This window comes from Cynocephalus volans, chromosome 14 (assembly GCF_027409185.1).
Source record: "Cynocephalus volans isolate mCynVol1 chromosome 14, mCynVol1.pri, whole genome shotgun sequence".
NCBI classification, from domain to species: domain Eukaryota; kingdom Metazoa; phylum Chordata; class Mammalia; order Dermoptera; family Cynocephalidae; genus Cynocephalus; species Cynocephalus volans.
This window is the reverse complement of record NC_084473.1, coordinates 84,351,883-84,423,971: the sequence shown is the minus strand read 5'-3', so window position 1 is coordinate 84,423,971 and position 72,089 is coordinate 84,351,883. Positions and strand designations below refer to the sequence as shown.

The window sequence follows — 72,089 nt, the reverse complement described above, 5'->3', positions numbered from 1 at the left end:
TCTTACACTCATTTTATTACCCAATAAGCTCCTGATATTTGAAAAAAACTTAAAAAAACTTGAGGATGGTTGAAATACGACTCAACAGGACCTCCTCAATGAAGCTTTCAAGGTTTTTAACAATAGAGAGGAGGAGGAGAAGAAGGATCGATACAAAAGAGATCGGGCCATATACCAATTCCTGGCTAATGCCATCAGAGGCTCCCATACCCAAAAGCCAGTTGCCCCAAGGGGCAAGCCACCCGGGAACTGCTTCAAATGCAGTCAACTGGGCCACTGAGCATGGGCCTGTCCTAACCCCAGGCCTCCTCCTGGGCCCTGTCCTCACTGCAAACAGCCAGGTCACTGGGGAGTTGACTGTTCCACTCGCCAGAGAGGGAGTGGCCCAGTCCGTAATCCACAACCTTTACCTCCACAGCCATCCCTACCAGAGCGTCTTGGCTTTGCCTGGGAGGAGGACTGATGATGCCCATGGCCCAAGGCTCCCATGGAGATCACCACACATGAGTCCAGGGTAACTCTCCTCATAACAAGTCAGCCAATCTTTTTTGTTATTGATACAGGGGCCACTTACTCTACCCTTCCTGAATATGGAGGACAAAAATCCCCATCCTCTATCACAATTGCAGGGGTCATGGGATCAGAATACCACCCACAGATCACTGAGCCCCTTTCCCGCACCCTACATCACACCCAACGCACACACAAATTTCTAATCATGCCTCAATGCCCAGCCCCCTTACTGGAATGGGACATCCTTTCCAAATACAAAGCTACCCTTATCCTAAACACTTTAACTCCAGCTACAATACTCCTATTACAGGCTGCCCCAGACCTGTTCCCTGAGGTTTCCACCTTTCCCTTCTGCTTGGACAAGGTTAATCCCATAGTATGGAACACTCCTTCTCCCTCCAGTGCTATGCACCATTGTTAAGTTTCAGAACCCCTCTTTGTTCCCTAATGTCCCACAATACCCCATCACTAACAAATACCTAAAGGCTTAAAAACGCATCATACACAATCTCCTTTCTTCTCATCTTTTATGGCCAACCCACTTGCCTTTTAGTACTGAGAACTTCATTGCCTTGCTCTTGATGGGCCAGGATTGCTGCACTTGCTCTTTCACATTATCATAGGGCACAGAATCACTAGAAGAGAAACACAGTAAATCTCCTGGGAATTAGACATCTTCCTATCAGACAACAGCCACTCTATATCTTTATGGTAAATAAGGTCAGTGGCCTCTGCAAACATACTAATTTATCTTATTACTGTTATCTGATAAAAATATGGTCAGGTTCAATGAAGATATTACTATGTATCCTGAGGTAGTATTTTCCCCTTAAGAAGCAGGACTTCTCTTCTGGCAAATCTAAAGCTTGTAGGAATAGAAAGTACAAATTTTGCAATCAGCAAAATTAGAAAGGGAATAATATACATGTAATGGAAATTTGAGAAGGAAAATAAAGAAAGAAAAGAGCAAAATAAATATTTGCAGACATAATGACAAAAAGAAAATCCAAAATTTATGATAAGCTCCCAAACCACAGATTCAGGGAGTTGAAAAAACTCTAAACAAAATAAATTTCAAAATGTGTACAGCTAGCCATATCATAAAGTTGCAGAATAACAAAGACAAAGAGAAAATCTTGGAAGTTTCCAGGTCTGGGGAAAAAGCTTATTTATAAATGAACCAAAATAAGACTTACAGAAGACTTTTTGTCAGAATTTGTGCAAAAAAGAAGAGATTGGCATGAAATATTTAAAGTGTTAATAGAAAAACACCAACAATTTAGAATTCTACATCCAGAGAAATTATATTTCAAAAGTAAAGGAGAAATAAGGACTTTTTCAGAGAAAAAAAAAAATGTGGGAATTCATTGCCAGCAAAAAATGTTAAAAAAAAAATTCTTTAGGGAGAAGGAAAATGATAAGGGTCACAATTTTGGAATTATTTAAAAAGAGTGTCAGAGAAGATCAAATAAAAGCCAAACAGAATCTTTCATATTTTTCTTTAACTGATAACTGATAGACAACTGTTTAAAATAATAAAAATAGTCACAATGAACTAGGTGAATATAGCATACATTTAAATGAAATGAATGGAAGAAAAATCATAAGGGAGAGAAGCAAAAAATTGGGAATTAATGATAAACCTGTACTACTAGTGAAATAGTAAAACGTTATTTAAAAGTGTCGTTAAATTAATTTTAATGTATATTGCAAACTCTAGGGCAACCACTTTAAAAAAAGCTAATAATTTATAATCAATATGCTAAGAGAGCAAAGAAAATGGAATCATATAACATGTGCAATTGAAATCAAAGAAGGGAAAAGAAAAAAAATCAACAATTAGAAAAGAGATATAAACATGATAGATATTGAAGCAAATATATAAACATTCATTTTGAGTAAGTCATTCTAAATTACCAAGTCAAAGACAGTAAATTATAACCCAAACATGGAACCCACTGTAATCATACAAAATTTGATAGGTTAAAAGTGAATGGATGAAGAAATCTATACTATGGTAACACTAACAAAAAGAAAGCTGGAGTAGCTATTTTAATTTCAGACAAAGCAGACATCAGACAAGAAATACTGTCAGGGATAGATAGAGACATCATATAATGACAAAGATGTCAAATCACCAAGAAGTCTTAATCTTTAATGTGTAAACACCTTATAACAGAGCATAAAGATAACGGCAGTCTAAAACTGTGCAGTCTCACATGGTAAACAGCAGCTGAACATACCACCATAAATGTAAGTTAGAATTAATTAAAATTAAAAAGTTTCTCAGTTATACTAGCTACATTTTACATGCTCAACAGACATATGTGGTTAAATTCTACCATATTGTACAGCACAATTATGTGATTTTTAATCATTGTAAAAAATTATTTTGGTGAGCGCTAGTCTAGAGAATCACAATTGGTCACTCACAGATTTATAGACAGAGCTGAAATCTCACCAACTGGTAGACCAGAAGGCTGGGCGGCCCCAGATGCTTCCCCAGCTGTACAGTTGTTCTGGGTCTCAGAGCTGCTCTGGAAGGGTGCTGGGATGTAAGGAATGAGGCTGGGATAACAGATCTAGACCAAGTGTCCTCTACTTCCTACCTCACCAGCTTCCATTATGCCCTGCAGGTTTCCTCATTGTCCAAACTCTTTTCTCCAAAACTGCATCTTTCGAATTTTATGTAGACACAGAACCTAGTCCTTGACTGTCTTTTGACCAATATCTGTTCTGGATTCCCGGTTACTTATTATTTGTCCTTAATTAAGTTGACAATTTATTGAGGAGAGGACTTATTTGTGTTCTGTACAGAATCTGGCCTGGTGGTGGATGTAATAGGATCAGCTTTATGAGTACAGGTGAAATCAGAGTCAAGACTCCCTGGGAGCCAAAATAAAAAATCTATAAGTTGCTATGTTAAAGAGCTGCCATTAGATGCCAGCCAATCCCTGCAATAAACAAAAGAGAAGGCGGATTTTAGAATCACTGGGAAAGTAAGAGTGACAGTGTGGCTGTATCTACAAAGGATTCCCTAAGTCTTCAGTGGGGGTCTCTGCTGTGAACAGTGATACCAGAGAAGAGCCTGCAGTGTGCTGATCTGTGGTGACCCTGCTCTGTGCTCTCTGTTGAGGCTGAAAGCCCAGCCTTGCTCCTCTCCACTGTCTTGTCAGAGTGTATCTGCTATGGACTGAATTGTGTCCTCCAAATTCATATGTTGAAGCCATAACACCCTGTTTGGCTGTACTTGGAGATAAGGCCTATAAGGAGGTAATTATGATTAAGTCATAACGGTATGGTCCTGATTCAGTAGGAATAGTGTCCTTATAAGAATAGAAACCAGAGCTCACTCTCTCTCTTTCTGTCTCTCTGTCCTACTCACACTGCCCCCCAAAAGCACATAACGGAAATTTTAAGTGAAGGCATGGTGAGAAGGTGACTGAATGCAAACCAGAAAGACGGTCCTTACCAGACAGCAGACCCTTCTGGCCCTTTATCTTTGATATTTTGGCATACAGAATTGTGAGGAAAAAAAATTCTGTTGTTTAGCCACCCGTCCTTTGGTATTTAGGTGTGACAGTTTGAGCAAAGTAATGTACCATTCCAACTCCGCTAAGCAGGATCCATCTCAGGAGGCACCTTGTGGACATGGGGACCAGCTTAGCTGCTCTTCCTCCTGCTGTTCTGACTCTCTGGTGAGGAAGGAAGACTGAGGCTGCATCCTCAGTGTGTTTCCATTAAACACAAGGGTTTACTTGAAGATGAACTTTTAGCCTGTTTTGCTTTTGGATCAGAATTGTATGAAACTTTATGAACTTTCTTGCTTGGTACTAATGTTTAAGGATGTTCACGGTTGTTCCCCACTTTGATGACAGTACAGAGGATGTGTGGACCCCGTCTCTAGCCTCTGCCCTGTGTCCCATGATTGAGGGTTACCAATACCTGTAGGGCCACCCCGAGTATTAGCAGTGTCCTAGCCTGACACCAGCAGAACCTAGGACTGGCTCTGAGCCCATGGTGGCTCAAACTGCCCCTGGCACAATGCCTGTTCATGACAGGGGAAGTGGGTCTGGGACAGATGTCACTCTGATCATCAGCAGCCCAGTTGCCTTCAGGGGTACATGCACCTCCTCCTTTCACCACCCAGGTGCAACCCCCCCCAGCTGTTGTTCCTGCCTGGGGACTGCTGAGGATCTGTGGTCTTCTCAGGGGAGCAGGCTGGGACAGTTCTGCAGTTACACCACTCCCCTCTTCACACTCCCCTCTCTCTTCCTCCATGGGCACCTCCAGGATGTCTTCTCTGCATCACCGATGGAGCATGTCAGGGCTTTTGCCCCCTCCCACTCTGAGTTCATGATGCCAGTTCTTTCTACTTCACATACAGCTGCTCCATCTGCAGAGCTTCCTTGTTTCTCTTACATGTCCTGCCACTTGCTGAACCCACAGTTCTGACCCCATTCCATGGATACTTGTGGAAGGGTCATTGCTGGCAAATTGTGATTTTGGGAGACCAAAGAGAAAAATAGCAAATATTCAGAAGCTTACCAATGGACAGATGCAGCCCATGTGAAGAGTCCCACAATCATGTGAGCCATGACAACTGGGCAGAGACCCAACATTACTCCCAGCCAGAGCGGAGGCAAATGGACGATCTTCCTGGCATCTGCTGCTTTGTGTAACCAGATGCCCCGTGGGTTACTCAGAGTACTCAGCAAGGGGCTCAACTCATCAGAGACATTGGGGCAGGTCCTGCGTTCATCATGCTCTGCATTTGTAATGGGGAGAGGGCAATAGAGAGGTGTTTATTCATAATATAAATACATAGTATGTATAGATATATCAATATAATTTACATCTAAAATATTTTATGTTTAATATGTAAAGTTTATATATTATCAATATTTATATATAAATATAATTGATTTATTTATCATGCACTCCTTTTCTTTCTAACCAGAACAGAATCTGGCTGAGTAAACACTCTGGGGGTGGAGAGATTTGCTGACACTCCCACTGTGGCTCCAGCAGGATCTTAGCCTCTCAGGAATAGTGAGAACAGAGCTGAGAACAAATGGCCCCACAGAACTCAGGCTCTGCTCTACGGGCCTACTTTCTTAGGCCACTGGGCACTCAGCTTGGTTCAGGTCCATTGGTGTTGAGCAGTTTCTTTCCCTATTTCCCCTGCCAGGCAGCCTCATGGGCAGGGCTTTGGTTCCTTCCAGGTCTTCAGCCCCATCACTCAGGAGAGCATTTGCTTCCTGCACATCTCAGGGCCAGAACTGGCAGACCTCGGGCAGTGCAAACCTGACATTAGCCCTGCGTTAAGGACCCTATTCCAAATCTCTCCCCCATTAATTCCAGTACCTGAAAGCTTGTCTTGGTCTTAAACAAACAGCCCACATTTCCAAAATTGGTAAGTCTATGATTGTGACCAGGACAATTAGAAATTTAACTTCATAGGGGCTAGCTGGTTTGCTCAGTTGGTTAGAGAGTGGTGCTGATAACACCAAGGTTCAGGGTTTGATCTTTGTTAAGGCCAGTCAAAAAAATAAAAAATAAGGTGACTTTACTGTCATTCTTGGTCCCTGGCTTATTCCACTCCTTCAGATACACATAACCCTGGGATCTCTCCTTATCCAACTTAGATCCAATTTAACTGTGGCAAGCTCTTAGCACCTACACAGCAGCCACCTCCTTCTCCTATGGATTACAGAGCACCAGCTCTATCCTTTCACACAGGACAAGGACAGGAGAGCTTCTTCTATCCCGCAAATGGGGCAGAGAATGGGGGGAGAGGGGAAGCCTGTGATGAGCTGGATGATGAGATGTAAGGAGTATGTGGGGGATCAGTAGTCCTTCTGGGAGGATTTCGGTCCCTCATAAGAGGACGAAAGGTGAAGAGCTATGTCCTGCACTTCCTCTTGGATGAGTTATGAGAGAACAAGGTACTTACATTTGCTACAGTCATCTTAATATCATGAGGTGTTAAATCCAGGACTAAAATCCCAGTATGTAAGAGGTGTCAAAACAGATATAGAGAAATAACCTCGGTCCTGACTGCTATCACCAAGATGCCTCACCAACCCTAAATGCTTCAACTTTCAGAACTCTGGTTATTTCTTAGGACATTGGTAAAGTTTCTTATGACTTTCTTCTAAAATTATTCTAACTTATCCAGAAAAGACACTAAAAGATAACACCCTGGCTTAGCCTTAGCTATGTCTATAATGTGTTTGTACATTATCATATATTTATTTGTGTATATGTAGGGCGACTGAGGCAGAAAGGCAATAAACTATAAGAGAGGCCCTTTGTGGCATCTTTATCATACTATGCCAATGTCTAGAGAAACCCAAACCACTTTGAAGAGTTTATAAATTTTGCATTGTTCCTGTCTCCACATGATTTTTTCATCTTTTATATTAAGCACCAAACTGCTACTTCCTCTCCTTAATACCTCCCTTACCCAAGGTCTGATATGCATTAGGGTCATTAAAAAATAGAATTGTGAGGAGCTGCAGGAACACCACACTGCCTGGAAACAGGCAGGAGGATGCCAAAACACCACTTCCATGTGGGTGGCCCACATCAGCCACCACCACAGCCACCACTTCTGCCAAAGCAGCTCGCCACCACAGTATTAGCCAAAGCCACCAAGCAGGCAGCCTGCCAGACACTCAATTTCATTGACACAAGGAGAGTCAACAGCAGAGACTGATAAAAGAAGAGAAAGTCTCTTCTCAAAGTCCACTCCAAAGTAACAGAAGAAGCAACTGCTCTACCAGATGGCCAGACATCGACACAGAGATATTGGAAATGTGAAAATCTAAGAAAATATGACACCACCAAAATAATACAGTAACTCTCAAGTACCAGACACTATAGAGCAGGAAACCTTTAAAATGCCTGAAAAGGAAATCCCAGCAACAATCTTAAGGAAACTCAATGAGATATGAGAATACTCAGTTAGACAAGATAATGAAATGAGAAAAAAAAAATTCCAGAATAAGAAAGAGGATATTTATAAGGAGATTAATACCTTAAAAACGTATGGAGCAGAACACGTGAAACTGAATGATTCGTTCAACAACAATAAAAAACACAACTGAGAGCTTAAGCAGCAAGTTAAGATAAGCAGAAGAAAGAATTTCTGTTCTTGAAGACAGTTTTTTCTTAAATAAACCAGGAAGACAAAAAAAAAGAAAAATAATAAGAAGAAGAATCCAACCCCCAAATTAGAAGACAGAAAGAAATAATTAAGAACAGAGCAGAACTAAATGAAATAGAGACCCCAAAATGATACAAAAGATTAATGAATCCAAAAGTTGTTTTTTTGAGAAGATAAGCAACATAGACAAGCCATTAGGTAGGTTAATTAAGGAAAGAAAAAAGACCATTGTAACAAAAATCGCAAGTGAAAAGGGAGACATTACAACCAATAACAGGAAATACAAAAAATCAGTAAAGACTATTATAAACAACTATATGGCAATAAATTTGAAACCTACAGGAAATGAAGAAATTTTTAGGCATATGCAGACTACCAAGACTGAACCAAGAAATTGGAAATCTGAACAGACCAATAACAAGCAATGAGGTTAAAGCATTAATCAGCAGTCTCCCAGCAAGGAAAAGCCCAGGACCAGATGGCTTTACTGCTGAATTTTACCAAACCTTTAAAGATGAATTTGTACTAATTATCTTCAAACTATTCCAGAAAATTGAAAGAGAGGCCATTCCCCCAAACTCATTCTATGAGGCCAGCATCATCTTGATATCATAACCCGACAAAGACACAAAAAATAAAAATAATAATAATAACAAAAAATAAAAAAACTAGAGGTCAACGTCTCTGATGAATGTACACACAAAAATCCTCATCAAAATTTTAGCAATTGGAATACAGGAACACATAAAAAAAATTATACACCATGATCAAGTGGGATTCATCCCAGGGATAGTTCAACAAATGCATGTCAATAAATGTGATGTACCACATCAACAAAATCAAGGATAAGAATCATACAATTATCTCAGTAGATGCAGAAAAAGCATTTGACAAAATTCCACATCACTTCATGATAAAGACTTTTAGCAAATTATGTATAGAAGGAAAATATCTCAACACAAGAAAAGCTATATATGACAAACCCATTGTCAATATAATCCTAAATGGGGAAAAGCTGAACGCTTTTCTCTTAGTAACAGGAACAAGACAAGGATGTCCACTGTAACCCTCTTATTTATCACAGGACTGGATGCACTAGCCACAGCAATCAGTCAAGACAAAGAAATAAAGATCAGGTAGGGAAAGATAAAATCAAATATTCCTGTTTGCAGATGACATGATCCTATCTACAGAAAAACCTGAAGATTCTACCATAAAGTTCTTAGAGATGATAAACAATTTCAGTAAAGGTGCAGAATACAAAATCAATACAAAAGTCAGTAGCATTCTTATACTCAAATAACTAACTAGCAGAAAAAGAAATCAATGAAGCAAGCCCATTTACAATAGTCATCAATAAAATAAAATACCTAGGGATCAGTTTAACCAAGGAGGTGAAAGATCTCTACAGTGAGAACTACAAATCACTAGTGAAAGAAATTAATGAGGACAAAAAAAGATAGAAAGAAATTCCATGCTCTTGGATGGGAAGAATTAACATTGTGAAAATGTCCATACTACCCAAAGTGATCAACAGATTAAATGCAATCCCTTTTAAAATACAAATGTCATTCTTCACAAAAATAGAAAAAACAATCCTACCATCATATGGAGCAATAAAAAATACCTGAATAGACATAGAAATCCCAAGGGTAAAAACAAAACAATAAAAACAAACAAAAGAACCCTGGAGGCATTGCACTACCTGACTTCAAATTATACTACAAAGCCATAAAAACCAAAAGAACGTGGTACTGGCATAAAGGTATAAACTCAGAACAATGGATCAGATAGCTAACTGATCTTTGACAAGGGCAGCAGATCATTCACGGGAAAGGACAACCTCTTCAATAAGTGGTGTGAAAAAAATTGGAGATCTATATTCAGAAAAATGAAACTAGTCCTATACATCTCACCATGTACCAAAATCAACTCAAAATGGATCAAAGACTTATATATAAGACCCAAAACTACAAAAGTAATAAAAGAAAACATAAGCAATACACTTCAGAAAGTAAGACTGAGAAAAGACTTTATGAACAAGACACCAAAAAGAACAGGCACAAAAGGAAAGATAAACATATGGGATTATATCAAATAAAAGTCCTTTGCACTGCAAAAGAAACAGTTAACTGAGCACAAAGATGATCTATAGAATGGGAGAAAATATTTGCAAACTGTGGTTCTGACAAGGGATTAATATCCAGAATGTACAAGCAACTCAAATAATGTAAAATTTAAAAATCAAGTAACCTAATTAAAATTAAAAAATGAGCAAAGGAGCTGAATAGACACTTCTCAAAGGAACATATAAAGATGGTCAAGAGACATAAGAAAAATGCTTGACATTGATAAGCATCTGGGAAATGCAAATCAAAACCACATCAAGATATCATGTCACGTCATTATACTAGCCAGTATCAAAAAGACAGAGAATAACAAATGCTGGTGAGGATGTGGAGAAAGCAGAACCCTCCCACACTACTGGTGGGACTGTAAGTTAGTGCAGCTGTTATGGAAAACAGCAAACTGGTTCCTCAAAAAACTACAGATAGAATTGTCAACCAATCGAGCAATCTCACTGCTGGGTGTATACACAAAGAAATGGAAATCATCATGCCAATGGCATACCTGCACTCCCATGTTTATCACAACTCTATTTACAATAGCTAAGAGTTGGCACTAACATAAATGTCTACTGATGAGCAACTGGATAAGGAAAATGTGGTATACATACACAATGGAATAGTACCCTGCCATAAAAATGAATGAAATTCTGCCATTCACAGCAAAGTGGATGAACATAGAAAAAGTTGTGCTAGGTGAAATAAGCCAGGTACAGAAATAAAAATGCCACCATTCATCACTCATAAGTGGGAACTGGGAAAAAAAAAAAAAGAAAACCCTAAACAGACCAATAATGAGTAATGCGATTAAAGCAGTAATAGAAAGTCTTCCAAGAATGAAAATCCCAGAACCAGATGGCTTCACTGCTGAATTCTTCCACACATTATAAATACCAATTATGCTCAAATCCATTCAAAAATTTGAAGAGGAGGGAATACTTCTTTCTGCAAGGCCATTATTACCCTCATACCAAAAGCAGAAAAAGTTACAATAAAAAGTGAAAACTACAGACCAATATCCCTAATAAAAACAGATGTAAAGATTCTCAACAAAATACTGGCAAACAAAATCCAACAACTTATTAAAAGATCATACACCATGGTCAAAAGTGATTTATCCCAGGAATGCAAAGATGGTTCAACATACACAAATCAATAAATGTGATACATCATGTCAGCAGAAGGTAGGAGAAAAAAGCATATAATCATTTCAGTAGATGCAGAAAAAACATCTGATAAAATCCAAAGCCTTTAATGATAAAAACACTAAACATATGAGGTATAGAAGAAATGCACCTCAACACAATAAAGGCCATATATGAAAAAAAAAAAATAGAATTTTGGAGCTGACCCATTAGCTGAGTTGGTAAGAGTGGTGCTGACAACAACAAGGTCAAGGGTTCAGATCCCAGTTCCAGCCAGCCACCAAAAAACAAAACAAACAAAAAAAAACAACAACAAAGATTGTGTTGAAGAAAGAGAATAGGACAATTGTATAAAACAAAATCTGACAAATACGTATCTCTTCTCAACACCGATGTTGTGTTTGTGGGTTTTCCCTCCATTCTCACTTGTTTCTGATGTGGAAGATGCTGCCTGATCAGCCAGATTCCAGTCAGAGGTTGCATCAGAAGGGTTACAAATCATAGCTTCCAGGCAGTTAGTGCTGGATTCTGTGGGAAGGAACAGGAAGTGGTTCTGGATTCACAGCATGGAGGAAGTAGAGTAAGTCCTGGGAAAAGCTATGGGTGTGAGGAGAAAGAACTTAAAACTCAGATCTATGGCCACAGCCTTAAGAGCCTGAGACTGGGGGCTATTTATCAAAAAACAAGAGATGAAGGAGGAAGCTGGTGATCTTGGAGGACAGCATGACTGTGGTCCAGGTGAAAAATGCCGGGGGCTGCACCAGGGTTGGACAGTGGTGGTGGAGGAGAGGAGGAGGAGTCGGAATTGGGAAATATTTGTGGTCTTGGATTGTTTGTTTCACTTCTGTGTTACTAGGTGCCTGGCACAATGCGTGGAACATGCAGCACCCATAAGTATTTTTGAATCATTTTTTTCATTGACAATTTTCTCTCTGATCACTGACACTCAGCAAGGAGACTTCTCATTTCCTATTAGGTTTCTTCTTAGTAACAACGATTTTGCCTCTTCTACATTTCCTTTTTCTGCTTATCCCTGTCTTCTGAAAGGAGATGGTCCAAGGGTCTACAACTGAGAAACCCCTTACTCGAATGTCTCAATGTAGTGTTTTCTCTTTTGCCTTTTGGTTATTTTCTTGTCTCTTTCTCATCATCTTAATAAAATAAGTTATAGTTGTTTTGCTCTGATTATTAGCTGTTAAAAATACCAATTTAGTTAATTATACTGATTACCTTCAAAAGTATTAATGAGTGCAAAAAATGTTAATAGATCCAAAACTGTGTGTTCAGAAATTTGCATGTGGAGTCATGCTATGTCAGCACCAGAGCCAGAGCCTCTCACAGAATTGTTCCAAACGTGTGGCTCCATAGAAACCCTCTGTGCTGTCACACCCCTCAGTGCCTTCTGTGAATCAGATTTTCTGACCAGAACCCTGGCTTACTATCAGGATGACATTGGATACTTTTCATAACCTCTCTCTACCTCAGCATCTTTACCTGGAAGATGGGAATAAAACATACTTCTCATATCAAGAATTAGCTCAATTCATTACACATCATACAAGAGGACTTCAAAGAATTTGTGGAAAAGTAGAATTAAAAGATTATCTATCTATCTATCTATATATATGATAATATATATAAAAAATACATGTAAAGTTATAATTTATATAAATTTTATTTCTCAACATAAGGTCCATCAAATTCAAGACACTTGTGTATGTGATGATACCAGCTATTTAGTCCAACTCCAAAGAACTGAGGGTCCTGAGAATTTAACCATGTCGAAGCAGTCTTTTAAATTATTAACTGCATAAAAATGTGTGTCCTTTAAAATTTGTTTAAGATTAGGAAACAAAAAGCAGTCAGAAGAAGCCAAATCATGACTGAAAAGTAAATGCCTAAGGATTTCTCACTGAAACTGTCATAAAATTGCCCCTGTTTGATGAGAGGAATGAGCAGAAGTATTGTTGTGGTGGAGAAGCACCCTCTGTTGAAGCTTTCCTGGGTGTTTTTCTGCTAAACCTTTGAGTAACTTTTTAAAACACTCTCATAATAACCAAATGTTATCATCCTTTCATGCTCCAGAAAGCCAACAAGCAAAAGGCCTTCAGCATCCCAAAAAACTATGACCTTTGCTCTTGACTTGTCCACTTTTATTTTGACTGAACTATTTCCACATTTTGTCAGTCATTGCTTTACTTTGTTTTTTCTTTAGAATTGTACCGGTAAAGCCATGTTTGATCTCCTGTTAAAATTCCTCAAACAAATGCTTAAGAGTCTTGGTCTCATTTGTTTAAAATTTCCATGGAAAGCTCTGCTCTTATCTATAGTTGATATGGGCACAAAAGTATTGGCACTCACTGAAGAGAAATTTTACTAGACTTGTTCTTTGTGCCCCAGTTCTCTAAAAGGATTAAGTTACATTTAATGCACATGTTACAGAGTACTTTGCAAATTACATTTTTTCACGTTATCTCAGTGTCAAAAGCTAAAAATCAAGCTCATGACCAATTGTGGTAATGTACTTACACTGAAAGCACATAACCATGAGACAGAGGAGCTGAGTCAGGAAGTCTATCTTAGAGTAACCATAGAATCTGCAGTTCCTGGACATAATGGCAAAGGCAGAAGTTGCACAGGTAGTTATCTGTCAGGGCTGCTTTGGAGCTAAGAAAGCAGAGTTTCCCTTGGAGTGGATTGGCATGTCTGATTGCCTGAACCAGAGCTCTTCTCCAGGTTCCTTCCAGGGCTTGCTGGCTGGCTCACAGCACATACAACTTCATGGAGGTGGTCGATGTGCCTCTGGTCCTACAAAAGTTGAGGCTGGACTGCAGGGGGACAGTGATACTTCCCCATTCACAGAATTCATCTTCAGAGGTTGACACAGAACCAAACCCAGAGCCAGCCAGATGTCTGTGAAGTAGTCACTGTTCATTCTGTTCTTACAAAGATGGGTACTTGTTCTGCTTTCTGTTCTTAACATATGCCAAGTTAAATATCGATGGAAGCCCAACCACACAATCAGATATTACAGGAGACACAAGCTAACATGTTTTTATATGGAGCATTCTGGGACCTGGCTGTCCTTTCTCACGGAATCCTGTTAGGAAGAGAGTTTACTGGATCCCTGAGACTTGCCATGGAAGAGAGATGCAGGAAGTAGGTGAGAAAATTAATCTCTCTAACAGTTCTCAGCAGTAGCTGAGGACAGGTAAGGGGTCAATAGGTACACTTGATTTTATGTCCTAAATTATAGAGACTATTGGATATTATATTTATAGTTATGGATTTCTTCCAAATCCTGAGCTAAGATATGCCCAGAAAATTGATTCCCATACAAAGTTTTTCAAAACATTTTTTAAGTGCCTCATAAACTTATTTAAGAAACATACACTCAAAATTAAGGTCATTTTCATACTTTGGACAACTTAATCACCTAGTCACCCTGCACAGAATGTATTGCGCCTAGTGAGTGGAATGGATTAAAATGGGAGGAAAAGGTGAACCCTATTTGAGCAAGGGAGCACATATGACCTCCAAGAAGGCTGAGGACCACAGACACCTAAAGGCAGAGGTCCAGATAATAGTAGCACTTGGCTGTTTTCAGAAGAGACAACTTCTCCACAGATGGTTAATGTCTACTTTTGCTGTGTCCTTCTTTCTCCATAGTAACAGGCAACAGAGTAGATCCCCAAGCAAACCCTGAGCAAGCTTTTTCATGTGTGTCCACCTGAACCTGGATATAGTAGGCACTGGATACACTAAGGAAATGAGGTGATTTGGGAAGGAAGAAATAGAGGGAGAGGGAGGGAGGGAGGGGGGGAGAGAGGGAGAGAGAGAGAGGGTGTGTCAGAGAGACAGAGAGAAGTATACACTGAGATTTAGAACTGTAGTGGTTCTGTAGACTGAGTATGGTTCCCAAAATATGAATTCCTATTCCATGGAGGCTGTGATGTTACCTTATATGTGAAAAGGATCTTTGCAGATGTAAATGAAGGATTACAAGAAGTTGAGATTGTTCAGAATTATCCAGTAGGCTCCAAATGCAATCACCAGTGTTTTTAGGAGAAAGAGAGACAGAGGTAGACTTAGCATAGACAGAAGAGGAAAAGGTAATGTGAACACAGAGGTTGGCATGATGTGGCCATGGCTGAGAAAAGCTTGTGGCCACCAGAAGCTGGAAGAGGCAGGATACAGATTCTCCCCAAAAACCTCTGGAGAGTGTCCACCCAGGGAAACTGATTCTAGACTTTTGGACTCCAGAACTGTGAGAAGATACATTCCTTTTGTTTTAAGCTTCCATATTTTGGGGAATCTCTTAAACAAGCTCTAGAAAACTACATAAATGGGACTCACAGACTAACAATGCTAAAGCTGTTTGTTATCACTTGTTCATCTTCCTATACGACAGATAACAGTATTGGTGGAAGTTATTATGGTGGAAAGAAAGCACATGAAACCTCATAGCCTATCACAAAGCACCTGTTAGTTGTATAATAAATACTGATGACTTTTAGCTGAAAACTATATGTGGCTACTTATATCTTACATAGCATCTTCAGACTAAGGTATTCAAGAGTGCACAGGAAGAGTACTGGGCATTCTCTAAAAAATAATAATTCATGGTGCATCATCTGGTTAAACTCTTATGACATCCTTTGATATTCATAGGGCTCCATTTCACAGATGAGGGAACTGTCCCCAAAGTTAAATGGTCAGCAAGTGCTGGGGCTGGGCTTTGAACGCAGGTTTGTCTGACCTTAAATATATTCCTTTCATGTGGCCACATTTATTACATAAATGTGCTCAGGGACCAAAATAGAGACAAGAGACAAAACCAAAAGGACAGTGTGAAATTCACAGCCCCCTGTTGCCTCTGTCCCATGCCGTAGTCACCCTAATCTTAAACTCAGTTCCTCTTCAGTTTGTCTACAAATCTCAACTCTCTTAATGCCTGTATAATACACTGTATTTCAGATTTGGGGTCAGGGGCACATTTTGTATTGCCCTGACTCCTTTTTTCTTTCCTCTGTGCATCCCCATCTGTCCAACTCAGTCCTTACCTCGCAGATTGTGTCTTGCAAATAAAATTTGACCTCTTATCATGAAACACTTTCTCCTTTCATGTGCTATGAGAGTTGAGCCCTATGTTTATCCAGATGTTATGCCCGAGACATTTCATACCTATGAAGAACTCTGGTGCTAGCTCGCCTTACAGTAAAATGTTCTCTATCTCTTGTCAGTATTGACACAAAAGAATTGCATCATGGAAATTTCTTGAAGTGGGAAGGACAAAAACCCATCTGGGGGAGATAAAGACATTCCCTACCTTTGCATTAGTTCTCTGTTGTTTTTGTTAAAAAATTGCCACAACTCTTCTACCTTCAAACAACATGGATTTATTATCTTAAAGTTATTCAGGTCAGAATTCTCACTGAGCTGAAATCAAGGATTCACTAGCGGTGTCTTTCTTCCGTAAGCTCCAGGAGATAAATCAGATTTCCTGATTTTCCAGCTTCAATATGCCCCCACATCCTTTGTTCCATGGTCCCATCTTCCAATCACCCAACATTCTTTTCTATTGTCACAAGTTCTCTCTGACTGTGACCCCCCACCTCCTGATTACAGGAACTTTGGGGATTATATTGGTTTACCTGGATATTTCAGGATATTCTCCAGATGTTAAAATTCTTAACTTGATCACATCTGTCAAGTTAATTTTGACATAAAAGGTAACACTCATGGTATTTAGAGATTAAGTTGTGCTATCTTTTGAGTTGGGGGTGTTACTCATCTCACCAAGAATTGCCATCACCACAACTGTCCTTCCCTAAATAAAAGTAAAAAATCCCAAGGCATGTCCATGAAACAACAGGTCTAGAAGAAACTGAGCTCAGGAACCTCTAATCTGTGGGTTTTGAGACCAGCTGTCTGTAATGTAGACTTGACAGTAATTAATTATTTAAGACTGATATTGTTACCTAGAAGAAGTTACTGCTTAAATCCAACCTAAGAGAGATTGCTAAAGAGAAATTAAATGTTTACTAAGTTTTATGAATTTTCCTACCCATAAAAAAAGAAGAAAAGTGGCAAGAGTTTACACCAGAGAAACCCTCCAAGATTAAGGATTTTTTTCCACTGTCTTAGGTTGGGTCCCCCAGTAACAAGGACTCCTGTGTAGGCAACATATTTTCCAAGTTCAGGAAATACTGGGAAAAAAAGAGAATCCTGAGACAGGGAAGAGAAAATAGACCATAAAAAACTTTTAAAGAAACCAGCTATAGATGAGGATGACTGGAGCTCAAGCCCAGGTGCAAACACAAGGAAAATGTCTCGGGGTTATTTCACCTGAGAGGAGAGAGAGCTGGGTTATGTGCACACCCCCTCTTGTCATCACTGTTGATAGCTGTGCTAGGCAATGCTCATTCCAGACCTGTGGTCTTCTATGTTTGCAGGCAGAGCTGCCTTCCCCAGCTTCAGAGAGAGCAGTGAGGGGAACACATGTCCACTGGCAATCAGCAGATATACACAATAGTAGAAAACGTGAGGGTACCAATAGTGACTGCTCCATTTTCCCAGAAAAAAAAAAAAAAAAAAAACTGATGTGGACATTCAATCCAGAAGTGCATCTCTCTGAAACTGGATTCTGGCATGCTGGTTGCAAGCCAGTTCTTTTGAAATTCAGGACCCAAGATAGGCAGCAGGATTTAGGCACAGGCTACACCACTATGTACCCACAGTCATGCATCAGTAATATTAGCTGGAATTCCTAGGCTCCGGGACACTGATGCTGAGATATTTGATGCCTATTTCCCTGCTTCTGAAACAGGCTGGGGCACTTGATGCCAAGGTAGAGATATGAGATATAGGGGTTCAAATCTGTGTCCAACTTTTATTTGGATCCAAGGTCTTTCTCTGTGTACGTCGACACATTCTGGCTTAACAGAGAATTAAGACTCTTTTCCTGCAGATGCAGACAGAGAGACTAGGGTCTGGGTCAGGATGATGTTCCCCCTCGCTGCTAGAGAGGAAAAGATAAATGTGGCATTTATGGTGAATGACAGGGGACATGCACTGACTAAAAGTAATTTCTGTTGAAGGAATCAGATCTGGCATCATTAATCAGTCCTTTATACTTATAAATAATGGGAAATGATACTCAATAACAGAACAGAAGTTAGAATATAAAGGTCCCCAAACCAGGGCAAGGAGCAAGCCATTTACTCCCTTGATATCAAAGAGAACTACAACTTTGAATAATGTTGGATCTGTGAGTGATACAGGCAATGAGAAAACATGGTATTATCCTTGTGCATCTGCACTAAATTACTTTATCTTATGCTGATAATAACAATCATGTAATGCAATTTTAAGCTGCTTTTGAATATATTTAACATGCTCCTGTTAAATGCTCTTTAAAAAAAAAATAAAACAAATTCACACTTACAGCAATTCCACAGATACAGAACAAAGTGTTTACTTTCTCCCCACTGAACCATTTGAGAGTAAGGTGAAGACCTGATAGCACCACACTCTTAGACATTAAAATGTATCACTACAAACAGGAATATTTTACTATGAATTCTTCATACAACTATGAAATACATTATGCCATCTTGTGCCCAGCTTCATTTCAAGTTTTTAATATTGTTCCTAAAATGTCCTTTGCAGTGAAATCCTTCCCAGGGAGGAACATGTTATCTGCAGGCAAATCTGTGAGGCCCTGGTCTGACCTGGGACAGCTGGGGACATTGTGCCTGTGCTAAGTTACTGAGATGAGGCAGCCCTGCAGCTGTGCCCAGCCCTGACCCAGCTGCTGTGATTTGCATGTTCCCAGAGCACGGCCCACTGCCCTGAACACTTATTCATAGGCTGAGCAAGCCCTATGCAGGAGTCAGTCCCAGTCAGGACACAGCATGGACATGAGGTTTCCCACTCTGCTCCTGGGGCTCCTGCTGCTCTGGCTGTCAGGTAAGGAGAGAGAACTAGAAATTTATTTAGCCATTGTGGTCAGTATCACCTGGCTCTTCAGGGAAGTCCTCTTATAACATAATTAATGATGTGGATATTTGTTTTTATGTTTCCAATCTCAGGTGCCACATGTGACATCCAGATGACCCAGTCTCCATCCTCCCTGTCTGCATCTCTAGGAGACACAGTCACCATCACTTGCAAGGCCAGTCAGAGCATTAGCAATTATTTACACTGGTATCAGCAGATACCAGGGGAAGCCCCTAAGCTCCTGATCTACAGAGCATCCAGTTTGCAAAGTGGGGTCTCATCAAGGTTCAGTGGCAGTGGATCTGGGACAGATTTCACTTTCACCATCAGCAGCCTTGAATCTGAAGATGTTGGAAATTATTTCTGTCAGCACTCTTATAGTAACCCACCCACAGTGTTACAAGCCATAACATAAACCCCCCGGGGAAGCAGATGTGTGAGGCTGGCCTGCCCCAGCTGCTCCTCCCGAAGGCTTTATCTTCTGACTTCATGTATCATGTACATCTACGCATTTAAGGTCACTGAAATATTTTGGTAGAAGAGTCCATGGAGTATTCTCTACAAACTTTCCTTCCTTCTTTTTAGCCCCAGTAGCACATCCATGACAACACATCACCTGATTTAATAAACCAAAAAGTTGATTAGAACTGATGATTCTGGGTTATGGCACTAGTCAAGGATTATACAGCAAAAGAGAAGACACTGTAGATATCCAAGCAGGAATTGTTTCATTACAGGGAATTATAGTCTAAAATACAGTCATTAAAACGTCAGGGCTCATGGTAGTCAGGGAAGCTGAAACAAGAAACAGGAGATCTTTGGTGCTCCCCTAGATGCCACAGCACATCCGCCACTTAAGATACAGGCTGTTTAACCATTTGTTCCTCAGATCCGTCTGAGAAGCCCAGGAGTGGGGGAGCTGATGCTCTCAGCTGCCTGCAGCACCTCACTAGGTGATTCTCCAGATCTCACCTCTGTCCACATGTCTGCCTGCAGCTGCTGAATTGAATCCTCCTCTTCTGACTTTAAGATCTCATGGAAAATCCCCTCGCTGAGCACCTCTACAGAAAACCACAAAGGAAAAAGCAGTCTTGAGAAATAAACTATCAGAAGTGATGGTGATGATAGGGAGTAGAAAGCTAAGATCCCATAAGTAACTATTTCTCCAACTCTCAGAATTTTTCCAGTAAGGAGATGGCCACAAATATTCTTGGATGTGCTTCCATGTACCATCAACCCATCTGGAATCCAGCAAGAAAATTTCATTAAGTCATAGAGTTAAAAGAAAATGAGAGAATTGCATGAAATATATAGCAATTGTTTGACAACATGAAATTCCTTATTGACAACAACTACCACAACAAACTAAAAAATTTTTAAAAAAAACTGAAAGTAGATATAAGATATTTTCCTTAATGTGAAAATATCTTGCTACCCAAGATCCATCTAGAAATCAGTATTATTATCAACATCACTGAGAGAATGTTACAAATGCAAAGTAGCAGACTCAACTTAGGCCTACTGAAGGAGAATACATTTTTACATCACAGAGGATCCACAGAATGTATAAGAAGTTATGTTTCTGGAAAATTTGTTCCAGCTAATGATTTTGTTGTTGCTATCGATATCTTTGTTTTCTAATAGGTCATCTAGAAAAATTTATGTTTACAGTCACATGTTGAAAACACACCCAGCTTTATTTTCTAATTCATGCAAAATTACATTTGAATATGTTTTTTTTTTTTTTTTTTTTTTTTTGTCTTTTTCATGACCGGCACTCAGCCAGTGAGTGCACCGGCCATTCCTATATAGTATCCGAACCCGTGACTGGAGCGTCGTGGCGCTCCCAGCACTGCACTCTCCCGAGTGCGCCACGGGCACGGCCCTGAATGTTTTTTAAAAATTTATTTTTTTATTGGATCAGGATTGATTATACATATTTTTTGAGTTCAACATAGATGTATGTTGATCAAATCAATATTATTAGCATATGTATTATTGCAAATTTTACTTATTCTTTACACCCCTTATGCAATCTCTCTTTGTCCTGCTCTCCTTCCCCCTCCCCCGTCTGATAACCCTAGATTTCTTCTCTCCTTGGAAAAGAGTAATGGTTACTCTGTTGATTTGTTACCTAGATGATCTGTGCTGAGAGAGGTGTTTTTAGGTCCCCCGTTATTATCTAGAGCACATGCTTCTTCTGTCACTCTGGAATGGGCTTTGTGTAGAGATACATCTTCTTCTTTTCCATGGTCTCCCCTGGTGATTATCTTTGTGTCAATGCACTTGAGAGGCTGGCAGGCCATCTGCATGGAGGTTGTGGAATCTAGCTGCTTTTGAGGCAGCCGTGGCTATTGTGGTGGCTGTGGTGGGCCGTCCACATGGAAGTGGTGTTTTTAGCATGCTCCTTGCCTGGTTGCAGGAGGAAGGGTTGGTCCCACATCCATACCTCAGGTCCCTGGGCAGGCCCCATGGCAGAGGTGGCATGCCTGGTTGTGAGAGGAGGGGTTGGTCCCTGGCTCCATTTTTACATTCTAAATTGTTATTATGGAGCAATTGGGTGGGAAGGGCAAAGGGGAAGGGGGAAGGAAATAGGGTGCGAGAAGGAGGAAGGGGGACATGGCTGAGGCCCATGGCATCCCCCTCATTCCTGCAGGGGAGACCAGGTGGATTTCAGTGGTGGCTTGGTCATTGCTAGGCTGAATGCAGATGTCAGGGGGGTGAGGCTGAAGACTTCGGTCCCCCACTGCCTGGGCTCAGGAGACTGGGGGACTTCCAGCAGTAATTCAGTGGTCATTGCTGGGCTGGTTGTGGGCATTGGGGAGAATGGCTGAGGCCCCCAACCCTCCTCTCTCCCCAGGTTGGGGTCCAGAGAGTTTCTGGTCCTTCTAGGTTTTATAGATGTTCTTTGGTGAAGTGAGACCTTTACTAGTTAATATCAAACTTTGTCTCTGGTCTGTGGGTATTTTGTTTTTTCTTTCAGTTCTGTGTCGAATTATTAGCTGACCTTACCACTTAAAATCTGCCCTGGAACTAATTTGTTGTCCTTTACTTACTTCTAAAAAGGGGGAACATCCTGTGGTTGAGCTAAATTGCTACTTTGCTGCTGATTCACTGGGGAAGGCTTTTTGTGCCGCTCAGGTTTTAACGGTTGTCTTTGCAGGTACTTCTGGTCTCCTGAGATCTGGTACACCTGGGTTGTGTAGAAACTCTGGTCTGGATTTAAGTCTTTTCAGCAAACTGCTCCCCCTGACATTCTATATTCCTGATCAGTCTACACAGAGTGATCCTGTGCTGATTGAGGGGCAGACCAGCTACCTGTCCATGCTGTGCCCCAATGTTCCCCTGGTGGAGCACTGCCCGCTCTCCAAACACTTCCCATGGGATGGGCTATACACCAGGCCCTTGGGATGGTTCACAAGCCTCTGAGAGGCTCCTTTTTTCTGTTGCTGTGACTTGTCACCCCTATGTGGGTCCACGGGAACCCTGTTAGTGGTCCTGCTTACCTGTTGGCCACCAAGGCTCTCTTCTCCCCTGCTGCCTCCAAGCAACTTCATAGGAAGGGCACAGCAGAGGCTTTTGCCAGCTCTTGCTTCATGTGATCACCAGCTCCAGCCCTGAAGCAGCTGGGATTCGAAATGGTGGGAGGGGTCCTTTCTTTCTCTCATTGTAGCTTCTCCTGCCTTCATGAACACTGTAGGTATTTCCTGTTCTTCCCCTGAGCTCTAGCAGCCCCAACTTGGCTGTAGTTGCTTTTTAATTGTTTTAAATTGGTTGATTTGTGGTAAAGAGTGATGCTGGTGACCGTCTATTCCGCCATCTTGGCCAGAAGACTCCTGAATATATTTTTTAATGTTATAAATGTTGTATAACATAATTTTGCTCATAGAATGATCAAATACCTTGATAATTAAATATATAGTTTTAGAAGCTTTAAAAACACTGAGGTTAAAGAATAAATTAAAATTGTGTCTACCTGTATTAGAGTGTATTGCACATGAACTCACCTACGCATCTCACTTTGGGGATTTTGTTTACTCCTGCCACTTGCCATGAGAATGTTGTGTCCTGGATAATCACTGTCCTTTAGCCTTGGCTCCAGATCAACCACAATCCAGAGGCTGGAGACAACCTCAGTGTCCTGCAGTAGGACCACCCATCTGAGCCCCGCCTCAATAAGCCGCATGATTGTTGCCATACACATTCATAAACATGAAAATAATCGCTTAATGTTTTGAGCCACTGAGTTTTGTGTGGTTATATATGTATATGCCCATATTTTCCCATAAATGAGGCAAATCTCACTCTTTTTGTTAGTGTTTATTTTCAAGTTTTTCTTAATATCTTCACAAATTGTTTACTAAATATTTACATCTATGCCATCAGTTTTAATAAAATAGATCTATTTGTATTGGTGATATGTTAATAATATGTTGTCACCTTTTACCCAGGCAGTCAGGTTAGAAAAGTTGGTTAGCTCAGCCTGAGGGTAGAATAGCTCTCCTTTGGTCATGGAATTTAATCCCTGTGTCCTCCTGCTTCACCACTTATCTAGTATCTAGATTGAGAGAGATGGTATTTGGCACAAGACTGTTAGCAACAAAACCGGAGACTATGGCCATGTTTGTTTTTTTTTTTTTTTCCTACCCTAAAAATTTCTGGTTGTAGCCCTCAGTACATGATGAGATCAGATAAAAATGATAAATTGATCAGAACTTCATCTTCCAAGTATGTCCTTTCCTTATTGCTTAGTGATCTTACCTAAAAGTGTTGAAGCTTTCTCATTCTTTGTTAGAATTAGTAAAAAGCTACACTCCATTAGGCCCAGCAGTGTGGGTTCAAGGACCACCACAAGTACACGGATGAGTCAGTGAAAAGCTCTGGCCCTGCAGTGTATGTGGTACCATTTCCCGGAAGACAGAGGATGGCACTGTCCATGTGGGCAGGAACTCTTCCTTGCGTGACTTTCCAATCCACATACCACTTCACTCAGCACAGCACCTCGATCAACCCACACTTAGGCCCAGTTCCTAACACTCTGGAAAACCTCTGTTTATACTTCTGAGCCTCATTTCCTAAGAATCTGCTTCTTTCCTTTGAAAGTTTGGCTTTCCCAAACTTTTCTCTATGTCTCAAGGAAGCAGTTGCATTAATGCTACTCCATGTTCTTTTTTTTTTTTTTTTTTTTTTGAACTAAGTAACGTATTCATCACGTCACATTTATTGTGTGGTAAAAACATTTGGTATCTCTTAATTTTCAAGCATACAATACATTATTAAATATCATTAGTTAACTGCAGTTATGATGCTGTACAATAGATCTGCAGAACTTGTATATCCTAACTGAAACCGCTACTCCATGTTCTAATGGAACCTTCATCCATTCAGGATTAGAGCTTCATCCACAGCCAGAGGTCTGCATCCCACAGTCCCAACATTATCATGGCAGGCCCTGAAGTCAAACCATCAGTGTTGAGGAAGGAAATTCACCACTTGCAGACTGTGTGACAGTAAAGTTACTTAACCTCCCTCAGTTTCTATAAACTGTGACAATTATAGTGTCTACTTCATAGAACTGTTTACAACTTAAACAGAGTAAAGTATGTAGAACAATACCCAATTTGTAACACATGCTTCTATTAATTTTGTTGAAACTATTATTATAATATTTAGCAATATAATAATCATCATTATCATGAGTAGACTAACTTAGCAGAGACTCATGCAAAACAGTCGTAAATCTAAGTCAAGTATGTTTCATCCACAGCCACATTAGGTTCTAGGATGGGTTTCTTCACTAAGTTGCTCACACCACTTAAAATCCTAATTATTTCATCTTGACCTACACTAAACTGCTCAGAACTTCCATCACGCCCTCCCAGACCCATCCAATGTATTTCTTCTCAGCATCCGTTATCAAAACTTTACCCTGTGAAAGGTTAACTTGTCATATTGCTGTCCGTCATTCTCATTTAATCCTTATGCTGCCTCTTTAATCTTTTCCCTATATTTCTAATACTTGTGTCATAACTTATAAACCTAATCCCAGGTTGTTCTCAAGTTTAACATGCTTCTCCCTTAATGCTGTTATAAGTTTATTCTCTTGATTTTTAGATTTCTATGCAAACAGATTTCTTCAACCATAGGCTCTTTTGAGACTTGAGAGATATAAGGCAATTAAGAGCAAAGTAAATGTATATGTGTTAGAGTAATTTGGTAAATCAAACTGTCATTTGACTTTTTTATGATGTCATCTCTTTTCTCTGGCAAGAGTTTCCAATTTGTGAGTATTTGATTTATCTAAATCATCTGTGACTTCTTCAAACACTTTTCTTCTAAGTGTTTTTCTCTAAAAGTCCAATTCAGACTAACTGCATCTAGTGAAGTATGGTTGGTTCTTCTCTGATATTCTCCTCTCTCTAAACCCCATAGTTTCCTCTCTCTCTCTCAATATTGTTGTCTTCCATACTACCAAGAGACACAATTCCATTGATTAGTAAAATCAGAAATTAAAAACTTGGAAGAGTACATAATTCTACAATTAATTGCCATTTAGATGTAGCCACCGTTTATTCAGCTGAGGCACCAGAAACTCAGATTTTCAGAAACAGTGTCTCAGCTACATAAATCCTGATAAAGCTCCAACGTTGTTTCAGTCTCCCCAGTTAGAAGTAGCTTTGTGCATGCTTTGCCTGTCCATTTGATTTCTGCATTATTCCAAGTGGTAGAAAATTCTGTATATAAAAATAGCCGACTCAGTGACTGCTGTCCATTTGTGGATCCCACCATATTTTAATGAATCCCATGCCTCTTTTTCTTTTCTTTTTTTTTTTCCTTTTTATTTATTTTTTATTTTTTAATTTAATTTAATTTTATCAATATACAATGTAGTTGATTTTCGTGTCCCTTTACCAATTCTTCCCTCCCCTTCCCTCTTCCCCCTCCCATGCACCAACATCATGTCTGTTCACTTGTCTTAACAAGTTCAAGGAATTGTGATTGTTGTGTCTTCCCCCACCCCGTCTACTTGTGTATTTATTAATTTATTTTTAGCTCCCAGAAATAAGTGAGAACATGCAGTATTTATCTTTCTGTGCCTGACTTAGTTCACTTAATATCATTTTCTCTGAGTCCATCCATGTTGCTGCGAATGGTAGAATTTCATCCTGTTTTATAACAAACTAGAATTCCATTGCATAGATATACCACATTTTCCATATCCACTCATCTGATGATGGACATTTAGGCTGGTTCCAACTCTTGGCTATTGTAAATAGTGCTGCAATAACCATGGAAGTACAGGTATCCCTTCAACATGATGATTTCCATTCCTCTGAGTATATTCCCAGCAGTGGAATAGCTGTGTCATATGGTAGATCTATCTGCAATTGTTTGAGGAACCTCCACACCATTTTCCATGAAGGCTGCGCCGTTTTGCAATTGCACCAACAGCATAGGAGGGTTCCTTTTTCTCCACAACCTCGCCAGCCTTCAGTATTCCTTTAGATATTAGCCATTCTAACTGGAGTGAGATGGTATTTCAAAGTGGTTTTGATTTGCACTTCCCCAATGCTGAGTGATGTTGAGCATTTTTTCATGTGTTTGTTGGCCATTCATAAGCCTTCTTTGAGAAATGCCTATTCAGCTCCTTTGCCCATTTTTTAATTGGTTACTTGTTTGTCTGCTGTTCTTTTGAGTTTCTGGAATATTCTGGATATTAATCATTTGCCAGATGTATATTTTACAAATATTTTCTCCCACTCTGTTGGTTGTCTTTTCACTCTGTTAATTGTTTCTTTTGCTGTGCAGAAGCTTTTTAGTTTGATATAATCACATTTGTTTATTTTTCCTTTGGTTGCCTGTGTTTTGGGGTCATATTTATGAAGTTTGTACCCAATCCTACTTCCTGAAGTGTTTCCCCTATGTTTTCTTTAAGGAGTTTTATTGTCTCAGGGTGTATATTTAATTCTTTAATCCATATTGAGTTGATTTTGACATATGGTGAGAGGTATGGGTCCAGTCTCATTCTCCTACATATGAATATCCAGTTTTCCCAGCACCATTTACTGAACAGGCAGCCTCTTCTCCAGTGTGTAGACTTGGTGCCTTTGCCGAAGATCAGATTGCTTTAGGTTGTATGGGCTGATTTCTGGATTCTCCATTCTTTTCCACTGGTCCATATCCATACTACCTAAAGTGATCTACAAATTAATGCAATCTCCATTAAAATTCCAATGACATTTTTCTCAGAAATGGAAAAGGAAACCAATTCTAACATTCATGTGGAATAACAAGAAACCAAGAATAGCCAAAGCAATCCTGAGCAAAAAAAAAAAAAATAATAATAATGCTGGAGACATAACACTACTTAACTTTAAACTATACTACAAAGCTATAGTAACAAAAACAGCACGGTAATGACATATTATTGTATTTTTTAGCTAACATCATCCCATTGGTTCCTGCCCTTCCAAGTTACCTCTAGTAACTATGGTATAAAGTAGCACTAATAAATTAATATTTATTTTTTGTTCTCCAAATGCTCTCATCACAAGGAAATGATAAATATTTGCAATTATGAATATTCTAATTATCCTGATATGATTGCACACTGTACACATATATAAATAAAATATAAATCTGTACCCCATAAATATGTACAGTCAATATGTGTCAGTAAAAACCAACCAAACAGACAAAAACAGACAAAGAAATCAATTAAGGTAAATGTATGAAGAAATATATACCAAGCTAAGACTTGTGAAAAGAAAGTTGAAGCAGCTATGTTAACCTCAGACAAAGCATACATCAGACAAGAAAAATTGTCAGGGGTAGATAGGGGAATCACAAAATGACAAACGTGTCAAATCTCCAAGAACTCTTAATTCTTAATATGTAAGTACCTTACATCAGAGAAAAAAATAATGACTGTCTAAAGTTGTGCTGTCTCACATGGTAACCACTAGCAGCACATTGCTACGTAAATGTAAGAATTAATGAAAATTAAAGACAGTTTCTCAGTTACACTAGTTACATTTCACATGCTCAATAGCCATATGTGGCTAAATGCCACCCTATTGGACAATGGAAACATAGCCATTTTCTTTATCTTAGAAAAATATTTTCGTGTGCTCTGGTCTAAATGATGACCACTCACAGTGATACAGACAACAAGAATCCTCACCAACTATCAGTCCAGAAGGCTGTGTGGCCTCGGATGGTGCAGCTACTCTGGTTCTCAGAGCGACTTTGGAAGGATTGTGGGGATTTATCTAGATCTGGGTCTTCTGCTTCTCAGTTCACACCTGCCATTATGCCTTGCAGGTTCCCATGTAGTCCCCTCTCGCCTGCATTTCCAAAACAACTTCTTTGGCATCTTATATAAATCACAGAAACCATTACTTTATTATCTTGTGACCAATATCTCTTCTGGATAACTGGATACCTATTAGATTTCTCCTTAATTAGGAAGTCAGTTTACTGAGGAGAGTGATCATTTGTGTTTCCTGCAGAATCTGGCTTGGCAATGGATGAAATAGGATCAGTTTCATAAATGTGGGTGAAAAGATTCACAGTCAAAACTCATTGGGAACCAAAACTGAAAATCCTATAAGTTGCTATGTCAAAAAGCAGCCATTAGATGGCAACGAAACACCACAATAAACAAACCATAAAAACAACAGTGAGAGAGAAAAAAAAAAAAACCACCTGATGTTAGAAATACTGAGAAAGTAAGAGTGATACTGTCCGTGCCCAACAGGGAGCCCCAAAAGCTTGAATGAGTTCTCTTGTATGACCTGGAACACCTGGAGAAACTCCTGAGAATGGACACCACAGAGCCCTGTCTCTCTCTTTTTCTCTTTCTCTCTCTCTTTGTCCCTCTCACCCTCACACTCAAGAACACACAATGTGAAAAACACGTGAAAGACTATGTGAAGACATGGTGAGAAGGTGGCTCTTGGAAAAACCGAAAGAGGATCCTCAGCAGAAAGCCAATCCAGCTGGTCCTTAATGTTGGACTTTTCAACCTCCAGAACTGTGAAAAAAACAATTCTCTTGTTTAAGCCACCAAGCCTATGGTATTTAGGTGTAATAGTCTGAGCAGACTAATGAATCATGCTGACCATCTCTGAGCAGGATCTACTTCGGAAGGCAACTCATGGACATGGGTACCAGCTTAGCTGCTCTTCCTCCTGCTGTTTACACCTTCTGGTGAAGATAAGGACTCAGGCTGCACTCTCAGTGTGTTTGCATTAAACATGAGTGTTTCCTTGAAGATGCAGTTGTCAGCCTGTTTTGCTTTGTCATCAGAGTTGCATAAAACTGTGTGAGCTACTTGCTTGGTATTAACATTTAAGAATGTTCATATTTGTTGCCCACTTAGGTGCCAGAGGGGATTATGGGGGGCCCCAACTCCAGCCTCCACACTGTGTTCCAGGAAAGAGATTCACATCACCTCCAGGGCGCCAGAATTTTAGCAGTGTCTTAGCCTGGCACCAGCTGAACCCAGCCTGGTTCTGAGCTCCTGCTGGCTCATGCTGCCTTGAGGACACAAAGCCTTCCTGGGTCAGGGGCGGGAGTCTGGGATAGATGTCATCTGGTCATCAGCAGCCGAGCTGCCTTTTAGGAGCATGTGCACCTTCTCCTGTCACCATTCCTGCACAAACCGCCTCCAGCTGCTGTCCCTGCCCAGAGGCTGCTGAGGGTCTGGGGTCTTTTCAGGGGAGCAGGCTGGAGACAGCTCTGCAGTCACACTCCTCCTCTCCCCTCTCTCCCCTCCCTCCTTCTCCTGGGGCACCTCCAGGGCATCTCCTCTGCATCACTGATGGAGTGTGTCAGGGTGTTTGTGCCCCTCCTGCTCTGAGGTCATGATGCCAATTCATCCTACTTCACACATGACTGCCACTTCTGCAGAGCTGCCACATTTTTTCTCTCCCACGTCCTGCCTGTTGCTGCCCCCACAGTTCTCACTCCACGCCATTGATCCTTGTGGAAGGGTCACTGCTGGCAAGTTGTGATTACTGGAGACCAGAGAGTAAATTAAGAGATATTCGGAAGCTGGCACATGGACAGACGCAGACAGTGTGAACAGTCCCGCAGCCTTGTGAGTCATGACAGCTGGGCAGAGACCCCACGTTGCTACCAGTCAGAAATGTCTGCCACCAGGCCATCAGGTTGTTTGTCCTGTGACTATGCAGCTACTGAGCTATGTGTGCTGCTCTGTGTGATGGAGACACCAAGGGATGAATTGCCCATGCTGAGCTGTGGACACAAACGTCTCTCCATTCAGTCCTAGACCCAATTCCTGTCTCTTTTACACCTGCTGCCTTGTGCCCTCAGATGCTCCTCGGGTCACTCAGCATTTCCAGCAATGGACAGGTCACTACTGGCCCCAGCAGGGACATGGAGATGGGTCCTGAGCTTCAAGACACTCAGGCTCTATGGTGGGGAGAGAGCCATGAGACTGATGACCATTGCTGCTTTTAAATGTCCATGCTTAATTTATTAGAATTAAAATATTATGTAAGTAATTAAAGTTTTAACTATTTATGTATAAATTACATATTAAATTAATTTATTATATATATACTATATATGTAACATATAAATATAATTTATACCTAAAATATTATATATTTTATATCTCTCTATCTGTCAGTCTATCCATCTATCCATCTATGGAATATACTCTTTTTCTTTCTAACCAGAACAAAATCTGGCTGAGTAAAGTCTCTGGAGTGGGAACATTTGCTGACCCTCCGTCTGTGGCTCCAGCAGGATCTCAGCCACTTAAGACCAGTGAGAACAGAGCTGAGAACTGCCAGCCCCACATAGTCCGGGCCCAGCTCTAAGGTTCTGCTCTCTGAGACTGTCACCTGGGCTGCTGGGAGCTCAGCCTGGATCAGGGCCATAGGTGTTGTGAAGTTTCCTTCTCTAAATCTCCTGCTTGGCAGTCCCATAGGCAGGGCCTCTGGTTCCTCCCAGGTCCTCAGCCCCATCGCTCTGGACAGCAGCTGCTTCCTCCACAGCCCAGGGCCGGAGCCGGCAGCGCTAGGGCAGTGCAAGCCAGACCTTATTCTGGACTGAGGACCCCATTCCAAAGCTCTCCCCCATTTATTCCAGTACTTGGAAGCCTGTCGTGGTCCTAAACTCACAGCCCACATTTCTATAATTGGTTCATCTGAGATCGTTAGCAGGACAATTAGATATTTGACTCCAGCATCATCCTCAGGGACTGGCAGTTCCAAGCCCACCCCCTACAGCAACCCCCTCCCCTGTGCTACACAATGAAGCCCTTGGGACCTCTCTTTCTCATTCAATTTAACTTCTAAGCATAGGAATAATTAAAATGTGCCAAAGCTCTCAACATCTACCCGGCAGCAGTTCCCCTCTGCTTGTGGTTCACAAGGCACCAGCTCTGTCATGCTGTCCATGGTAGGGACAGTTGAGCCTCTTGCCCAGGGCAGGAGCAGGTATTAGGAGACACATGTGATCAGCTCATAAATATGTAAGGGGAGTGAGGGGTGCACAGGGCTTCTGTGAAGAATGAAAAGAAGGAAGACAAGGGGTGTTGCCCTGTATTTCTTCCTGGATCAGCTTTTGGAGAATTTGATGCCTAGAGCCATTGCGACCTTCTTGAGACCATGAGGCATAAGACCAGCATTGAAAAGCCAATGAGGTGAAGGTGTGAAAGAAGAAAGAAAGAATCTGGGTCGAATTTTCTATGACTGAGCAGGTGCATCATCCCTAAATGTTCTTTCTAACTCCTTGATATTGCTTAAGCCATTGCTATAGTTTCTTTAGTTTCTTTTCCTTGCTTGAGAAGTTATTCTAACTTATCCAGAAAAGACATTTAAGAGCCTGGCTGGACCTTAGATGTGCTCTTTACAACAGGATAGACAGTATTGTGCACACATATGTGAGTGTGTGTGTGTGTGTGTGTACATACATTTTTTTAATTGAGATTTTTTCCTCTGCTTGCTGGAGCTCAGGAAGGAGACTCCTTGTTTCCCCTTAGGCTTCCTTTGAGTAACGAAGGCTTCACTTCTACTGCTCATTTCTTTTCCTGCTTGTCCCTTTCTTCTGAATGGAGATGGCCCATGTGTTCCACTACTGAGTCTCAGCCCCTCCTACCCAAAGGCCTGAGTCTAGTGTTTTCTCTTTTGCCTTTATCCTGTTTTCTTGTTTTATTGTCATTGTCTTTGCATTAAAATAAAATATCATCTTTTTTCTCTGGATCTTAGCTATGAAGAATGCCATACTAATCATACTGAATTTCTTTGGAATGGTTGGTAAACTTACAAAATAGTGTTAAGAGGCACAGCCACGTGTTCAGGAAGCTGCGTGTAGAGTCACACTACCGTCAGCACAGGAGCCAGTGCCACTCACAGAATCTTTCCAGCCAGCTGGCGTGTAGAATTTCTCTGTGTAGTCACACTGCTCTCCCTCTTCTGTATGTCAGATTTCTGATTAGAATCCTGGCTTACTATCTGCATAGCCTTGGACATGCCTCATAACCTCTCTCTGACCTCAGTCTCTGACTGGAAGATGGGAGTAAAACATATTTCCTTTGTAAAAACTTATTTCAATCATGGTGTATGATAGACATTCGATAAATATGAGTATTACACCCATTCTGACCTTTGTTATTGTTAAGTTTATTAATTAAGATATTTAAGGTAGATTTGTAAAATATTGCCCCACATTCCTTTCATTGAGAGGTAGAGCCTTTATTCCCTTGTCTTGCATCTAGACTGATGCTTGGGACTTGCATTCAACAATAAAACGTGTTGAAAACAACCAAGTACCAGTTTGAAATCCAGGTCTCAAGAGACCTTGCAGCTTCCACCTTCTCCCCTTAAAAAATGAGAAAGCTAATCTAGCCTACTGGAGGTTGAGAGGCCAAATGGAAGACTGAGATGCACAGCCACCAGCCAGCACCAATTTTCAGACACCTGAGCAGAACTTCTAGGGGCATAACAAGGGTTCGGGGGAAGGTGGCTGGTAAGAATTGTCATTCCTCTAGAAAGAAATATTTTATCTCTGAAACTGTTCACATTGCCAGTGCATAGTGAGAACAAAAAGGTTATTATCAATTTAAAATTTCTACAGTCAATTCACCATTTAGTGTCTGCACCTGAAAATGACCCTGTTACTTAGTACAATCATGTCACACTTGATCATGACAAAAACTAGTCCCCGTGGCCTTCCCACCTTTGCCTGTGTACAAGAATCTACATAAACATGGTCATCAATGTGTCCTCAGGGCTAGGGAAAGCTATGAAAGGGCTTACAGTGATATGATCTCACCCTGAGGGGCAGGTGAGCAAGTCCATTTTGCATAATCTGATCAGGACCTCTATGAGCCTCTAAAGAGAGAGTGGACGTGGGGTGGGAACATGGAGAGAGAGCTCCACGGTCTTCAGGGAGACAGGTTTAAGGCTGTTTGTCTCTCTGCCTTGTTGTTAGTGTTAGACTCTGTGCTTCAGTTTCCTAATAAGATCTAGTCAAAACAACTCTACATATTACACTGCCATTTGCAGACCACTTTTGAGCACATTATCTCTGAGTCAAGGGCTAAAGTTCCACCTCATGATACATGGTGGGAAATGTGCTTATACCCTGAAAACCCATCACCAGGAGGCAGGGGATCTGGTACAGGAAGCTCATTTTGGAGTGTCCACAGAATCTGTTGCATCTAAACCTAAGGTCAAAGGGAATGAGGTTCAGCACATAGTTATCTGCCAGGTCTGCTCAGGTATGGGGGGCCTACCCCCCAAGGTGCTTGGAGGAGGTGGTGGAGGAGATGGAGATGTGTCTGGTCCCACAGAAGCTGAAGCTGGGTTGAGTGGAATAGTGATGCTGCTCCATGTACAGAGCTCCTTTCTGGAGGCTGAAACTGAGGTCACCCCAGAGCCAGCCAGATGTCTGCAGAGTGGTCACTTAAATTTCTATTCTTACTTACATAGATTGGGTGGGGAGACTTGTTCTGTTTTCTAACCTAAGCAGTTGCTGAGTTAACCATTGCAACTCCAGACAATCAGTTGAACTAAGCAGAGGCAAGCCAGCATTTGTTTATATGGAGCCTTCTGAGACCCCACTGGCCTGTTAATCACTGTACTGTATTAGGAGGAGACACCCTGAGTCCCTACAACTTGTCCTGAGACATGAGCAAGAGGTAGGTGGGAAAGTGTGTCACTCTAATATCCCACAGCAGTAAATGAGGCCAAACAAGAGGCACATAGTCACAGAATTTAATTTTGTGTCTCCAGATCCCAGAGACACTTGGATATTATATTCATAATGTAGGGATATCTTACATATCCTGAGCTAAGATGTGCTCAGAGAATTGGTTTACATACAAAATACAATTTTTTTACATGTAAAAATAACTCATGAACTTTTAAAAAATACAAATGAAATTACAGGTGTTTTTATATTTTGAGCAATTTTGCCACAAAGACATCCCACACAAATTGTTCTGTCCAAAGTGAGTGGAAAGGGTAAAATGGAAGGCAAAAGTGGATCACATTCAAATCAAGAACTCTCCATACCCTCCATGAGGGCTGAAGACTCAGTCCCTGAAGACTTTTAGAGCTCCACTGAATAGAGGCAGCTCCTCCCCAGAGAGTTAACTGCTTTCTTAGGCTGTGTCCTTCCCTCTGCATGATCGTGTGAGAAACAGCAGGTCTTTAAGCAAACCCACAGCAAGTTCTTCTGTGTGTGCCCCTCTGAATCTGGACACAGTTGGTGCTGGGTACACTTAGGGAGAGAAACTGATGAGGGGAGAGGAGGGGCGTATGTATACAAAGAGCTGGTACTGTGAAAGTTTAGTAGACTGAGTATGGTTTAAAAAAATTCCAGTTTTTATTCCAGGGAGAAAGTAATGTTACCTTACTTAAGAAAAGGACATTCATAGGGCCTTAAAATGGTGAAACTGTTCTGGATTTTCTGTGGGTTATACATGTAATTACAAGGGTCCTTATAAGAGGGAGACTGAGAGAAATTTTAACACAGACAGAAGAGAAGGCAGAGTGAACACAGAGACAGCGATTGGAGTGAAGTGGCCACAGCCAAGGAAAGCTGAAGCCACCAGAGGTGGAAGAGGCAATGAACAGACTCTCCCTTAAAACATCTGGAGAGAACAGAGTCTGCCAACACCCTGATTTTAGCCCACTAAAACTGATTCTTTAATTGGCCTCTGCAACTGTGAAAGAATACATTTCTGTCATTCTAAGCTACCAAATTTCTGCTACAACAACCCTAGGAAACTAACACAGTTGAGACTTGGGGAAAACCCAGATTATGGGAGCTGTGAAAGTTTGTAATTTCCTTGTTCAGGTTTCTAATGTTACACATAAGTGAATTAGTGGAAATTTCTATGGTAGAAAAAATGTATATGAAACCCTATAATGAGGTAACTCTAGGTTATAGAATAAATATTGAAACTATTATTTGAAAATGACATCTGGCTAGTAATATCTTCCATAACACTTTTATTCTATGATATTTAAGAGTGTGTAGAAATGGCCCTGGGTATTCTTTTCTAAAGGATTATGCTTCTTGGCACATCTCAATAAAACCTCAGGTCACCCCATGATAACCTTAGTGCTTCATGTCACAGATGAGGAAATCGTTCTTTAGAGCAAATAGGTGGTTTGTCCGATGCCACGTGGTCAGTGAGCATTGGGCCTAGGATTTGATCTCAAGTATATCTGACCTAACTGTTTCATTTATGTGACCATGTTCATCCCAGAGATAATCCCGAAACCTATAAAATAATGAGGGAAGACAAACCAGGAGAGTGTGAAATTCACAGCAGCCTGCTGCCTCTGCCCCACACCATGCAGACTGTGATCTTAAACTCAGCCTTTGTAGTTTTCTCCACAAAACCCACCTCTCTCAAAGCCTTCAGAAACACTATGTGTCTTTATTTCAGATTTGAGGCCAGAGGTATATGTTGCATTGTTCTGACCCCTCCTCATCTGCTCTGCCCATCCCCATCTCTCTGACTCAGCCCTTGCCTCTCAGATTGTGTCCTGTAAATCTAATTTGCCTTCATAATATAAAAACAAACAAAAAACTTCCATTCCTCCCAGGTTCTGTGAGAGCTGACTCCTATACTCAGATACCCAGATTATAAAAGAGGTGATCAAGCTATTTTTACCAGAATATTTTATACTTGAGACAATTTCTAGTGCCAGCTTTCCTCATGGTGAAATGTCCTCTGTCTCTTGTCAAAATTGAAACTAAATGATAAAAAGGGGGAAATATTTCCAAGAACAGAGGACAGACTCCCACTCATTAAGGTAACAGAAATGTCCTCTCCTTGTACCAGTTTCCTACTGCTGTTGCAACAAATTCCCACAACCCTACTGTCTTCAAAAACACATATTAGTTATCTAATAATTCTGAAGGTCAGAGTCTCACTGAACTGAAATCAAGAAGGCAGAAGAATTGTAGTCCTGATTCCCTGCTTTTCCAGCTTCAATATACTTCCACATTCCTTGCTCCATGGCGCCTTCCTCCCATCATCCGAACATGATTTTCCATTGTCACATGCCATATAAGAGGTTCAACTCTTTGGCCATGTTTTATCTAGATCAAATATATTTTTCCATGCATATGGGTACCACATAACAGAAAACGGAGACTCGCTGTCCTGGAGGTACAGACAGAAAAGCTGGTGTCTGTGTCAGCGTCATGTCGCCACTCACTGCTAAAGAGCAAAAGAGAAAACTGGCTTTGATGGTACACAGAAGGGACATGCACCCAGCAGCAGCCTCCCGCACTAAGGAGAGAAGGTTTTCTAAATTGTCTTTTCCCCAGGACCTCCCATGTCACCTGACTTCCAAAAATCCATGCTCCTGAAGATCTGCACCTGAGCCTCCAGGTACATACTGGTAGGTAGAGCAGCTCAAAGCAATTCCCAGTGACGTGATCTCTGTCTTCTTACTTTGGAGTGAATTGTTACAAGGTATCCTGCAAGGATCCAGGGTTCATAGTGTGTCTTAATCCTGGTTAGTATGTTTGGAGGTAAAAACAGTGATTTTGGTTGAAAGAATCAGGTTTGGCGTCACTAATCAGCCCTACATGCAGGTGAATTATGAAAATGGAGTACAATATCAAGAACCCCAAAGTAAGAACAAGGTGCAGTCCATTTAGGCCCTGGGTATTGAAGAGACCTATAGGTTGGGAAATGGTGGATCTGTGAGTGACACATGCATTGAGGAAACATGGTATTATCTTTGGCCATCTGCAGTAAATTGCTTGTCACCATACTGATAATAACAAAATTCTTAGAGCCATTACAGAATACTTTTGACATTGTTCTGATAAAAATAACTTTAATTTATTTTTTAAAAAATTCTCAGTCACAGAAGTGTTGTAAGTATAGCACAAAGTTTTTTTTTTCCCCCACAAGAACCATTTCAGAGTAACTAGAAGATATGATAGCCCCACCCTCGAAGATTTTGCTGTGTGTTTCAAACAAACAAGGATATTCTCCTATATAATCCCAATACAACTATGAAATGTATTACCCCATATAATCTTCATGCCCATTTCAATTTTTAACAATTGTCCAACTAAATGCTCTTTTAAATAAAATGTTCTCCCAGGGAGGAATATGTTTTCTGCAAGCAAATTTGTTCTTCTCTTGTCTGACCTGGGACACCTGGGGACACTGGGCCTAAGCTGAGTTACTGAGATGAACCAGCACCTGTGATTTGCATGTTCCCAGAGTACAGCCCACTGCCCTGAGGACTTATTCATAGGTTGCTCACACCCTGTGCAGGAGTCAGTCCCAGTCAGGACACAGCATGGACATGAGGGTCCCCACTCAGCTCCTGGGGCTCCTGCTGCTCTGGCTCCCAGGTAAGGAGGGAGAACACTAGGAATTTATTCAGCCAGTGTGGTCAGTACTGCCTGGCTCTTCAAGGAAGTCCTGTTGTAATATGATTAATTGTATCAAGATTTGCTTTTGTGTTTCTAATCTCAGGTGCCAGATGTGACATCCAGATGACCCAGTCTCCAGAATCCCTGTCTGCATCTCCAGGAGACAAAGTCACTATCACTTGCCAGGCAAATCAGAATATTGGTACTGAATTAGACTGGTATCAGCAGAAACCAGGGAAAGCTCCTAAGCTCCTGATCTATCATGTATCCAATTTGCACACGGGGGTCCCATCGAGGTTCAGTGGCAGTAGATCTGGGACAGATTACACCCTTACCATCAGCAGCCTGGAGCCTGAAGATGCTGCAACTTATTACTGTCAACAGGATTACAGTTACCCTCTCACAGTGTTACAAGTCATAACATAACGCCCCCCAGGGCAGCAGATGAGTGAGGCTGGGCTGCTCAAGCTGCTCTTCCTGTTTCCCCATCTGCTGATAGTGTTTCTCAGATGCAGCCGTGCTTTGAAGGTCAATAGAAGTTTTATTTGTAGTAGAGGCCAGAGAGGCTCCTCTGCACCCTACCTCTCTTTTCTTCTTCTATATCTCAGCAGCACAGACATGAGAATGACTCTCCCGATTTCATTAAAGACAGAGGTTAATGAACTAGAGAAGTCTTAGTTATGGCACCATGTGAGATTCATACAGCAAAAGAGAAGCCACTCTGGATAGTCCAAGACAGAATTGTTTTAATACAGGGAATAATTGTCTGAAACAGAATCTTACGAAGCATGAAGTGTGGTAGTCATGGAAGCTTACGCTAGAAACAAGAGATTTACTGGTGCTCCTCCAGGATCCACAGCGTATCTGTCACAGAAGGTACAGGCTGTCTAACCATGTGGTCCTCAGACCTATCTGGGAAACCCAGCAGTGGGAGTGCTCATTCTCTCACCTGCCTGAAGCACCTGTCCATGTGCTTTTCCAGCCCTTATCTCTACTCACCTGTCTTTCTCAGGTGCTGATAGATAGTATTCAGTCATCCTTCTCTGACTTCAAAACTCCTTGAGCAGCCCCTTCACTGACCAACTCTACAGAAAACCATAGAGGATCAAGTTCTGAATAATGTGGTCTCAAAAGTGATGGTGATATTGTAGAGCTGACAGCTGACTTCCTAGTATGGGAACTATTTTCCCCAACTCTCAAGATTGATCCAGTGAGGGAATGGCCCCAGAGTACATTTAGATTTGCTTTTAAATGTTAGCAAAAAGACTTCATTAAGTCATAGCATAAAAGAAAACAAAGCAAGTAAATTGTATAAAATATATAGTAATTGTATAAAATATATATATAAAATTTGACAAACAAATGAAGAATATGTCTTGACAAAAGAAAACAAAACATAAAAGTTCATAGAGCAGTTTTTCCTTGATATGAAAGTTTTCTGCTTCTGAAAAATCATCCAGAAGCCAGCAGCAGCAGCAGCATCACTGAGAGCATGTTACAAATGCAAAGCAGCAGACTCACCTTACACCTACTAAATGACAACCTGCATTTTAACAAGATAACAGGTGATCTATAAGTGGTTTAAGAAGCTATCTTTTAGGGGATATTTACTTCACTAAAGGAATATTTTTTTTCTGTCACATAAGGCCATTTAAGAAACATTTTATTTAGAGCCACATGTTGAAAACACACCCAGCTTTATTTAATAATTAATGCAAAAGAGCATTTGAAAACATGTTTAAGATTTTAAAGGATGAAAAGATTATTTATCTACAAAGCAGTCAAATGCCTTGATAACTGGAGTAAAAGTTTTTGGGAACTTTAGGAATTAGCAAAGTGAAAGAGTGAATTAAAATTGTGTGCACCACTGCTAAGGATTATTGGAATTAAATTTATCTGTACAGCTTCATTTGATAATTTTGTTCACTCTTGCAGCCTGCCATGAGAATGTTGTGTCCTGGGTTTCCATTGCCCTTCAGGCTTGGCCCAGAGTAAATGTAATCCACATGCTATAGACAAGCTTAATACCCTGCAGCAGAATCACTCATCTGAGCCCTGTCTTTATCAGCTAAATAATTGTTAACATGAACATCCATGAACATGAAAATAAATGCTTAGTGTTACAAGCTGCTGAGTTTTGGATCATTGGTTAGCAATTATTAATATGCAAAAGCTGACAAATACAGTATTCATGTATACACACACACACACACACACACACACACTCATATAGTAAATATTCACCCATACATATATTAAATATTCATATATACACATACAAAATTGATGGCATATATATGAATATTTAGTTATTCATTTATAAAAATCTTAAGAGAAATTAAATAAAAACAACAAACTATACAATATTTGAACAAAACGAGTAAAATTAACTTTGTTTATGAAAAAAGTGTATATATATATTCTATATATTTATTTGATAAGTTGTTGGGTAAACATATTAATAGAAATGTATATTCAGGCATAAATAAAGTGATTTAAGTATATATTTACTTTTATGTACATATATATGCAATGTATAATACAAACAAAATTATTATATAAAATAAACAGTTTAAGATGATAACCATTACTTTCCATCAAAAAAATGTGTGTTAAGGACAGATATCGTACCTGCTCTGCCTACATGAATTTCCTTTGTAATCTTTATTTCTAATACTCTTACTGAATTGGTGTGCTTACCATAAGATATTTTTTAATTCAATTGAAGTCCAAATGTTTTGAATAAAGATAATTTTGCATAATGTCAAAAAATTAAATCATTGCATCTTATGACTGTCCTCATTGTATGTATGAAGCCAGTGACGCTATGCTGGATGGAGTTCTTCTAACAGTGGAGGCTGGACTGATGTCACATCACCACCATAGTCAAAGAAGAATGGAAATCATACCAGTGGGCAAACTTCAGGGGTTACGTTAGGTGACCACTTGGCAAAGAGAGATAGGCAATTTGATGACACTGATTACTAGTTTTTTTAATTGACACATACTGATTGTACATATTCACATGGTATGGAGTTATATTTCAATAATGTATACAGTGTGTGCTGATCAAATCAGGGTAATTAGCATATCCATCATCCCAAAAAAGTGTCATTTCTTTGTGATGAAACAATTTGAGCTCCTCTATTCTAGCCATTTGTGAACATAAAATAAGTAGTTGTTAATTATAGATGCCTAGCACTACTATAGACCACAATTACTAGAGGCTGGGAATAGGACAAAGGAGGGAAGAATAGGCAGAAGTTAGAAGAAACACTACTGAAGAATTGGAGACAAAGTAGTTTTGAAAAGCTATGACTAGACCTTTCTAAAACGGGCCAAGAAATATTGTCCGGGATAGTTAGGGATAGTTATCACATAATGACAGTGACAAATTTTCAAGAAGATTTAATACTTAATATGTATGCACCTTACAACAGAGCACAGAAATAATGACAGTCTAAACTCTGCTGTCTCACATGGTAAACATTAGCTGCATGGAGCTACATAGATGTAAATTTGAATTAATGAAAAGTAAAAATAGTTTTTCAGTTAAACCAGTCACATTTCACATGCTCACTAGACATATGTGACTCAATGCTACTCTGTTGGACAACACAGATATAGACATTTTCATCATCTTTAAAAATTATCTTCATCAGCTCTGGTCTAAATGATCACACGTGGACACTCACAGCGTTATAGCCAGAGCTGAAACCTCACCGACTGTCAGTCCAGAAGGCTGGGCAGGCCCTGCTGGCTCCCCAGCTGGTACAGCCACTCTGATTCTCGGAGCTGCCTTGGAGGGGTTTGGAGAATGTAAGGAATGAGTCTGGACAGACAGATCTAGATGCGGTGCCCTCGATTTCCCACCCACCCCTGTCATTATGCTCTGCAGGTTTCCTCACTGCACACACTCTCTTTTCCAAAACCACATCTGTGATATTTCATGTGGACACTGTCGTTAGACCAATATCTGCTTTGGATCCCTGGAAACATGTTACTTTTGTTGTTAACTAGAGGGACAATTTGAGGAGAAGAATCATTTGTATTCCCTCCAGAGTCTAAGCTGTTGATTGACTTAATAGGTTCAGCTTCATGAATGTGGGTGAAAGGATTTACAATCAAAACTCATTAAACCCCAAATTAAAAAACAAAAGCAAAAACAAAAGCTTTAAGATGCTATGCCAAAAGCTACCATTAGATGGCAAAGAAACACCACAATAAACAAAAAATAATAAAAATAAAAAATAAAAGTTGCCTGATATTAGAAATACTTGGAAAGTAAGAGTGATACTGTTTTGCTATCAACAGGGAGCTCGTAAAGCTTGAGTGGGTTCTCTGCCATGATCAGGACAGGTAGAGGAGCTGTCAGTGTGCTGAGTTTTGGGGGAACCCACTCTGTGCTCTGTGCTCTGAGGCTGGAAGCCCAGCCTTGCCCTTCCCTACAGTCTTGGCCAAACTCATCTGCTATGAATGGAACTGTGTCCCCAAAGTGATATATTGAAGCCCTAATCCCTGACGTGATTGTATTTACTAATAGGGCTTTTGAGGAGGGAGGTAATTTAGAAAAAGCAAGTCATAAGTGTGGGACCCTGATCCAACAGGATTAGTGTCCTTGTGAGAGTAGAGAACAAAGCTTCTCTCTCTGCCTCTTGCTCTCTCTCTCTCTCTCTCTCTCTCTCTCTCTCTCTGGCTTTCTCTGGTGCTCTCACACCCTTCCTTTGAGGACACACAATGGAAAGGCCATGTGAAGACATGGTGAGAAGGTGGCTGACTACAGAGAAGGAAGGCCTTCACAAGAAAGTGAACACTGCTGGATTTTGATCTTGGACTTTTCAGCTTCCAGAACTGCAAAAAAATTAAATACTTGCTGTTTTTGTCACCCAGTATTTAGGTGTCACCTAGGTATTTAGGTGTGGCAGTCCAAGCACGCTAATACACCACCCCAAAATTCTCTGAGCTTATGCTGCTCAGGAGGCATCTCACGGACATGGAGACCAGCTTAGCTGCTCCTCCGCCTGCTGTTCTGACTCTTTGCTGAGGAAGGACTCAGTCTGCATCCTCGATATGTTTGCATTAAACACAAGTGCTTCCTTGAAGATGCAGTTCTCAGCTTGTTTTGCTTTCTGACCAGAATTGCACCAAAGTATATGAGCTACTTTTTCAGTATTAAAGTTAAGAGACTTTCATGTTCATTGCCCACTTAGATGCCAGTGGGGACATTGCATAGACTTTGTCTCTAGCCTCCCTCCTGTGTTTTAGGAGACAGGGCCACTGTCACCCGCAGGGCAACAGAGGATTAAAAGTGTTCTAGCCTGGAGCCAGAAGAACCCAGCCTGGTTCTGAGACCCTGCTGGCTCATGCTGCCCCTTGACATGATGCCTACCCGGGTCAGGAGTGGGAGTCTGGGACGGATGTCTTCTGGCCATCAGCAGCCAAGCTGCCTTCAGGGGCATGTACAGATCCTCCTGTCACCACTTGGGACAAATCCCACCCAGCTCTTTCTGCCTGGGAGCTTCTGAGGGTCTGGCGTCTTCTCAGGAGAGCAGTCTGGGGTCAGCTCTGCTGTCGCACCCCTCCCCTCCTTCTTCCTCAATGGGCACCTCCAGGGCAACTTTTCTATGTCACAGATGAAGCATATCAGGGTGTTTGTACCCCTCCTGTTCTGAGTTCATGGTGCCATTTCATCCTACTTCACTCATGGTTGCCATGTCTGCAGAGGTGCCGCAATGTTTCTCTCAAATGTCCAGCCCATTGCTGACCCCACAGTATTGACTTCACTCCACAGATCCTTGTGGAAGGGTCACTGCTGGCAAGTTGTGGTTTCTGGAGACCAGAGAGTAAAATAGCAAATATTGGGAATATTCAAATATTCACATGGTCAGACACAGCCCACCGTGAGCAGAGTCCCACAGGGCCAGGGCTGGGTGCTGAGCAGTTTCCTTCCCTGAATCCACTGCCATTCAGTCCCAAGGGCAGGGCTTTGCTTCATCCCAGACCCTCCGCCCCATCACTCAGGACAGCAGCTGCTTCCTCCACAGCCCAGGGCCAGAGCCAGCAGCTCTCGGGCAGTGCAAGCCTCACCTTAGCCCCGGGTCGAAGACCCTATTCCCAATCTCTCCCTCATTTATTTTGGTGCCTGAAGGCCTTTCTTGGCCTTACATTCACTGCATTTCCACATTTGACAAATCTACAATATGATCTGGATAATTAGAAATGTGACTTCGTTGTCATACACAGGACTTGTCTTGTTGCAATTCTTTCAGATAAAGATGGCTCTGGGATGTCTCCTACTCATGTAACTCAGAAGCATAGTGAGATTTAACTGTTGCAAAGCTCTTAGCATCTACACATCAGCCACCCCCTCCTTTTTTATTGCCTATAGGGCACCAGGTTTTTCTGGCTGTGCAAGGCAAGGACACATGAGCCTCCCCCACTCCTGGGTACTACTAAGGATTAGGGGCACAAGTGGTCAGCTCAGAAATGAGGTGTAACTGGGATGAGGGCTAGACAGGGCTTCATGGAAGGATTTTGATCCCTTATAGAAAGATGGATAATGAAAATTTTTTTCCTGCGTGTAGCAATTATGAGGCACCACAGTCCTCTTGAGGACATGAGAAATTAAGCCAAGTCTGAAAATCCAGTGTGGTGAAGATGTCAAAGCAGAAATACAGAAAAATCTCTGGGTCCTTTCTGCTGTTACCAAGCTATCACACCAAGCCTAAATGCTTTAACTTTCAGAACTCTTGTTGCTGCTGTCGTTTCTTTCACTTGCTTCTAAAATTATTTTAACTTATCCAGAAAAGACACATAAGGGGAAGAGTCCAGCTAGTCCTTAGACCTGCTCTTTAGGAGAGAACAAGTATTATCATGTGTATGTGTGAATGTGTTTGTGGAGAGACTGAGTCATGAAGGGAATGAAACATAGTAAGCGATGTCCTCCCCTTGCATCTCGGCCATGCTATGTCCATGTCCACACAAGCACAAACCACTTTGAAGAGTTTATAAATTCTACTCTCTTCCAGTCTTCTCTTTTTATATCATAAGAACAAAGCATCCCCTTCCTCTCAATACTTATCTTTCCCAATGTCTGATACACATTATGGACATCAAAGTAGAATTTTTTTCATGAAAGAGAGAAGGACAGTGGGAGAAGACGTAGAACCTGGGCATTATATGAAGCCTGTCCACACCAAGATGGGGTTTGCAGGCTTCCCCTCCACTGTCATTGTTTTGACGGGGATGATGCTGACTGATTGAGCCAAGCTGCTGCCAGAGGTGTGTTTGAGAGTTTACAAAGCAAAACTTCCAGACAATTAGTGCTGGATTTCCAGGAAGAACAGCAGGAAGGTAGATGGTTCTGGATTCACAGCAAGGAGGATTCAGAGAGAGTCCTGAAAAGGGTATGAGTGTGATGTTGGGGTGCAGAAAGCTGTTACCCCAAAATATGGTGCTTCAACATAATCAAAAAGTAGCCTCAAGGTCTCTCTGATCCCAGCTCCTTGTCCCTCAATTCTCTGTCACTCTCTAAAGGACAGGATGAACCTGTTTCCTTATCTGTCTAAAGACTGGACCCATGAAAGAAGACAATGAACTCTGGTCCTTTCTCTGAGTTTTCATGAACTTAACTCATATCACAGGAAGGAAGGCAGGAGTCTGTCATCACACCTGGACCAACTTTTGTCACAGTCCATTGTCTTGTATTTTGAACCCATTCAGTATTTTAAAGAAAATCATTTACCAGTCATTTTCCACTCTGGGAAAAGGGACATTGTCTCAGACCATAGTATGTTCTCTAGGCCCACTGAACACCACGAAGAATCATTTGCTCCTACACACCCGTCTCCCCTTTCCCTATGGAGATGGATATACAAGCTCTGTACCCCAGTGGAAAGTTAGGACATCACTATTTTGTGATTCCCCCATGCTTTGCATCCTCCCAACATGGTAAATAATAAAATTTGTTGTGTGTTTTCTTCATATTCATATTAACCTGTCAGTGAGTTTTGAATCCATGAACCTCTAAAAGAGGGTGGACCTGTAGTGGGAATAGGGACAGAGTGCTATGTGGTTGTTAGGGAGGTAGAAGACAAAAATTAAGGCTGTTTGCACCCACCTCTGCCTTGTTGTTAGACTTGGACTCTGTGGTTTGTTTTCTTAATAAGAATTAAGTCAAAACAACATTTCATATTACACTGCAATATGCATGGCACATTTGAGCACATTGTCTATGCATTATCGGATAAAGATTCAGCTCATGATCTGCAGTGCAAAATGTACTTGCAATGAAAAACCATCACTATACGGCAGAAGACCAGGGCCAGGAAGTTCGTCATGGGGTGTCCACGAAATCTGCTGCCTGTGGACCTAATGGTAAGGGGAGTGGATTTGGGACCCACACCCCCAGGATAAATAAGCAGAGTTTCCCTTGCAGAGGACTGGCATGTCTGATTCCCTGAACCAGAGTTCATTTCCAGCTTTCTCCTAGGGCTGGCTGGCTCACTCCACCTGCAGCTTCAAGAAGGTGGTGGAGGGGGTGGAGGTGCCTCTGGTCTCACAAAAGCTGAGGCTGGACTGAGGAGAACAGAAATGCTACCCCACTCAGAGGGGTCCTTTCCAGATGCCAACATAGATGTCACCCTGGAACAAGCCAGATATCTGCAGAGTGGTCTCTTGGCCTTCTATTCTTACAGAGATTGGAAGGCTTGTAATGCTTATTGCTTTAACCAGATGTCAAATTAACCACTGATGAAAGCTCACAACATGCAATCAGATATCCCAGGACAGACAAGCCAGTATGTGCCCATATGAAGAGTTCCGGGGCCTGGCTGGCCTGCGTCATGACTGTATTGAGTTAGGAGGAGAGCTTGCAGAATCCCCGCAACTTGTCCTGGAGGAGACAGCTGCAGAGGCAGGTGGGAAAGTGCCACCATCGTAACACCCTCAGCAGAAGATGACACCACAGGAGTGGTACTTAGGCAAACATTTTATTTTTTTGTGCTGGATCATAGAGACAATTGGATATTATATTGAGAATTTAGGCATTTCTTAGCTATCCTGAGCAAAGATACGTCCACAGAATTGGTTTTCATACAAAACATTTCAAAATTCTTCATGAACTTAACTTAAAAAAATAGGAAAAAAATGATAATCTTTTTTATACTTTGAACAATTTTCTCATCTCAGTCACTTCACAAAAACATACTGTTCAAAGTGAACAGAAAAGGCAAAATGAGAGGTGAATGTAGATCCTGTTTACTCAAGACCCACACATACCTTCCATGAAGGCTGAGGACCACAGACTACTGAAGACATTTAGACATCCAAAGAATAACATTCTACAACTGTCCTCTGTAGAGACAGCTTCTTCTCAGACGGCTAAGGGCTCTCTTTGGCTGTGTCCTTCTTTGTGCCTGATAGTGACTAACTCAGCAGGTCTTTAAGCAAACCCTAAGGAAACTCTCGATGTGTGCTCCTCAGAACCCGGATGTAGTTGGCCCTGGATGCACTTAGGGATGCAAAGTGATTTGGGAGGCAGAGGGGATGTGTACAGAGAGAGTTGCTCCTGTGCTGGTCTAAAACACTGAGGATGCCCCCCCCCCAATATCATATTCTGTTCTCCAAGCCTGCAAGTGTTACCTTATAAAAGAAAAGGGCCTTTCCTGAAGTTAATTAAGGCTCTTGAAATGGTGAAATTGTTCTGGATTTTCTGTGGGCCCTAAATGCCATCACAAGTGTCCTTGTGATGACAGAGACAGCAAAGGAGATGGCAGTGTGAACACAGAGACAGAGATTGGAGTGATATTGCCACAGCGAAGGAAAGTTGCAGCCACCGGAAGCTGGAAGAGGCAAGTAACAGATTCTCCCCTAAAACTTCTGGATGGAACCTACCCCGCCAACATCTTGATCTTGGCCCAGTGAAACTGATTGTGAAACTGGCATCCAGAACAGTGAGAGAATACATTTGTGTTGTTTAACACCACCCAATTCATGTTTTAACAGCCCTAAACAAAACAAAACAAAACAAACAACAAAAACACTAACACAGATGGAGGTCAGGGAAAACCCAGACTAAAGGAGCTGTGGTAGTTTCTTGTTCAACTTTCTAAAGCTACACATGAATGGAATGGTGGAAGCTTTATGGTGGAGAAAATGCACATGAAACCCTATGGAGAGGTGGCTGTTATTTGTGGAATAAGTATCGATGACTTTGAGTTGAAAATGACAGCAGCTAGTAGTACATTACCTAATGTCTTCATACTAAGTTATTCAAGGGGACTGGGTGCTCTTCTCCACACACACATGTGTTTATATATACTTCATAGTGCCTCATCTGGTTAAACCCTCAGGACAACCCATGATAATGCCTCATTTCACAGATGAGGAAACTTCCATCAGAGCAGAGGTGGTTTGTCCACAGTCACATGGTCAGCAAGTGCTGAGGCTGGGATTTGAACCAGGTTTCTCTGACCTTAACTATGCTCCTTCCTTGTGGCCATGTTCATCCCATGGATGAGCCCAAAAAAACATAAAAAATGAGGAAAGAAAAAACCAGGATGTTGTGAAATTCACAGCTGGCTGCTGCCCCTGCCCCACATTCCTTGCTCCACAGCCCCTTCCTGCCATCACTCCAACACCCATTTCCATTGTGACATCTTCTCTCTGACTGTGACCCTACTTTCTCCCTAGTATAAGGGCTGTTATCATTACATTGGTCTCAATAGGATAATTCAAATTTATCTACTGATCTGAGAAATTTTAATTTAATCATGTCTAACAAGTTCCTTTTGCCACAGAAGGTAGCATTCATAGAATTGAAAGATTAGGACACAGATATCTTCTGGTGTGAGGGTGTAATTCATCTCAGTAACAATTGTCATTATCCATACAACTGTCCCCGCTAATGTAGAATAATAAATTCCAAGACAGATTTATGAGCAACAGAGATGGAAGAAATCTGAGACTTGGGTTCCTGTGATCTGTGGGTTTTTTTTGGGGGGGGGTTCTTATTTATCTACCTCTAATGTCTAAAGGTGACTTCACAGTGTGTAGATATTTTTTAAAGCTCCTTTGATTTTGTGACCTATGAGAAAAGAATTACTTCTTAAATATCATCAAAGAGAGATTGTTAAATAAAAGTCAACGTGTCTTAAATTGTCTAAATTTTCTTACACATCAAAAAGAAGTGGAAAGAATTTAGACCCTCTGAGAGTGAAAATTTGTCCACTGCCTTAGGTTGGGTCCACCAGTGTCAAGGATTCCCCTGCAGGCATTATATTCACAAGGTGCAGGAATCACTAGGAAAAAAGAAGAAAAGAGAGACAGAGAAGAGAAGATGGACAGAGAAAGGCACATCAGCAAGTCAGCCAGCACTGAGGAGGACTGGAGCTCAGGTCGATTTGGATACACAGGAAAGTTCCTCTGGCTATTCCCCGTGAAGTCTGAGGGAGCTGGGGTATGTGCACACCCCTCCTGTCATCAATGATTGAGGGCTGTCCCAGAGGATGCCCATTCCAGGCCTGTGGTCTGCTGTGTACACAGACAGAGCTGCCTTCCTCAGCTTCAGAGAGAGCAATGAGGCACAGACATGGTCTTTAGATGACAGCTGTCACCTCTCACAGAGAGACAGAGATACAAAGATTACTCAATGCCCTGATGTTAAGAGCAATGAGAATGCCGAAGGGACTGCACCAAGGAAACTCCATCAAGAGAGGAGAGACCAGTCACAGCCCTGAGTCAGTTTTTGCTTCAGCTTTTATTATAAAGACAAGAAAGTTACAGAAGAAAAACAGATGGTTAATCAATCACAGTGAAAACATAAACAAACTGGCTACTTGACAAACTTCATTTAAGCATGTATACCTTAAAATAGTTCAAGCAATTTATGATCAATAGGAGTCATAAAACTAAGCTATGTGGTGTACAAAGAAAAACAATGAGATAATCACCAAAGCACATAACTCCCTAAGAATTTCAAAGAAACAGCCTAGGCCGAGATGTAGAACATCCCCCAGGCATGAACTAATCTAACAGAATATCCTTGAAGATCTTAGCTTACATACTTTCCCATCATTTAGGTTTACCTGAACTAAGGGCTACTGCCCCCAGAATAATACCCCTTCTGCTTCAATTCTCTTATCTACTTCAAAGGCTTTAGTCCTGTGAAAGTTTTCTGGTCTTTCTCAATCTTAGCATTTCTACATGTTTTTCTAAAGGGTTTTGGCTGTGGCCTCCTAAGCTAAGGACTTTGGTTCTGTGAAATACATGTGTTTCATTTCTATCTCATTAATCACTTCTTAGTCAATATCCTCTACACTCAGCAGAAGTGCAGTGAAGGGGAAAGGCTGAGGGGACCAACAGTGACTCCTACATCTACTCAGAGAAAAAATGTGGACCTTCAATCTGGAGCTCCTATGTGCGTGCATCTTTCTAGAACAAGATCCTGGCAGGCTGGCTGCAAGTGAGTTCCCTCGAAATTCATGCCCTGAGACATGGAACAGGATGTTTGCACACAGGCTGCCCGGCAGTGGCTTGGCCACCTGTAGTCATGCATCACTCTTCAGAGTCCCTGGGCTCCAAGACACTGACACTGACTATGTAGTGAGTTTCACTTCCCCTGCTGCTGAACATGTTTGGGGAAACATAAAACATGCTATAAGGGGTTCAGTTCTGTCCATGTTTAGTCAAGACCCAAGATACTTCTTGTACATGGAACTGGATTGACAGGAAATGCTGACTCTCTCCACTGGAGTGGCAAACAGGGAGCCTGGTCTTACTCAGAATAATGTCCCCACTCACTGCTAAAGAGTAAAAGAGAAAAGTGGCATTTATGGTGCACAGAAGGGACATGTACTGAGCAGCAGACACCCTCACATAGGAGAGAAGGCTTAATAAACTCTCCTTTCCCCCAAGGCCTCCCCCATCACCTACCCTTCAGAAAGCCAGGTTCAGGGCAGCTGCACCAGAGTCCCAGGACCATGCTGGTAGGGGGAACAGCTCAAAGCAATACCCAGTGATGTGACCTTGGTAGTCCCACTTGGGAGAGAATTGTTCCTAGGAAGACTAGACTGATCCAGGGTTTCAAGTTTACCCTAATCCTGAGTACTACATTTGAAAGCAGAAACAGTGATTTTTATTGAAGCCATCAGATGTGCCATTACTAGTCAGCCCAACATACTATTGAATCACGGGGAAAAAGATCAAGTTGCAGAACAGGGGTTAGACTATCAGAGGCCCCCAAATAAGAATGAAGAGCAGCCCATTTAGGCCTTGGGTATTAAAAAGAGTTATAGCTTTGAATAATGGTGGATTTTTCTGAGTGACACATGCATTGAGGAAACATGGTATTATCTTTATGTCTCCGCAGTAAATTACTTGACTAAATTTAGATAATAATGGTTTAGGGCCATTATAAAATGCTTTTAAATATATTTAAGAATGATTGAGATAGATGTTCTTTCTTACCTAAAAATATATAAAACAGCACAGAAGTGTTTTAAGTACAGCATAAAGTATCTTTTCTCCACTGGATCAATTTGAGAATAAGTTCAAGAACAGAGAACCTCAACCTCTAAGACTTTACTAAGTATTCTCAACAACAACAACAACAACAATCACCTAAGGAAACTCCAAAACAGTATAAAATACTTTTTTCTCTCAAGTCATTAGGTCCATTTCAAACATTGACAATTGTCTCAAAAATACCTTTTGTAATAATATCATCCCCAAGAGAGAAACACCATCTTCTAAGCTGATCTGTTCTGACGGGGCACACCTGCAGACACTTGCCTGCGGTGTTACTGAAATGAGTCAGCCCTGCTGTTGTGCCCAGCCCTGTTCCAGCCCCTGTGATTTGCATGCTCCCAGAGCACAGCCCGCTGTCCTGAAGACTTATTCATAGGCTGCTCAAACCTTGTGCAGGAGTCAGTCCCAGTCAGGACACAGCATAGACATGAGGGTCACCACTCAGCTCCTGGGGCTCCTGCTGCTCTGGCTCCCAGGTAAGGAGAAAGAACACCAGGAATTTACAAAACCAGTGTGGTCAGTGCTGCCTCGCTATTCAGGGAAGTCCTCTTGTGACATGGTTAATTATGTGGATATTTCTCTTTGTGTTTCCAATCCCAGGTGCCAGATGTGACATCCAGATGACACAGTCTCCAGAATCCCTGTCTGCATCGGTAGGAGACTCAGTCACCATCACTTGCCAGGCCAGTCAGAGCATTGGCAGTTCATTAAGCTGGTATCAGCAGAAACCAGGAAAAGCTCCTAAGCTTCTAGTCTATGCAGCATCAAGTTTGTACACTGGGGTCTCCTCGAGGTTCAGTGGCAGTGGATCTGGGACAGATTTCACTCTCACCATCAGCAGCCTGGAGGCTGAAGATATTGCAACTTATTACTGTCAACAGTATTATAATACCCCTCCCACAGTGTTACAAGTCATAACATAAACCCCACAGGGTAGCAGATGTGTGAGGCTGCCCCATCTGCTTCTTCTGGTTCCTTCATCTGCTGAGAGCATTTCTGAGAAACAGGCACACTTTGAAGGTCACTTTTAGGTTGTGATAGAAGGGACCAGGAAGGCTCTTCTGCAGCCTAATTCTCTTTCTCCTTCTCTGCTCCACACCACACACTTGAAAATGTCTCTCTTGATTTCATTAAGGACAGAGTTTACACACTGGTAAGTCTAAGTTACAGCATCAGTTAGGATTCAAACAGCAGTAGAGAAGTCACTCTGGATACTCCAAGTGAGAATTGTTTAAATAGAGGGAATTAGAGTCTACACCACAATCTTACAGAGCACGAGGTGTGCAAGGATGGAAAGCTGATCCTAGACACAGGGCATACTCTAGTGCTTCCCCAGCAGCTAGAGCACACCTGCCACTGAAGGTGTGGACTCCTCAGTCCTGTCTGGGAAGCCCAGGCATGGGGGTGCTGATGCTCTCAGCTGCCTGCAGAACCTCACCACGTGACTCTCCAATCCTCACCTCTGTCCCTGTGTCTGGCTAAAGGTGCTGATGGAAAGAACTGAGTCCTCCTCTTTTGATTCTCTAATCTCATGGAGGGCACTTCACTGAGCAACTCTACAGAAAACCAAAGAAGGGAATGTGGTTTTGAGAAATGTGCTTCCAGAAATGAAGCTGACATTGGGGAATCAATAGCCGACTTCCCAATATGGTCACTATCTCCTCAAATCTTAGAATTTTTTTTAGTTAGCGGATTGAACTAAAATACACTCAGATGTGCTTCTAAGTGTTATCAGCAAGTATGGGATCACAGCAACAATACTTACTTAAATCCTAAAGGACAGAGAACAATGAGGAACTTGCATGAAATATATAAAAATTGTTTGAAAAACAAATAAAAAGTCTTTCCTGACTAATAAAAAAAAATCACAAACAAAAAATTAAATGTGCATGTGACATTACTTTTCTTTAACATAGAAAACACTGCTACTCAAAATCTGTCCTGAAGTCAGCAGCATCATCGAGATCACTGTGAGCTTGTTACATGTCAACACAGCAGACCCAGCTAAGACCTATGGAAGGAGAATTTGCATTGTAACAGGATAGCAGGCGTTTTATCAAGGTGTAAGAAGCTATGTTTAAGGGGATGTTTACTTCAGCTAAAACATTTTTTGTTCTTTAAGAATTTTTTTCCTATTTTGACCATTTCAGAAATTTCTTAAAAGCTGCTTGTTGGAAACTCACCCAGCTTTATTTTCCAATAAATGCAAAATTACATTAGAAACATTTTTAAGATTTAAAGGTTGAAAACATAATTATTTGCCTATGGAATGATCAAAGAGCTTGATAAATAAATGGAATAAATGTTTTTAGAAACTATAGGAATTACCAAGATGAATACAAAAAATCAAGATTTGTGCACTGGTGTTAGAGATTACTGGATGTAAATATGCCTGTTGTTAAAGTTTATAGAAGGTCATTTGTTTGGACTGAGCTCCTGCATAAAGAGCTCAGCAGATCAAACCAGAATGGAGTTCCTCATGCTAAAGTTCCTCATCACCAAGCTGAATCTAAGTAGCTTACCTACCCTTTATAAGAAAGTTCCCTCTGCTTTCACCTTTACTAGGAGAGTAACTTTGAAACTAAAAATCCACTTTCTGTTTCTGCTTTCCTCACGTTTTTACTTTCTATGAAACCAACCACCTCTTTACAGCTCATCAGAACACTCATTCTGTTTTACAGAATGTGGTTTTGCCCAATTCTAGAATCGCAAATAAAGGCTTAGTGAGATCTTTAAACTATTTTTTTTTGTAATTTTAACTTGTGATACTGTGCAGCTTGATTCGAGGGCTTTGTTACTGTCATTTTTCATCAGAATGTTGTGCCATGGGTCCTCACTGCACTTCAGCCGTAGCCCCAGATCAACCGTAATCCATAGGATGGAGACAAGTGCAGTGCCCTGCAGCAGAATCACCCAGCTGAGCCCTGCCTTTATCAGTGGGATCATTGTTAACAGGGGCATCTGCAGACATGGAAATAAATGCTTCCTACTATAAGCCACTCAGTTTTGAGTGGTTTGGTCACCAATAATTATTATGCAAAAGCTGACCAGTACAATATTTACATCCACCCATAGAGATGTACTTCATCAAAGTTGATAGCATAGATATAAGTATTTAAAAATTCATTAATAAGTATATAAAGAAATGATTAAAGAAGAAAAAAACTAAATAATTTTTGAATCAAATCAGTAAAATTAATCATAATTATATAAAAATATGCATGTAAGTATATGCCATACATATCAGTGTATGTATTAATATTGAGCAAATTATTGTCTGCATCTACATATGCAAACATATATGCATGTCTAAATAAGATTGTTTAAGTATATATATATATATGCACATATATATGCAAACTATGCATAGGTAAAAAATATTATGTTAATTATATGGTTTTGGATGATTCCTCTTCCTCTTACTTTCCATCAAAATTTGGTGTCTAGGAACAGATGTAGTACCTTCTCTATTAACAGAAATTTTCTTTGTAATATTTATTTCTAAAATGCTCACCAAATGGGTATGTTAATCTTAAATGTTTTTCTACCTCAGAGGAGGACCAAAGACTATGAATGAAATAACTTTGCCTAATTTTAAGAATTAAGTCATTGTGTCCTATGAAAATCCTCTCTATATGTGTGTCCCAAATAATGCTATGCTGGATGAAGTCCTCCTAATAGTGGAGGGTGGACTGATGTCACATCATTACCATAACCAAGGATGCCCTAGAACAATTAAAATCACAACAGTAGGTAAACTCCAAGATTTATATCTAATGGTCACTTTGCAAAGAGAGACAGGTAATTCAATGACATTGACTATTGGTTTTTATAGATTGTATGGCCCTAGAAGAAATATAGCTGAAGGCTTGGAGACATAATCATTTTGAAGAGCTATGACTGGTCCATTCAAAAATGGGCCAAGCTGAAACATAACTGTTTTCCAAGTGAAAATATGTCTGAAGGCCATTATTACTGAGCAGGGGCCTTTGACTAACTAAGATGACCCAATACACAGACCTCTGTCAGTTACCTTTCCAAGCTTATCCACTGAATCTCATAAACCAATGAACCAATGTCATGGAAGGCCATAGGCAGGCTCGACAATGTTATTTCAACTAACTTAAGCTCACATGGCCACTGGCACTTATGAGTATCCAACTTGCCTAGAGAAATGACTCCTCCTGAACAGGAATCAGATGAACAACTGCTGGCCTGTTACTTGCAGTGGACCTCACCCAACAAGAGGAAGACAGTGACGGTTCTCCTGTACAGGCTTAACTGCTTTTATTGGGCTTGGCCGATAATGTGCTTTTTACAAATTGAAGGTTTTTGGCAACCCTGTGTCAAGTCGATTGGTCCTTTAAAAAAAAAAAAAAAAACTACAGCATGTGCTCACTTCTTACCTCTGTGTCACATTTTTGTAATGCTCACCATATTTCAAACTTTTTTATTTTTATTATATATTTTACAATGATCTGTGATCAATAATATTTGATGTTAGCAATGTAATTATTTGGGGGTAACATGAATCGTGCTGATATAAGAAGGTGAAATTAACTGACAAATGCATTGTGTCTTCAGACTGCTCCACCGACCAGCCGTTTCCCCATCTCCCTGCCTCTCCTCAGGGGTCTCTGTTCCCCAAGATACAGCAATATTAAAATTAAGCCAAATAATAACTCTACAATGGTCTCTACGTGTTCAAATGAAAGAAAGAGTCACACATCTCTCACTTTAAATCAAAATCTAGATGTAATTTAGCTTAGTGGGGAAGGCATGCCAAAAACTGAAATAGGCTGAAAGCCAGGCCTGTGAATGCAAAAGAAATGTTTACTGATAAAGCCAGGCCTGTGAATGCAAAAGAAATGTTTATTGATATTGTAGAGGCAGAGAGTAGAACAGTGGTTACGAGAGACTGGGGAGGGGCAAGGAAGGGGATACTAATAGAGATTGGCCAATGGTTATAAAATTACAATCAAATGGGAGGAAGAAGGTCTGGTATCCTATTTCATAGTAACGTGACTATGGTAAATGGTAAAGCACTGTATATTCCCTAACAGCTAGAAGAGAGGACTTGCAATGTACTCTGAGAGAAGAAATGAAAAATGCATGAAGTGATGGATACACTACCTTCCCTGACCAGATCATTTTACAATACACATATATATCAAAACATAAAATAGTACTCCACAAATATGAACAATTACAATATATCAATTAAAGTAAATTGATTATTTTTTAAAATGTTATTCCAGTGAACATGCAAATGATAAGAAAATGAAACAGGTTTACTGCTGATAAAGAGAAAATTGTAGTTGTTTGGATAGAAGATCAAACCATCCTAAATATTTCTAAAGCCAAAGCCTATGGTAGAGCAAGACCTTAACTCTCAGCAGTTCTGTGAAAACTGAGAAGGATGAGGGAGCTGCAGAAGGAAAGTTGAAGCTAGCAGGGGCTGGTTCATGAGATTCAAAGAAAGAATTCCTGCCCATAACATAGAAGTACAAAGTGAAGCAGCAAGTGCTCACCTGGAAGTTGCAGCCAGTCATGCAGAATATCTCACTAAGATCCTTGAAGAAGGTGGCTCCAGTAAACACCTGATTTTCGATGTAGATAAAAACAGCTTTGTATTGCACAAACATGCCATCGAGGGCTTCTATAGCTACAGAAGAGGAGTCAATGCCTGGCTTCAAAGCTTCAAAGGACAGGCTGACTCCCTTGTTAGGGACTAATGCAGCTAGTGTCTTTGAGTTGAAGCCAATTCTCAGTGACTGTTCACAAAATCCTATTACCCTAAGATTTATGCTAAATCTACTCTGCCTGTGTTCTATAAATGAGACAACAAAGCCTGGATGACAGCACATCTGTTTACATCATGATTTACTGAATATTTTAAGCCCACAGTTCAGGAAAAAAAAAAAAAAAGATTTCTTTCAAAAAAGATTACTGATCATGGACAATGTACCTAGTCACCAAAGAACACTGATAGAGAAGCACAGGAAGATGAATGTTGTTTTCACTCCTGCCAATTCATTTATTCTGCATACCATAGATCAAAGAGTAATTCTGACTTACAAGTTTTTTCTTATTACTTATAAATTACATTATATAAGTTTATAAGTCCCATACATAGTGATTTCTCAGATGGTCAGAAAAATGTTAATTTTAAACCTTCGGAAAAAGATTCACCTTTCAAGATGCCATTAAGGACACTTGTGATTCAAGGGACGAGGTCAAAATATCAACATTCGCAGGAGTTTGGATGTAGTTGATTCCAATCCTCACAAATCACTTTGAGGAGTTCAAGACTTCAGTGGGGGAAGTATTCCAGATTTGGTGGAAATAGCAAGTGGAGTAGAATTAGAAGTGGAGCCTGAAGATGTGGCTGAATTGCTGCCATCTCATGATCAAACATTTATGAATGAGGAGTTGCTTCTTAAGGATGAGCAAAGAAAGTGGTTTCTTGAGATGATATGTAATCCTAGTGAATATGCTATGAACATTGTTGAAATGATAACAAAGCATTCAGAATATTACATTAACTCTGTCGATAAAGCAGAAGCAGGGTGTGAGAAGATTGATTCCAATGTTGAAAGAAGTTCTGCTGTGGTTAATTGCTGTCAAACAACATCACATGCTACAGAGTACTCTTTTATGAAAGGAAGAGTCAGTTGATGTGGCAAACTTCACCGTCATCTTATTTTTAAAAATTGCCACAGCTACTCAACCTTCAGTTGAGGGTAGATAAGGGTAGTAACCACTACCCTGATCAGTCAGCAGCCATAGCCATGGAGGCAGAACCCTCCAAAAGCAAACATATTACGATTCAAGAAGGCTCAGTAGACTGTTAGGATTTTTAGCAATAAAGTGTTTTTAGTTAAAATTGCTTTTTAGACCTAATGTTGTTGCACACTTAACAAACTACAGTAGTGTGCAAAAATAACTTTTATATACACTGGGAAACCAAAATAATTTGTGTGATGTGCTTTATTGTGATAGTCACTCTATCTCTTCTGCCTAGAACCCAACCTGCAATATCTGCAGGGTATGACTGTACATGCCTCTGCTCTTCTTCTCAGCCATGTGTCTTCCAGTACTATTACTTGAAGATTTTCTGAGTACTTTAATCAGAGTCAAGGAATTCTTACGTAATACAGCTTTGTACCAACTAACTTTTTTATTGCAAAAAGGGTGAAGCACAGTGAATGCTCATGTTCTCATTATGCACACAGTAAGGCTGTCCTTATTTTATAAAAATGAGCGAACCCATTATTAGGCTAGCAAAACAGGAATACAAACCATTGTGGTATCAAATCACTGTCAATCCAGATGTTGAGGAGGCCCTTACTAACTATGCATAGTACTGTCACTCCCATAAACTAATTTGTATCTGGGAAAAAAGGGACAAAATCCTTGATATTTATTATGCATGCTGAACATCTTTAAAAAATCTGCTTCTCATCAGTCAGGGCTGTTTTTCTGGTTGACAGTTCTAAACCAAAAGGTTTTTCATGGCAATTGTTCCATTAAATTAGAAAAAAAAGATAAACATGAGGCCATTTTATTTTTATGGTTAAAATAAAATATCTACATTAAAAACAAAGTATTTTAGCATTTTTTCAGTCATGAAATAAAACTAATGCTGAGAATATTATAAAATCTGTAATTTTTTTTATTGGTTATGAATATTCTTGAGATACAAAGCTGATTGTCACCTCTCGTGCCCATGATGTGGAGGCCAGATTCATACTGGCTGTATACCCATTACCACAAATTTCATTTGTACACTGTGTCCCCCACCCACTTATTAACAATCTCACTTCCTCTCACCCCTTCCCCCCACTCCACTTTGTAGCCCATAGAATGTTCTCTTCCTCTGCAAGTCCAATGCACTGGTGTGGTTTTTCTCTCCTTCCTTCTTTCACTCCTAGCTCCCACATGAGTGAGAACTTGCAGTATTTATCCCTCTGTGCTTTGCTCATTTCAATAAACATAAGTTTCTCCAGGCGCATTCATGTTGTTGCAAATAGGAAAATTTCATTCCTTTTTATGGCAGAGTAGTATTCCATGGTGTATATATACCACAGCTTCCTTATCCAATCATCCACCGATGGACATTTATGTTGGTTCCATGCCTCAGCTATTGTAAATAGAGCTGTGATGAACATAGGAGTGCCGGTATCCCTTTGACATGATGACTCCCATTCCTCTGAGTATATACCCAGAAGTGGGATTGCTGGAACATATGGAAGATCTATCCGTAGTTTTTTGAGAAACTTCCATACTATTTTCCATAGTGGTTGTACTAATTTACAGTCCCACCAACAGTGTAGGAGTGTTCCCTTCTCCCCTCACCAGCATTTGTTATTCACCATGTTTTTAATTATAGCTAGTCTAACTGGGGTGAGATGTTATCTCAGTGTACTTTTAATTTGCATTTCTCTGATGACTACTGATGTTTAGCATTTTTTCATGTACCTGTTGGACATTTGTACATCATTCTTTGAAAAATGTCTATTCAGCTCCTTTGCCCATTTTTTAATTGGGCTGTTTGTTTTTTTACTATATAATTGTTTGAATTCCTTGTATGTTATGGATATTAATCCCTTGTCAGATGCATAGTTAGCAAAAATTGTCTCCCGCTCTGTAGGTTGTCATTTCACTTACTTGATTGTTTCCTTTGCTGTGCAGAAACTTTTTAGTTTGATACAGTCCCATTTGTTTATTTTTAATTTTGCTGCTTGTGCTTTTGGGCTCCTGTTCGTAAAGTCTGTGCCCAGACCTAGTTGCTGGCGTGTTTCACCTATATCTTACCTTAGTAATTTTACAGTTTCGGGTCTTATACTTAAGTCTTTAATTCATTTTGAGTTAATTTTAGTGTATGGTGAGAGACATATATCTAGTTTCATTCTTCTGTGTATGGATATCCAATTTTCCCAGGACCACTTCTTGAAGAGACAGTCTTTTCCCCCATGTAGATTTTTGTTGCCTTTGTCCAATATCAGATAGCTGTAAACCTGAGGGGTGATTCTGGGTTCTCAATTCTACTGCACTGGTCTGAAAGTCTATTTTTATAAAATGTACCATGCTGATTTGGTTACAATAGCTCTGTAATATAGTTTGAAGTCAGGTAGTGTTAAGCTTCCAGCTTTATTTATTTATTTCTTTATTTATTTTTTGCTCAGGATTGCTTTGGCTATTTGGGGTCATTTGTTGTTCCATATAAAAGGTAAGATTGTCTTTTCCATTTCTGTGAAGAATGTCATTGGTATTTTGATAGGGATTGCATTGAATCTGTAGATTGCTTTGGGTAGTATAGACATTTTCACAATGTTAATCCTTCCAATCCAGGAGCATGGAATATCTTTCCATCTTTTCGTGTCTTCTTTAATTTCTTTCAGAAGTGGTTTGTAGTTCTCACTTCCTTGCCTAAATTGGTAAATAGGTATTTTATTTTTTTGCGACAAAACTCCTAGAGCTGGTTAATAACTTCAGTAATGTTGCAGGATACAAAGCAAATGCCCCCAAATCACTTGCATTTATATACTCAAATAATGAACTAACAGAAAGAGAAATAAAGAAAGCAAGCCCATTCATAATTGTAACATGAGGCCATTTTTACCTCATTATAATACAGGAAAAAATGCCGACAAGGGGAGTTTATGGTGTCAGCTGCCCTGATAAGAAAGGGCAAACAGAATCACTTGTACATATTTTAGAGAAAAAGTGGAGAATATATGGAACCTAGACATACTTCTGCAATGTTTCCAATTACTGCCATTTCCACTGGTAAAATTCATAGAATTCTTCAGCGAACTTGAAACTTTAGGTGACACAGTCAGGGGAGCATCACATGTGGTTGGCACACTCGTGAGGCAAAGGGCACATTAGATGCATGTGGAGATAATTAGATGTAAATGCCAGCTGCAGCCTCTTGGTTAGCTGAAGAGCTGTGAAGCACAGGATCTAGTACACTCATTTCTTCTCTCTGCAATTTTTGGATCCTCAAAGCACCCATAAACATTGCATATGTCTAGTATTTATAATAAAATTCATTAGGCAATATTACCATTAGTCCACAGAGCATAACCTGTATTTTCTATTATATTAATGTACTCTCTTCTACTTTTTATTACTGCTCATGACACTATAAACTAATTCCTTGATCCAAAAATAGATAAAGTCTTCCATTTTATAAAATCCAGTCCTGGAGAATATGCTTCTGAGTGTGAAATTCTACAAAAGAACTAGACAAAATCCTGAAGAAATTATTCTGTAGCAGGACTCAAAATGAGAGTGGTATTTTTCCTTAATATGAGTCATGGGCCAAGCAATAAGGAAGTAAACAAAAAAGATTAAAAAGGCAGAATATGAATTATTTAGGAAAGATGGGCATAAAAATGACACTTAAAGCTTTCATAGGGCAATGTGTTGATAATGGACGGTGAGAAGAAATACATGGGACATACCCGGGTGGGCATGATTGAAGTAGCAGTTCATTGTAGATCAAGACAAAATAATTAGGGTTTTAAGAGTTGTGAGCAGGTAAGTGAAAAAATGGCCCTGGAAATTGATGTGATTGTAACATGGTTGGATTAGATGTATGACTGCTTTCTATGAATCTCTGCTAGATTAGTCTACTTATGACAATGATGATGATTATAGTGGTAATAATAATAATCATCATAATAATAATAAACTTAATAGCAGTGTATAGTGTGTGTTGGATAATGTTCTAAATACTTTATCTGGTTTAAGCTATAAACAGAACTATAAAGTACATGCTATTATTGTCACACTTTCACAGATATAGAAACTGGGGCAAAGAGAGGTTAAGTAACTTGGTCAATGTCACACAATCTGGAAGCAATAAAGCTTCTTCTCCAGCCACAGATGACTTGAGTTTATTGCCTGACATGATAGTATCTAGATTAATGGATGGATATTCTCTGGTTGTGGATTAAACTCTAATTTTTGAATGAATAAACATCCATTTGAATCTTGGAACTGATTAATAAAATTTCTTCCTTGAGGCATAAAATAAGTTTGGGGAAGCAAAAGAGTTTAATTGTTTTAAAAAAAGAAACAGGCTTATAGGTAATGAGGATCAGGATTGACAACATAGGTTTTCCAAACTCTATGGAGAGGAAGACCTGAGTCTAGATTGTTCTAAGCAATGTGCAAAATGGAGTGGTGAAGAAAATAGATCATCACCCAAGGAATAGTTCTTGGCTAGCATGGACAGTACCATTGTCTATCTTTATGAAATGGTGTTAATACAATGAAGGGTCAGAGCCCATGTCCTGCTCGTCTTTGTGGTCTTCCTCGCATTCACACTGCTGAGTTTAATTGGTGCTGTTCTTTACTAATTTTAACAAAGAATGAGGAAGCTTCAAGACTCTCGGGAAAGATCAGTAAATGAAAGGTCAGAAAATGAAAGGTATCCCTGGAGATAAAGTTCTGATCATCTCTTTCTGCTATGCTAACATAGCCATGCACATAGGGAGATGACTAATTACAATTGGGGTAGAAATAGAGAAAGGGGACCACAGGCTTCTATGTTGCTCCTTACAGGCTTGTGCCAAACACCATCTGGATAATTCTGGGGGATTGATGAGACAGGATAACACAGAGATTCAATTCTGTGACCACAGGAGAGATATTCTCTCCTCAGTCTGAGCCAACTGCCATTTCTCACCTGACCACCTGCACGTGGGCTGCTCAAGGGCAGAGAAGAGGAGGCAGGTGGCTCTGCAGCTAGAAGCCCAGCTTGCTCCACTCTGACTCCTTTTCATCTCCCTCCCAGCCCACCCTGCTGTCCAGAGCCCTTATTTATACCCAGCTCAGAGCTCTGGGGTGGGTCTGCCTCAGTGAGGACCAGAGTGAACCATGGCCGCCCCAGCTTGGCTCCTCTGCCTCCTGCTCCTCTGGATCCCAGGTGAGGGGAACACTGGTGGTTCTGCATGTCAGTGAAAGCTCTCTCAGTGTTGTTGGTTTCTGTGACTTGGGACGTCTGTTCTGCCAGCACTGCAATTAAAGCTCCAGTATATCAAGAATCCTGGTTCTACTGTGAAGACAACAGATATGATCTAGATTGCACGGGTGGCTTTTCCGTTTCATCTCTAATCTCAGATACCATTGGAGAAGCCTTGATGACGTAGACTCCTGCTTCCCTGTCTTTGCCTCCAAGGGAAAGATCCACCTTCACCTGCAAAGCCAGTCAGAGTGTTGGCAGCTCCTTATCCTGGTACCAGCAGAAACCTAGGGATGCTCCTAGGCTCCTCATCTATGTTGCATCCACCAGGGCCACTGGCACCCCAGCCCAGTTCAGTGGCAGTGGTTTTGGGACAGACATTAGCAAACCTGAAGCAGCACCAGGACTTATAGTACTTGAATGCCAGGACTATGATGCTGGTGTGAGTCTACCAAATTGCCAAATGGAACAGAAGAAAGTATTCAAAGACAGAACAACACATATAGAGATACTTTCTAATGGCAAAGGTGACACTGCACATCAGAGTGGACAGAATTAAAAGGTGCTCAAAATCAATAATTAGCAAAGACCAACAAATTGATGTCACAACTAACTTACCATTAAACATTCAGTAGGATGATTAAAAGTAAAAAGTCTAATGATACCAAATACAGTGAAAAAGGAGCAACTAGAATGTCCCAAAAGCCCAGCTGCATCACTCCGTCCCAGCCTCAGCTCTCACTTCCTTCCTCCTGGAAACTTCTGCTCCAGCCACCCAGCAGGGTCACACCGCACCCTCTCCTCCCCCGGGGTCCAGCCTGAGCACTTGCTCCATGCGGCCCCCAGCCCTACCCCTTGAGGGTCCTAGCTCTTCCTTCTGGGCTCCGGGCCTGCCTCCTGCACCAGACCATGTGCACACTGAGGATGGGTACTATGAGCCTCCAGCCCAGGGCAACAGGTAGTAGTTGAGTCCCCAAGACTTAGGTTCAAATGGCTTCCTGCCCAAAAGGGGGAAACTGAGGCTCCTCACTTGTGAATACCCAGGCAGGTGGGGCACTCACATCCTGGACCATGCTGGAGAAGTTGGCCTCAGGGACACACTTCAGCCGATGCATGACATCGTCCACAGGGGGAATCTGAAAAGGGGAAGGGGGGTTATGAAGTCCATGGAGAGGCCTGAGAGGGATTGCTGGGGGCGGGGGGCAGATGCCTCTAAGCCCTCAGTGTTCTCATGTGTAAAATGAGAACCACCATGGCTTCAACTGCCCTGGGTGGCAGTGAGGACTCAAGGAGCCAATACATGAAGCTCACAGCACAGTGCCTGGCCTGCGGAGAGCACCTGCCCCACTGCCACGATGACTCTCTTAACCCTGGGAGCATGGAGAAAGCGGGGACCAGCCAGTGGAGGGCCTGGAGTCTGCCTCAGGAAACACCTGGGCTGCTTGGATTCCTGGGGATTCCTGGGAAGCAGGCAGAGTGGCCCTTAGCTCCAAGAGGCCTCGGCCCTGGGCCTGCACCTGGCTGAAGTCGGCACCCAGCTCCAGGACGCAGGCCCGACTCAGCGCCCCTGCACAGTTCCCCCGGCACCTGGGCTCCTGCAGCAGGGTCAGGAGGTGTTCCTGCTGCCCCTGGATGGCCGGCTCCAGGTCCTGCAGCCCCTCTCGCAGGTCCACCGAGGTGGCTTTCAGAGCTCGGAGATGGTCTGTGGAGTCCAAAAGGGCTGAGAGACCCACACCTGGTCTGAGCAGTCTCCAGGGCCCCTGGCCTCATCAGAGGCCTGGCAGGAAGTAGAACTTGCCCCTCCCCCAGCCAAAGGGACCTGCACTCATTAACCTCTGCAGTTACTATGCAAACTTCCCCAGGGCATGTTAAGCCAGGATGTGAGCAGGGATGCCAAAGGACAAGGGTTCCAGGGAGAATGCTGGGATCCTGGGATAATGCTATGGGGAAGTCAAGTGTGGGGCCCGCTGAGGTGGCCCAAGAAGTCCAGGGCTGGGTGAGGTTGAGCCTGCCCAGGAGGGTGCCTGCAGGGCCCCACCCTGCACAGGGCTCAAGTCAAGCTCAACCTGACACACGCTGCACTCAGAGGCCAGTGCCAGGTACACGGTGCTCCTGAGCTGGGTGTGAATCATGGTCCCGATGGTTTCACTGACACCCGGAAAGCACAGGGCAGTCTGCAGTGCTGGCCCCCCAGGAGCCCAAGGGCCCTCCCCACCATCCATCCTGCCTCCCCAGTCCCTGGCACTGGGCTCTGCGGGGGGCGCTGGCTTCTCCAGCTGGTCCCGCAGCTGCTGCTGTGCTGGCGGTCCAGCTGGACAGGATGCCCACTTCTGCAAGACTGAGTCCAGGTAGATCTAGGATAAGGGAGTAAGAGGGATCCCCTGGCAGGCCTGGGCAGAGGGCCCTGGGGCTGGCCAGCCAGCTGTTACCCTCACCATCCAGCTCCTGCAAGACTTGCTCCTGGGGAAGGGAGAACTGCTGTGCCATGGCCTGCAGCTCCTAGGCAAACACAGGGCATGAGGCTGCCCTTCCCTGTCACTGGCAGCTCAATTCTTACCCTTCCCAGGCCCTTCTGCGACCCCTGTTACAAGCAGCTGGACATCCATACAGAGGACACCATGGGTGTGTTTACATATTATAGCGACTCTCCAGCAGAGGGCAGCCGGGTTCATAGAGGAAGGGGCAACCATTCTCATTGGCAGGTCATGGGCCTTGGAGAACTCACTCTGTGTTCTGCCTGAGCCTGGGGCTTGTGGGGCGCATGGGAGCAAGGGAATGACTAGGTGCTCACCTGGGGGATATTGGAGACCAGAGCCTGGAGGCTGAGCAGGGTTTCAGGCACAGCCTTCATGCTGGGTCCCGTTTGCTCATGCACACGCTGGTTGGTGACAAAGGCACAGATGACGCCAACCCTGTGGAGATGGAGGGGAAGGGAGGAGGAAGGGACTTGTGGAGTGCCCGTGGGAACCTCGGACCATGGCCACCCCTCCCGCCCGACCTGGGCAGCCCCTCACAGCAGCACGAGGGTGGTCAGCAGAAGGAAGGCCAGGTGGGTCCCACGCTCACAGTCCATGGCCTTGTGCTCCATCTTCACGCGGCTCCCACAGTGCTGGTGGCGGCGGCAGCAACAGAAGCAGAGCCTGGTGGTGGGCACTGCCAGGAGGTAGAGGCCCGCGATCACAGTGCACACCACATAGCCCGCCCTGTGTTGCACCACCCGGGCTGGGCAGTGGGGCATCAGAGGCTGTCCTGACCCCCCACATTCCAGCCCTGCTTCTGCCTGACTCTGGAGGGAAACCAGCAGTGGGGAGCACAAGTGCGGTGGGCCCTGCGCCTGGATCTCACCCATGCAGGGGGGGAAAGGATGCCTGAGACCCCCACCCAGCATCGTGGGTGAGCAGAGTGGAGTGAGTCTTTCCTACCCCACCCCTGCAGCTCACCCTGCGCTCCCTCCCCCAGCACCTCCCTGGTTCTCACCTCCTCCACCTTCACCGAGGACGGCTCATTCAGCAGGGCCTTGACCAACTCTACCAGAAAGAGCCAAGTTTGGGGACAGTCATTGCATAGCTCCAGGGCCCACCCCCTTGCACCACCATGACACCTTTGGAGAAGGCAGTGTCACCTCAGTCCTGTGCCATCCTGCCTGGGCCTCAGCACTGCTGCAGGAGGGAACAGCCAAGGGAGGCCTGCAGACCTCCCTCCTAACCCTCTGGGTAGGCCCTGCAGCCTGGGCAGAGGCAGAGGAGGGCCTGGGCTTGGCTGCCCTTTCTCTTGAACAGCAAGGGACGGGAATCAGAGGGGTCCTTCATCCCCTCCCAGCGCTCCCAACCCCTGGCACCACTAGACTAAGATCACATTGGCGCAGGTTTAATGTAATGTACTTCTAATGCAGTCTCCTTCATTTTACAGACAGAGAAACGGAAACTCAGAGGAAAAGGGGCTTGCCCAAGGTCACACAAAGTTCTGGAGCCCTCCAGATGTTGCCCTTGTACCCCAGGACTTCTGCCAAGGAAGATGGTGATGAGGAATGCCAGGGACCCTCCAAGTGCTGCTGACAGGGTGGGCACACGCCATAGGTGGAGCGGGTAGAGGGAGGCTGTCTGGGGGCCCAGTTCCTGCCAAGCGAGGCTCACCCTGGGGGAGGGGGCACACTCACCTGAAGGGAAGGGGTTGAGCTGCACCACGGAGAGGAAGCGGCGCACGGTGCCATAGAGGGGGTCCAGGGGCCCCGGCGCGCGGCCCGGACGGGCCAGTCACCGGGCTCTGGGTGCGGGGCGAATGTCAGGCGCTCGGCCGGGCCGATGGGCCCACAGTCCACAGCCGCCGTCCCCGCCAGGCTCAGGGCCAGCCCCAGCCCCAGGCCCAGCAGGGGCGCCAGGAGGCTCAGTGCGCACACCATGGGGTCTGGCGGGTGGGCAGCGGGGCACGTGGGACTGGCTCAGGAGGCGGAGGGTGCGGGCACACGCGGGCAATCCGCGCATCCTTCGCCAGTGTTGCTCCCTCTGTCCCCGTGGCTCTCAAAACCTGCCTGACAGTTTTGGGCTCCTGAGCTGCCTGAGCGCAGGAAGGGCAGGGGCGGAGGCTTGCGGGAGGGGGCAGGGCCTGGCCTGGACCCGCCCTTGACCTCTGAGAAGGAAACCAGGGCTCCCTCTCCTCTTCCCTGACAGTCATGGGTGAGGGCTGCCCTTGAGGTGGGTCCAGGAGGAATCTTAGTGGCTCTGGGTCATCTAGGGTGGCCCAATTTTAAATATATATCCCAATCTGGGGGCTGGGAAAACACAGCTACCTAGTGAAGCCCTGGCCCAAGGGATCATAAAACCAGACACACAGGCCCAGGAACCAGGCGCACTCTCCTGGCTTCCTCTGGGGCCCACTCTGTTCACTCTGGAGCACAGGCATAAGCTTACAGGCACAGTCCTTTGGGAGGGTGAATCCCAGCAGAGCTGTGCCCTTTGACCCAGCCATGCCCCAGCCAGTCATCAGCTAAAAGAACTAATCAAGGATATTCCCAGAGATGTGTCTACACGAGTCTCTGTTTTATAATTGGCTGCAAGCACAGTACCCAGAAAGTCGCCTGCAGCTGAGCAGGTCATGGGGAAAGACGGCTGGATGGCTGTAGGTTGTTCCCAGGAGCATTATTCAAGATACCAGAAACAGTCCCAAAGGTCATGACCGAGGACCTGGTGAAATGAGCATCTCACATGACACACTGGAGAGTCATCAAAGAAAATGATGTGTAAATGTGTCTTTTACCTGAAAGATACAGTGCACACGTAAGCACAGGTAGTGGACTGCAGAACAGCCCGTGCAGTGAAGGCATGAAACAGTGAGCATCTCTGGGTGGAATCATGGGCAATTTTGAACACTGTTTTGCTGGCCTGTGCTTCCTAGTTTCTGTGCCTGTGTTACCTGTATTTAAAGAAGAAATAATAGTTTGTGAGTCCTGTGGATTGAATGTCCCCTCCAAAGCTCATGAAGGAGTTTGATTCCCAGTGTGGCACTGTTGAAAGGTGAGGCTTTTAAGAGGAGATTGGATGATGAGAACTACTCTCATGAATGGGTTAGTCCACTTATGGAGAAGTGGGTTAATGATTTCATGAGCTGTCATGGGCGTGGACTGGCAGCCTTATCAGGACAGCAGGTGAGCACATTAACAAGCACTCTTGCCTGGCTCTCGCGGGTGACAGCCTGCTTCAGCACGGGACTTTGTAGAGAGTTCCCACTAAGAAGACAGCCTCACCAGATGTGCCCCTGCACCTTGGACTTCCCAGTCTCTAAAACGGTAAGAAAGAAATTTCTTTTCTTTGCATATTACCCACTTTCAGGTATTGTGTTATAGCCAACAGAAAATGGACTAGTACGGTGAGTTTCCATGGCAGCTCCCACCCCATGATGAAGAGCCCTGGAGAAAGGGGCTGGGTCTATGGCTCCTGGGACCCCTGAGCTCAGCCCAGGGCAACAATTCAGCACTGATTTGTGGGGTGGGTGAGAGGCACGGGGTTTCTGGCTGCCCATCGCGGGGTCAGTAGTAAAGATGGACTTCAGTTTGAGTCAGGGCTGGACCCACAGAAGAGTTCTTGCCCTTCCCATTGCTGACCCTGCCATTTTCTCAGAGCTAGGGACGAGAGGACACAGTTGTAGAAGGCACAGTCGGGTTAATAACGGGGCACAGACAGGAAGTGGGACCTCATCAAACGGTGAGCCACAGATGAGGATCAGGGCTTTAGTGAGGAATGGGCTGGGGGGGGACTGGCACCCCAGGGCCACTGGGAGCAGGCTGTGCCACCCCCCCTCTGGCTCACAGCCTCCCTATCTGACTCACCTGAGCTCGGCATCTGTGCTGGGGGCTCCTGGCACCCTGGAGCCTGGTCTTTCCAGGGCCTGCCTGCTCCTTTAAGGCCTGCCTGCCATTTAGGCTTTTTTATATTTTCTGACTTGGGGGCACTACTGGTTGGGGAGTTTAGGTCTTAGCTTCCCAAAGACAAGAAACCCTTGGGGACTTGGGAAATAAGTAGCCCAGGCCCCAGGTCCTCCACTCCCACTCTCTCTCTCTCTCATTTCTCAATTATTGTCGTTAAGCCCATTAGTGGCTACTGCTATTGTTTTCTCAAATGTCTGTAATAAAAACTTTGTACTTTGAAGGTAAGATTTCCCCAAGAAAAAACAAAAACATACCAAGCCTCTTCCTCAACCTGGGGGTGGGAGAGTTGATGGCAATGCTGAATCCACCTATTTGACAGGAGGAGAAATTGAGGCATGGAAGGAGGGAGGTTCCTGAGTAAGTGGCCAAGCAAGGAGTCAATGTCACAGGTCTCCTTCCACAGCAGGATCCCGATGAAACAATCTGTCATCAGACTTCCAGCCCCGGCCTCGCCTGAGAGAGCAATTGGGGCTCAGGCCAGCACAGGGCAGTGGGCCGAGGAGGCCATGAAGCTGCTGTTGTAAGTGAACTCTTTGGAGGGAGTCAGCTCACCAGTAGGGGAGCCATTGGTGCCACCAGAGCATCCTCGAAAGGCATGGGGCTGGCAGGACAGGGCTGGAGGGCTTCTGGAAGTTGGGAAGGGGATCCAAGGGTGGCTCTTTCCTGCCCCTCCTTTTATCCACACCTTTCTGGGCACACCTGCACTTCCCTTCCTCCTGAAGACCTCCTAGGACCCTCTGTTCTCCTTGGAAAATTCTTTGGTTGACCTGGGATAAGGTGCTCCTAGGGTGACCTTAAGAACACCTCCTGGGGCCACATTCCCACCCCTGACTCACACATCCCCACAAGTTTGATGTTCCCCAACTGCCCCCCCACACCCCTCCAGCCCTGAGGTGTGAGAGGAGAGTTAAAAGATGGAGACCGGAAAAACTGGAGGTTCTCTGCCCTCCAGAAAGCACGTGGGCTCCTCTGGCTGCCTCCTGTGCAGCCCCACTGGCAGCAGAGAGGAGGAGATGCTCAGCAGTTCTCAAGGAAGCAGCAGCCCAGAACACTGGTTCCTTTTCTTTCTTTTCGCTGGGGCCCCTGCTGTGCCCTGGGATTGGGTCCCAAACCAACCCAAGACGAGAAAGATCTGCTTGTCGGATCACGAGGCTAGGACACAGCCGTAGTCTTAGTCAACACTCTTGCTGGCAAGAATCAAAAACCCATGTAGACCAGCGGAAGGATTTGAAAAGTGGGAACTGATTACAGGGATTCAGTGGAGCTTTGGAGCTCAAGGGGCCCCAGGAGGGCTTGGAGCCCAGAGCAGGAAATCCACTGGGTGCCCACTGCTTCTGTCCCAGCTTCTGTCTCTCCCTGGGCCAAGGCCTCTCCCTGCTTCACAAAGGCCTCCTCTGCAGACAGCCTCTCTGTGTCCAACAAGGCAGAGGGGACTGTCCTGCCAATCTGAGCCTACCTGTCTATCTCCCCAGGTGTTCTGCTATGAGTCCTGTCAGCCTAAAAGAAGAAACTGAGGCAAAAATGTAAAACAAAGAGTTTGTGTGTATTAGAGATTTTTGTGGAGTAGATTTTAGCTGCTCTCCTCATACACACAAAACGTAACGATGTGAGATGGTGGATGTGCTCCACTATAGTAACTTTTTACTGTCTATATGTATCCTCTAATGTTATGTTGCAAACCTCAAATATATACAATAGAATGTTTTAAAGAAAAATAGTTGGGAGAGTCCCCAAAGTTCAATTTTGTGTGTGCTGCGGTGAGTGAAGCCGGGGAGGAAAGGTGGGCTGGGGCGGGAAGGGGAGGAGGCGCCAGGTGAGCCTCACACGTGCTGAGGACGGGCACGGCCCAAACTGAGGCACAGAGTGCGTGAGGGTTTCAGCAAAGTGCTTGAGAGTCCCCGTGACAGCTGCTGCAGGCCAGACGAGGGTTTCAGCACAGCTCCCTGGCCATGCGCCAGAAGGCCATAGGTGTGCCAGGACCTCAGGCAGCTTTGTCAGAAGTGGTCAAAGTCAGGAGCGCAGCGGCCCAGGCAGACAGAGATGGCTGTGCTCTGCTTCGCTGTGGCAGGATGAGCTTCTAGAGCTTTCTTTGGTAAGTTAAAAAAATTATTATTGTTCTTAACTGGCACATAATAATTGTACATATTTATGGAGTACATTGTGGTTTTTTTTTATTAAAAACTAGCTGATTTTATTGCTATTATTAATACCAAACAAGTCTTTAAATCAATGAAAGTTTGATTAAGCATAAAGTTACTTTCACATTTGTCTACATCCATAGTATATATAGTTTTTGGCATAAAGACACAGC

General features: G+C 42.4%; 1 protein-coding gene and 1 gene segment (V, D, J or C); one reads left to right on the top strand and one right to left on the bottom strand.

Moving 5' to 3' along the window:
- The first annotated feature begins 18,871 nt into the window (after positions 1-18,871).
- LOC134362604 (immunoglobulin kappa variable 1-39-like) lies at positions 18,872-19,371 on the top strand. The segment is given in 2 exon segments: positions 18,872-18,926; positions 19,049-19,371. Coding segments are annotated over 2 exon segments (378 nt in total).
- An 11,519-nt stretch (positions 19,372-30,890) lies between these two features.
- Positions 30,891-67,756, bottom strand: LOC134362603 (prominin-2-like). Its single transcript, XM_063077800.1, is given in 11 exon segments — positions 30,891-31,007; positions 63,520-63,591; positions 64,419-64,493; positions 64,875-65,097; positions 65,440-65,656; positions 65,793-65,856; positions 66,149-66,269; positions 66,372-66,601; positions 66,835-66,884; positions 67,514-67,597; positions 67,600-67,756. Coding segments are annotated over 11 exon segments (1,410 nt in total).
- Positions 67,757-72,089: the final 4,333 nt, after the last annotated feature.